The following is a 72089-nucleotide window of genomic DNA, read 5'->3' on the forward strand; positions in this document are numbered from 1 at the left end:
TAACCCTAACCTTAGGTCAGCCCCCAAAGGGCCCATGCCAAGGGGTTTGTCGCCGCAACGCCGGGGATTGGGGACCACCGAGCCCCAGCGCCAGACTCACCCTGTCTCCCTGCCACCACCCGGGCCCCCAGGGGTGCCGCCGGTCATTCAGGGCGGGAAAACGGGCAGGGCCCTCCGCACCCGGCGACATTCAAAGGCCCCCTGCGCAAAAACGCTTGGGCCCACGCTCTCCCTCGTGAGCGCCCTCACCTCGACCTGCCCCTCCACTCACCACACAGCCATCGGATCGGGCCTGCCGACCTCCTGGGGGCTAACTCTATCCCTAGGTCAGCCCCCCAGGGGCCCCTCCCAAGGGGCCTGGCGCCGCAACACCGGGGATTGGGGACCCCCGACCCAAGTGCTGGGCTCACCGTGCTGCCCCTCCGCCATCCGGGCCGCTAGGGGCGCCACCGGTCATCGAGGGTGGGAGAAAGGGCAGGGCCCTCCGAGCACCCTGAGACCTTCGAAGGCCCCCCGCGCCAAAAAGCTTGTGCCCACTCTCCCGGTAGCGAGTGCCCTCACCTCGGCCCGCCCCTCTACTCGCTGCACAGCCGGCGGATAGGGCCTGCCGGGCTCCTGGGGGCTAACCCTATCCCTAGGTCGGCCCCCGAGAGGCCCCTCCCAACGAGCTCGGTGCCGCAGCGCCGGGGTTTGGGGACCCCCTAGCCCCAGCATCTGACTCAACATGCTCCCCCGCCGGCAACTGGGCCGCTAGGGGCGCCGCCGGACATTCAGGGCGGGAGAACGGGCAGGGCTTCCTGAGCCCCGGCGACCTTCGAAGGCCCCCCCGCGCCAAAACTCATGGGCCCACGCTCCCGCTCGCCAGCGCCCTCACCTCGGCCCACCCCTCCGCTCACCGCACAGCCGGCGGATTGCGCCTGTGGCCTCATGGGGGCTAACCATAACCCTAGGTCGTCCGCGGAGGGGCCCCTGCTAAGGGGCCTGGCGCTGCAACGCCGGGGATTGGGAACCCCCCAGCCCCAGCGCCGGACTCACCCTGTCGCCCTGCCACCACCCGGGCCCCCAGGGGCGCCGCTGGTCATTCAGGGCGGGAAAACGGGCAGGGTCCTCTGATCCCCCGGCGACCTTCGAAGGTTCCCCACGCCAAAACCCTTCGGCCAAGCTCCCGCTCGCCCGTGCCCTCACCTCGGCCCTCCCCTCCGCTCGCTGCACAGCTGGCACATCGGGCTTGCCGGCCTCCTGGGGGCTAACCCTAACTTTAGGTAGGTCCCTGAGGGGCCACTCCCAAGGGTCTGCCGCCACAACGCCAGGGATTGGGGACCACCGAGCCCCAGCGCCAGACTCACCCGGCTGCACCACCACCACCCGGCCGCTAGGGGTGCCCCCGGTCGTTCAGGGTGGGAGAACTGGCAGGGCCCTCTGAGCCCCCGGCGAACTTCGAAGGCCCCCGCGCCAAAACGCTTGGGCCCATGCTCCGGCTTCCCAGCGCCCTCACCTAGGCCCACCCCTCTGCTCACCACTCACCTGGTGGATGGGGCTTCCTGACCTCCTTGGTGTGAAACCTAACCCTAGGTCCTTCCCGGAGGGGTCCCTCCCAAGGGGCCTGGCACCGCAACAATGGGGACTGGGGACGCTGCAGCCCAGCGCCGGACACACCCTGCCACCCCACCTCCACCCAGGTAGCGAGGGGCGCCCCCGGTCTTTCAGTAAGGGAGAACGTGAAGGACACTCCGAGCCGCCGGTGAAATTCGAAAGCCCCCCGCGCCAAAACACTTGGGCCCACGCTCCCGCTCCTCGGCCCGTGCCTCCGCTCACCACACAGCCCGATGATCGGGCCTGCCGGCCTCCTGGGGGTAACCCGAACCCTAGGTCTAACACAATGGGTCCCTCCCAAGGGGCTGGCGCCTCAACACTGGGAATTGGGGACCCTTGAGCCCCAGCATCAGACTCACCATGCTCCCCCGCCGGCACCTGGGCCGCTAGGGGCGCCGACGGTCATTCAGGGTGGGAGAAGGGGCAGGGCCCTCCGAGCCCCCAGCGACCTTCAAAGTCCCCCCATGCCAAAACACTTGGGCCCTCGCTCCCGCTCGCCAGTGCCCTCACGTTGGCCCGAGCCTTCACTCGCCGCACAGCCGGATGATCGGGTGTGCCGGCCTCCTGGGGGTAAGCATAACCCTAGGTCGGACGCCAGTGGGCCCCTACCAAGGAGCCTGGTGCCTCAACGCTGGGAATTGGGGACCCCCGAGTCCAGCGTCCAACTCACCATGCTCCGTCGCTGGCAACTGGGCCTCTAGGGGCGCCGCCAGTCATTCAGGGCAGGAGATCAGGCAGAGCCCTCCGAGCCCCCTGGGACCTTCGAAGTCTACCAGCACCAAAGAGCTTGGACCCACGCTCCCGCTCGCCAGCGCTCCCACCTCGGCCCGCCCCTCCACTCAACGCAGAGCCGGGGAATCGGGCTTGCCATGCTTCTGGGGGCTAACCGTAACCCGAGGTCGGCCACCAAGGGGCCCCTCCCAAGGGACCTGGCGCCGCAACGTCGGGGATTAGGGACCCCCGAGCCCCAGCGCTGGCCTCACCCTGCCGCCCCGTCGCCAAACGGGGCGCTAGGGGCGCCGCTGTTCATTCAGGGCGGGAGAACGGGCAGGGACCTCCGAGCCCCCAGCAATCTTTGAAGTCCCCCTGAGACAAAACACTTGGGCCCAGGCTCCTGCTTGCCACTGCCCTCACCTCGGCCCGCCCCTTCGCTTGCTGCACAGCCGGATGCTTAGGGGTGCCGGCCTCCTAGGGGTAACCCTAACCCTAGTTCGGACCCCAATGGCCCCTCCCAAGGAGCCCGGCAATTCAACGCTGGGGCTCGGAGACCCCCGAGCCCCAGCGTCGGACTCAACATGCTCCCCCGCTGCCACCTGGGCCGCTAGGGGCGCTGCAGGTCTTTCCGGACGGGAGAACGTTCAGTGCCCTCCGGGCCCCCGGCAACCTTTGAAGGCCACCCTGTCCAAAACGCTTTGGTCCACGCTCCCGCTCGCCAGCCTCCTCAACTCGGGCCGTTCCTCCGCTCACCCCACACCCAGCGGATCGAGCTAGCCGGCCTCCTGGGGGCTAACCCTAACCCTAGGTCGGCCCCCGAGGGGCCCATCCCAAGGCCCCTGGCGCCGCAACGCTGGGGATTGGGGTCCCCCAAGCCCTAGCACCAGACTCACCCTGCTACCCCGCCTCCACCCAGGCCTCTAGGGGCGCTGCCGGTCTTTCAGGGCAGGAGAAGGTGCAGGGCCCTCCGAGCCCCCGGCGAACTTCGAAGGCCCGCCCGCCAAAACGCTTGTGCCCATGCTAACGCTTCCCAGCGCCCTCACCTTCGCCTGCCCCTCCACTCTCCACATACCCGGTGGATGGGGCCTCCTGACCTCCTTGGGGCGAAACCTACCCCTAGGTCTTTCTTGGAGGGGCCCCTCCCATGGGGCCAGGCGCCGCAAGAATGGGGATTGGGTACCCTGCAACCCCAGCGCCAGACTCACCCTGCCACCCCGCCTCCACCCAGGCCGTTAGGGGCGCCGCAAGTCTTTCAGTATGGGAGAACGTGAAGGACCCTCCAAGCCGCCGGCGACATTTGAGAGCCACCCACGCCAAAACACTTGGGCCCACGCTCCCGCTCGGCAGCGCCCTCACCTCGGCCCGCCCCTCCGCTCACCGCGCAGTCCGATGATCGGGCCTGCCGGCCTCCTAGGGATAACCCGAACCCAAGGTCTAACACAATGGGCCCTTCCCAAGGGGCCTGTCACCTCAATGCTGGGGATTGGGGACCCACGAGCCCCAGCATCGTACTCACCATGCTTCCCCACCGCCACCTGGGCCGTTAGGGGTGCCGACGGTCATTCAGGGTGGGAGAACGGGCAGGGACCTCCGAGCCCCCGGCGACTTTCGAAGGCCACCAGCGCGAAAGCTCTTGGGCCCACGCTCCCGCTTGCCGGGGCCCTCACCCCGGCCCACCCCTCCACTCGCCGCACAGCCGGCAGATCAGGCCTGCAGGCATCCTGGGGTCTAACCCTAACCGTAGGTCGGCCCCCGAGGGGCCCTTTCCAAGGGGCTTGGCGCCAAAACGCTGGGGATTAGGGACGCCCAATCCCCAGCGCCGGACTCACCCATCCCCCCCCCCCCGGCACCACCAGGGCCACTAGGGGCGCCACCGTTCTTTCAGGGCAGGAGAACGGGAAGAGCCATCCGAGCTCCCTGCGACCTTTGAAGTCCACCAGCGCCAAAGAGCTTGGACTCACGCTCCTGCTCGCCAGCGCTCTCACCTCGCCCCGCCCCTCCACTCAACGCAGAGTTGGGGAGTTGGGCCTGCCATGCTTCTGGGGGCAAACGGTAACCCAAGTTCGGCCCCCGAGGGGCCCTTCCCAAGGGGCTGCTGCCGCAATGCCGGGAATTGGGGACCCCCGAGCCCCAGCACCGGACTCAACCTGCCCCCCCACCGCCACCTGGGCCGCTAGGGGCGCCGCCATTCATTCAGGCGGGAGAAGGAGCAGAGTCCTCCGAGCCCCCATTGAAATTCTAAGGCCACCCGCCCCAAAACGCTGCGGTCCACGCTCACGCTCGCCAGCACCATCACCTCCGCCCACCCTGCCGCTCACCGCACAGCCGGTGGATAGAGCCTGCTGGCCTCCTAGGGGCTAACCCTAACCCTAGGTCCGCCCCTGAGGGGCCCCTCCCAAGGCGCTTGGCGCCGCAATGCTGGGGATTGGGGTCCCCCAAGCCCCAGCTCCGGACTTACCCTGCCGCCCTGCCACCACCCGGGGCCGCTAAAGGCTCCGCCGGTCATTCAGGGCGGGAAAAAGGGCAAGGATCTCTGAGTCCACAGCGACCTTCAAGGCCTTTGCGCGAAAAAGCCTCAGCCCACGCTCCCGCTCGCCAGCGCCCTCACCTCAACCCGCCCCTCTGCTTGCCGCAGAGCCGGTGGATTGGGCCTCCTGGCCTCCTTGGGACTAAACCTAACCCAAGTCGGCCACCGAGGGGCACCTCAAAAGGGGCTGCCACCGCAACACCAGGTATTGGGGACCCCTGAGCCCCAGGGCTGGACTCACCCTGCTACCCCACCGCCACCCGGGCTGCTAGGGGCACCGCCGGTCATTTAGGGCAGAAGAACGGGCAGGGCCCTCCGAGTCCCCGGAGACATTCGAAGGCCCTCCGCACCAAAACGTTTGGGCCCACGCTCAAGCTCGCCAGTGCCCTCACCTCGGACTGCTGCTCCACTCGCCGCACAGCCGGCAGATCGGGCCTCCCGGCCTCCTGGGGGCTAACCCTAACCCTACGTCGGCCCCCAAAGGGCCCCTCCCAAGGGGCGTGGCGCAGCCACGCCGGGGATTGGGGACCCCCAAGCCCAAGTGCTGGAGTCACCGTGCCACCTCACGGCCACCCGGTATGGTACTGGCGCCACCGGTCATTCAGGACGAGAGAACAGGCAGGACCCTGCGAGCCCCCGGCAAACTTCGAAGGCCCCACCCGCGCTAAAACGCTTAGGCCCACGCTCCTGCTCTCCAGCGCCCTCACCTCGGCTGGCCCCTCTGATCGCTGCACATCCGGCGGTTCGGGCCTGCCGGCCTCCTGGGGGTAACCCAAACGCTAGGTCGACCCCAAAGGCCCCCTTCCAAGGGGCCTAGCGCCGCAACGCCGGGGATTGGGGACCCCCGAGCCCAAGCGCTGGACTCACCGTGCCCCCCCACTGCCACCTGGGACAGTAGGGGCGCCGCCGGTCATTCAGGGCGGGAGAATGGGCAGGGCCGTCTGAGCCCCCAGCGACCATCGAATGCCCCCTGCGCCAAAAAGCTAGGGCCCATTCTCCCTCTCCTCAGCGCCCTGCCCTCAGCCTGCCCCTCCGCTCACTGCACAGCCGGTGGATCGGGCCTGCCGGCCTCCTGGGTGCTAACCCTAACCCTATGTCAGCCCCCGAGGGGCCCCTCCCAAGGGACATGGCGCGGCAAAGCCAGGGATTGGGGACCCCCGAGCCCCAGCGCCGGACTCACCCTGCCATCCCACCACCACCCGGGCCACTGGGGCGCCTCCGGTCATTCAGGACGGAGAACGGAAAGGGCCCTCCGAGGCCTGGCAACCAATCAAGGCCCCCCGCGCCAAAACGATTGGGCCCATGCTCCTGCTCGCCAGCGCCCTCACCTCAGCCCGCCCCTCCGTTCTTCGCACAGCCTTTGGATTGGGCCTGCCGGCTTCCTGGCGGGAAACACGAACCCTAGGTCGGCCCCCGAGGGGCCTCTCCCAAGGGGCCTGGCGCCGCAACGCCGGGGTTGGGGACATACGAGCCCCAGCACAGGATTCACCCTGGTGCCCGCAGCCACCCAGGCTGCTTGGGGCGCCACCGGACATTCAGTGTGGGAGAACGGGCAAGGCCCTACAAGCCCCCAGCGAATTTCGAAGGCTCCCCGTGCCAAAATGCTTGGGCCCACGCTCCCGCTCACCAGCAGCCCACCTCAGCCCGCCACTCCGCACACCGCACAGCTAGTGGATTGGGCCTGCTGGCAACCTGGGGGCTAACCCTAACCCTAGACGGCCCCCGATTGTCCCCTCCCAAGGGGCCTGGCGCCGCAACGTCGGGGATTGGAGACTCCCGAGTCTCAGCACTGGACTCACCCTACCGCCCCACTGCCACCCAGGCTGCTAGGGGCGCTGCCGGTCATTCAGGGCGGGAGAACAGGTAGGGCCCTCCGAGCCCCCGGCGACCTTCAAAGGCCGCCCGCGCCAAAACGCTTGGGCCCATGCTCCCGCTCGCCAGCGGCCTCACCTCGGCCTGACCCTCCACTCGCCGCACAGCCGGCAAATCGGGCCTGCCAGCCACCTGGGGGCTAACCCTAACCCTAGGTCGGCCCCCGAGTTGCCCCTCTCACGGGGCCTGGCGCCCCAAAGCCAGGGATTGGGGACATCCAAGCCCCAGTGCAAGACTCACCCTGCCACCCTGCCAACACCCAGGCGGCTAGGGACGCCGCCGGTCATTCAGGGCGGTAGAACGGGTAGGGACCTCCGAAGCCCCGGCGACCATCGAAAGCCCCCAGCGCGAAAATGCTTGGGCCCATGCTCCCGCTCGCCAGTGCCCTCACCTTGGCCTGACCTTCCGCTCACTGCACAGCTGGCAGATAGGGCCTGCCAGCCTCCTGTTGGCTAACCCTAACCCTAGTTCGGCCCCCTAGGGCCCCCTTCCAATGGGCCTGGCGCCGCAACGCTGGGGATTGTGGACCCCAGAGCTTCAGTGCCAGACTCACTCTGCCACCCCACCGCAACCCGGGCCGCTATGGGCGCCACCGGTAATTCAGGGCGAAAGAACCGGCAGGGCGCTCTGAGCCACCTGTGACCTTTGAAGGCACCCCTTGCCAAAACACTTGGGCCCACGCTCCTGCTCGCCAGTGCCCTCACTTCTGCCCATCCCTCCACTTGCTGCACAGCTGGCAGATCGGGCCTGCTGGCCTCCTTGGGGCAAACCCTAACCCTAGGTCGGCCCAGAGTGGCCCCTCTCAAAGGCAGTGGCACCGCAACGACAGGGGTTGGGGACCCCCGAGCCCCAGTACCGGACTCACACTGCTGCCCCGCCGCCACCCGGGCTGATAGGGACGCCGCCGGTCATTCAGTGCAGGAGAGCAGGCAGGGACATCCAAGCTCCCAGAGACCTTCGAACGCCCCTGCACCAAAATGCTTGGGCCCACGCTCCCGCTCCCCAGCGCCCTCACCTCGGCCCGCCCCTCCTCTCACTGCACAGCTGGCGCATCGGGCCTGCCGGCCTCCTGGGGGCTAACCCTAACCCTAGGTCGGCCCTCGAGGGCCCCCTCCCAAGGGAACTGGCACCACAACGCCAGGGGTTTGGGACCCCCGAGCCCCAGCGCCAACTCACCCTGCTGCCCCGCAGCCACCCGGGCCGCTAGGGTCGCCGCCGGTCATTCAGGGCTAGAGAACTGGCCCCTTGGGAGGGGTTGCATTTTGGTGAGGGCGCTGTCCAGCGGGAACGTAGGCCGAATAGTTTTGGCGCAAAGGGCCTTCAAAGGTCATCGGGCGCTCGGAGGTCCCTGCCAGTGTTCCCTCCTTGAATGACCGGCTGCCCCCCTAGCGGCCCGGGCAGCAGCGGCGGGGTGGCAGGGTGAGTCCGGCGCTGGGGCTAGTGTGTCCACAATCCCCGGCGTTGCGGCGCTAGGCCCGTTGGAAAGGGCCCCTCAGGGGCCGTCCTACTTTTAGGGTTACCCACCATCAGGCCGGCAGGCCCGATCGGCCGGCTGTGCGGCGAGCAGAGGGGCGGGTCGAGGTGAGGGCCCTGGCGAGAGTGAGCGTGGGCCCAAGCGTTTTGGTGCAAGGGGCCTTCGAAGGTCGCTGGGGGTTCGGAGGGTCCTGCCCGTTCTCCCGCTCTGAACAATCAGCGGCACCCCTCGCGGCCCTGGTGGCGGAGGGGTGGCAGGGTGAGTCCGGCACTGGGGCTCAGGAGTCCCCTATCCCAACTTTGAGAAGCCAGGCCCCTTGGGAGGGGTCCATCGGGGGCCGACCTAAAGTTAGGGTTAGCACCCTGGAAGCCCTCAGGCCCTATCTGCCGGCAGTGCAGTAAGCGGAGGGCCAGACCGAGGTGAGGACGCTGACGAGCGGGAGCGTGGACCCAAGCGTTTTGGCATGGGGGGCCTTCGAAAGTCCCCGGGGGTTCGGAGGGACCAGCACTTTCCCCCACTCTAAATGAACGGCGGTGCCCCTAGCGGCCCAGGTGGCTGCGGGGTGGCAAGGTGAGTCCGGCACTGGGGCTCGGCGGTAAAAAATCCCCAAGGTTGCAGCGCCAGGTCCCTTGGGAGGGGCCCCTCGGGGGCTGACCCAGGGTTAGGGTTAGCCCACAGAATGCCGGCAGTCGCTATCGGCTGGCTGTGCAGCGAACGGAGGGGCGGGCTGAGGTCAGGGTGCTGGCGAGCCGGAGCGTGGGCCCAAGCGTTTTGGTGCGGGGGGCCTTCGAAGTTCTCCGGGGTTTGGAAGGCCCTGCCCGTCTCCTACACTGAACGACCGGCGGCGCCCCTAGCGGCCCGGGTTTCGGTCGGGCTTCAGGTTGAGTCTGGCGCTGGGCCTCGGGGGTCCCCAATCCCCGGTGTTGCCGCGCCAGGCCCCTTGGAAGGGGGCCATTGAGGGCCGACTTAGGGTTAGGGTTATCCCATAGGAGGCCGGAAGGCCATATCTGCCAGCTGTGGGGTGAGCGGAGGGGTAGGCCGAGGTGAGGGCGCTGGCGAGCGGGACCTGGGCCCAATCATTTTGGCATGGTGGGCCTTCGAAGGTCGCTGGGGCTCGGAGGGCCCTGCCCTTTCCACCGCCCTGAATGACCGGGGGTGCCCCTAGCGGCCCAGGTGGCGGCGGGGCGGCAGGGTGATTCCGGCGCTGGGGCTCGGGGGTCCCCAATCCCCGGCGTTGGGGTGCCAGGCCCCTTGGTAGGGGCCCCTCAGTGGCCGACCTAGGGTTAGGGTTATTCCCCAGGTGGCCGGTAGGCCCTATCCGCCGGCTGTGCGGCGAGCGGTGGGGCGGGCCGAGGTGAGGGCACTAGTGAGCGGGAGCGTGGGCCCATCGTTTTGGGGCAGGAGGTGTTCGAAGGTCCATGGATGCTCGGAGGGCCCTGCCCGTTCTCACACCCTGAATGAGCAGTGGCGTCCCTAGCGGCCTGGGTGGCAATGGGCGCCTAGTGAGTCCTGCACTGGGTTTCAGGTGTCCCCAATCCCCAGCGTTGCAGCACCAGGCCCCTTTGGCGGAGCCCCTCGGGATCCGACCTAGGGTAGTGTTAGCCCCCAGCAGGCCGGCAGGCCCAATCTGCCAGCTGTGCGGCGTGCGAAAGTGTGGACCGAGGTGAGGGCGCTGGCGAGCGGGAGTGTGGGCCCAAGTGTTTGGCGCGGGGGGCCTTTGAAGATCGCCGGTGGCTCGGAGGGCCCTGCCAGTACTCCCACCCTGAATGACCGGTTGCGCCCCTAGAGGCCTGGGTGGTGGCGGGGCGGCGGGGTGAGTCCGGCGCTGGGCCTCAGGGGTCCCCAATCCCTGGCGTTGCAGCACCACGCCCCTTGGGAGGGGCCCCTCGGGGGCTGACCTAGGGTTAGGGTTAGCCCCCAGGAGGCCGACAGGCCCGATATGCGGGCTGTGCGACAAGTGGAGGGGCGGTCCGAGGTGAGGGCGCTGGTGAGCGGGATTGTGGGCCCTAGTGTTTTGGCGCCGGGGGCCTTCGAAGGTCACCAGGGGCTCTGAGGGCCTTGCCCATTCTCCCGCCCTGAATGACCGGCGGAGTCCCTAGCGGCCCAGGTGGCAGCAAGGCAGAAGGGTGAGTCTGGCGCTGGGGCTCGGTGGTCCCCAATCCCCGGTGTTGCATCTCCAGGTCCCTTGTGATGGGCCTATTCGGAGCCGACCTAGGGTTAGGGTTAGCCCACAGGAGGCCGGCAGGCCCGATCCGCCGGCTGTGCGGCGAGTGGTGGGCGGGCCGAGGTGAAGGCGCTGGGAACGGGAGCGTGGGCTGAAGCATTTTGGCGTGGGGTGCCTTTGAATGTGGCTGGGGCTCGGAGGGCCCTGCCCGTTCTCCCGCCCTGAATGACGGTGGTGCCCCTAGCGGACCGGAGAGTCCGGCGCTGGGGCTAGGGCGTCCCCAATCCCGGCGTTGCAGCGACAGGCCCCTTGGGAGGGGCCCCTCAGCCCCCGAGGGGTTAGGGTTAGCCTGCAGGAGGCTGGCTGGCCCTATCCGACGGCTGTGTGGTGAGCCGTGGGTGGGCTGAGGTGAAGGCACTGGCGAACGGGAGTGTGGGCCCAAGCCTTTTGGCACGGGGAGCCTTCGATTGTTGCCGGGTGCTCGGAGGGCCCTGCCCGGTCTCCCACCCTGAATGATTGACGCCACCCGTAGCGGCCCGGTGGCAGCGGGTCGGATGGGTGAGTCCGGCGCTGGGGCTCGGTGGTCCCCAATCCCCGGTGTTCCGGCTCCAGGCCCCTTGGAATGGGCCTATCCGGGGCCGACCTAGGGTTAGGGTTAGTCCGCAGGACGCCGGGAGGCCCGATCCACCGGCTGCACGGCCGTTGGGGTGCCAGGCCCCTGGGTTATTCCCCAGGTGGCCAGCAGGCCCTCTCCGCCGGCTGTGCGGCGAGCGGTGGGGCGGGCCGAGGTGAGGGCGCTGGCGAGCGGGAGCGTGGGCCCAAGCGTTTTGGTGCAGGATGCCTTCGAATGTGGCCCTGTCTCAGAGGGCCCTGCCGTTCTCCCGCCCTGAACGACCGATGGTGCCCCTAGCAGCCCGGGTGGCAGTGGGGCGGCAGGGTCAGTCCAGTGCTGGGGCTCGGGGGTCCCCAATCCCCGGTGTTGGGGCGCCAAGGCCCTAGGGAAGGGCCCCTCAGGCGTCAACATAGGGTTAGGTTTAGCCCCCAGGCGGCCGACTGGCTTGATATGCCGGCTGGGGACGAGCTGCGGGGCGGGCCGAGGTGAGCGCTCTGGATAGCGGGAGCGTGGGCCCAAGCGTTTTGGCGTGGGGTGCCTTCGAATGTGGCCGGGTCACGGAGGACCCTGCCCTTTCTCCCACCCTGAATGACTGGCGGTGCCCCTAGCAGCCCGGGTGGCGGTGGGGCGGCAGGGTGTGTCCAGAACTGAGGCTCTGTGTCTCCAATCCCCGGCGTTGTGGTGCCAGGCTCCTTGGTAGGGGACCCTCGGGGGCCGACCTAGGGATAGGATTATTCCCCAGGTGGCCAGCAGGCCCTATCCGCCGGCTGTGCGGGGAGCAGAAAGCCAAACCAAGGTGAGGGCGCTGGCGAGCGCGAGCGTGGTCCAACCATTTTGGCTCGGGGGGGGGGGGCCTTCAAACGTCGCCTAGGGCTCGGAGGGCCCTGCCCATTCTACAGTCCTGAATGACCGGAGGCGCCCCTAGTGGCCCGGAGGGAGACGGGGCGACAGGGTGAGTCCAGCGCTGGGGCTCGGGGGTCCCAAATCCCCGGCGTTGTGGCGCCAGGCCCCTTGGGAGGGGCCCCTCGGTGGCCGACCTAGGGTAAGGGTTAGCCCGCAGGAGGCCGGTAGGCCCGATCCGCCGACTGTGCGGCTAGCGGTGGGCCGGCTGAGGTGAGGGCATTGGTGAGCGGGAACGTTGGCTCCAGCGTTTTGGCGCGGGGTGCCTTCGAATGTGGCCGGGTCTCCGAGGGCCCTGCCCATTCTCCCGCCTTGAACAAGCGCCTGCGCCCCTAGCTGCCCGGTGAGGGATGGCAGGGTGAGTTCAGCGCTGGGACTCTGGGGTCCCCATGCCTGGAGTTGCAGCGCCAGGCCCCTAGGGTGGGGCCCCTTGGGGGCCCACCTGGGTTAGGGTAAGCCCCCAGGGGGCTGGCAGGCCCGATCCGCCGGCTGTGGGGTGAGCGAAAGGGTGGACCGAGGTGAGGGCGCTGGCGAGCAGGAGAGTAGGCCGAAGCATTTTGGCGCGGGGGGCCTTCGAAGGTCGCTGGCGGCTGGGATGGTCCTGCCCTTACTCCCACCCTGAATGACCGGTGGCGCCCCTAGAGGCCCAGGTGGTGGCAGGGCGGTAGGGTGAGTCTGGCGCTGGTCCTCGTGGGTGCCCAATTCCCAGTGTTGTGGCGCCAGGCCCCTTGAGAGGGGCCCCTCGGGGGCCCACGTAGGGTTAGGGTTAGCCCCCAGGAGGCCGGCAGGTCCGATATGCCTTCTGTGAGACAAGCGGAGGGGTGGGCCGAGGTGAGGGCTCTGGCGAGTGGGAGAGTGGGCCCAAGCGTTTTTGCGCAGGGGGCCTTTGAAGGTCTCCGGGGGCTTGGAGGGCCCTGCCCGTTCTCCCGCCCTGAACGACCGGCGGCAGCCCTCGAGACCCGGCTGGCAGCGGGGTGGAAGGGTGAGTTTGGCGCTTGGGCTCGGGGGTCCCCAATCCCCGGCGTTGCAGCGCCAGGCCCCTTGGGAGGGGCCCCTCAGAGGCCAACCTAGAATTAGTGTTAGCCCCCAGAAGGCCGGCAGGCCCGATCGGCTGGCTGTGCGATGAGCGAAGGGGTGGCTGAGGTGAGGGCCCTGGCAAGCGGGAGCGTGGGCCCAAGCCTTTTGGCGCGGGGGGACTTCGATCGTCGCTGGGGGCTCGGAGGGCCCTGCCGGGTCTACCGCCCTGAATGATCGACGCCACCCGTATTGGCCCGGGTGGCGGCGGGGCGGAAGGGTGAGTCCGGCGCTGGGGCTCGGTGGTCCCCAATCCCCGGTGTTGCAGCTCCAACCCCCTTGTGATTGGCCTATCTGGGGCCGACCTAGGGTTAGGGTTAGCCCACAGGAAGCCGGCAGGCCCGATCCGCCAGCTGTGCGGCCAGCGGTGGGTGGGCCGAAGTGAGGGGGCTGGCGAGCAGGAGCGTGGGCCCAAGCGTTTTGGCGCGGGGTGTCTTCGAATGTGTCTGGGTCTGGGAGGGACCTGCCCGTTCTCCCACCCTGAATGACTGCCGGTGCCCCTAGCGGCCCGGGTGGTGGTGGGGCGGCAGGGTGTGTCAGGAGCTGGGGCTCTGTGGTCCCCAATCCCCAGCGTTGGGGTGCCAGGCACCTTTTTAGTGGCCCCTCGGGGGCCGACATAGCATTAGGGTTATTCCCCAGGTGGCCGGCAGGCCCTATCCGCCACCTGTGCAGTGAGCGGTGGGGCGGGCTGAGGTGAGGGCTCTGGTGAGCGTGAGCGTGGGCCCAAGCGTTTTGGGGCAGGAGGCGTTCGAAGGTCCATGGATGCTCAGAGGGCCCTGCCCGTTCTCACACCCTGAATGAGCAGTGGCGTCCCTAGCGGCCCGGGTGGCATGGGGCACCAGGGTGAGTCCTGCGCTGGGTTTAAGGGGTCCCCAATCCCGGGCATTGTGGCGCCAGGCCCCTTGGGCGGGGCCCCTCAGATCCGACCTAGGGTTAGTGTTAGCCCCCAGCACACAGGCAGGCCCAATCTGCCGGCTGTGCGGCGTGCGAAAGGGCTGACCGAGGTGAGGGCGCATGCGGGTTGGGGCAGCCCTCGAGGCCCGGCTGGCAGCGGGGCGGAAGGGTGAGTTCGGCGCTTGGGCTCGGGGGTCCCCAATCCCCGGCGTTGCAGCGGGGGGTCGTGGGCCCAAGCATTTTGGCACTGGGTGCCTTCGAATGTGGCTGGGTCTCGGAGCGCCCTGACCTTTCTCCCGCCCTGAATGATCAGCGGCGCCCCTAGCGGCCCAGGTGGCGGCGGGGTGGCAGGGTGAGTCAGGCGCTGGGGATCAGGGGTCCCCAATCCTCAGAGTTGCGGTGCCATGCCCCTTGGGATGGGCCACTTGGGGGCCGACCTAGGGTTAACGTTAGCCCCCAGGAGGCCGCCAGGCCCGATCCGCCGGCTGTGCGGCGAGCGGAGTGACGAACCGAGGTGAGGGTGCTGGCAAGAGGGAGCGTGGACCCAAGCGTTTTGACCCAGGGGCCCTACGAAGGTCGCTGGGGGCTCGGAGCGCCCTGCCCGGTCTCCCGCCCTGAATGACTGGCTACGCCCCTAGTGGCCCGGGTGGCGGCGGGGCGGCAGGGTGAGTCTGGCGTTGGGGCTTGGGGCCCCAATCCCCGGTGTTGCGGCGCCAGGCCCCTTGGGAGGGGCCCCTTGGGGGCCGACCTAGGGTTAGGGTTAGCCCCCTGGAAGCCTGCAGGCCCAATCCACCGGATGTGCAACGAGCGGAGGGGTGGGCCAAGGTGAGGGCGCTGGTGAGCGGGAGCGTGGGCCCAAGCGTTTTGGCTTGGGGGGCCTTCAAAGGTCGCCTGGGGATCAAAGGGCCCTGCCCGTTCTCCAGTCCTGAATGACCAGCGGCACCCCTACCAGCCCGGAGGGATGCGGGGCGACAGGGTGAGTCTGGCGCTGGGGCTCAGGGGTCCCAATCCCCGGCGTTGCGGCCCCAGGCCCCTTGGGAGGGGCCCCCCGGGGGCCGACCTAGGGTTAGAGTTAGTACCCAGGTGGCTGGCAGGCCCGATCCACCGGCTGTGCAGGGAGTGGAGGTTCGGGCCGAGGTGAGGGCGCTGGCGAGCGGGAGCATGGGCCCAAGCGTTTTGGCGCGGAGGGCCTAAGAAGGTCGCCGGGGGCTTGGAGGGCCCTGCCTGGTCTCCCACCATGAATGACTGGCGCTGCCCCTACCGGCGCAGTTGGTGGCGGGGCGGCAGGGTGAGTCCGGGACTGGGGCTCGGTGGTCACCAATCCCCGGTGTTGCAGTGCCAGACCCCTTGGGATGGGCCTATCCGGGGCCGACCTAGGGTTAGGGTTAGCCCACATGAGGCCGGCAGGCCCGATCCGCCGGCTGTGCGGGGAGCAGGGGGCGGGCCGAGATGAGGGCGCTGGCGAGCGGGAGCATAGGCCCAAGCGTTTTGGTGCGTTGTGCCTTCGAATGTGGCCGGTCTGGGAGGGCCCTGCCCGTTCTCCCGCCCTGAATGACTGGTGGTGCCCCTAGCGGCAGGGGTGGCGGTCGGGCCGCAGGGTGTGTCCGGAGCTGGGGCTCGGGGGTCTCCAATTCCCAACGTTGCGGCGCCAGGTCTTTTGGGAGGGGCTCCTCTGGGGCTGACCTATGGTTAGGGTTAGCCCCAAGGAGGCCAGCAGGCCCCATCGGCTGGCTGTTTGGTGAGCAGTGTAGGGGGTCGTGGTGAGTGCTCGGGGTAGGGAGAGCATGGACCCAAGAGTTGTGGCCCCGGGGGGCCTTCGAAGGTTGCTGTGGGCTCAGGGGACCTGCCTCTTCTCCCGCCCTGAATGCTCTACATTGCCCCGAGGAGCCCGGGTGGTGGCACAGTGGCAGCCTGAGTCAGGCGTTGTGGCTCGGGGGTCCCCAATCGTAGGCACTGTGGCGCTAAGGCCCCTTGGGAGTGGGCCCCTTGGCAGCTGACCTAGGGTTGGGGTTAGCCCCCAGAAGGCTGGCAGGCCCGATATGCCAGCTGAGGGGCGAGTGGGGCAGTGGGCCAAGGTGAGGGCAAGGGGCAGGGGGAGCGTGAGCCCAAGCGTTGTGGCATAGGGGTCTTCAAAAGTGGCAGGGGTCTTGGGGCCTCTTTTGATTCTCTGGCCCTGAATGCTCGGCGTCGCCCCTAGGGACTTGGGTGACCTTCTGGTAGTAGGCTGAGTGCCGCTGGGGCTCGGGATTCCCCAGTCCTATGCGGTGCTGCACCAGGCCCCTAGGAAAGAGCCCCTCAGTCTCCGACCAAAGTTTAGGGTTAGGCCCCAGGATCTCAACAAGCCCGATCTTCCATCTGAGTGGTGAGCAAGGCAGCTTGCCAAGGTGAAAGTGTGGGGGAGGAGGAGCATGGGCCCAAGCATTGTGGCTCGGGGGGCCGTCGAATTTTGCCGGGGGCTCGGGGGTCCCTGCCCATTCTCCTGCCCTGAATGCTGGGCAGCACCCCGAGGGCCCCAGGGGGGCTGCGAAGTGGCAGGCTGAGTCCCACACTTGGGCTCAGGGGTCCCCAATCCCTGGCACTGCACTCCAGGCCCCTGGGGAGGCTCCCCTTGGCGGCCAATCTAGGGTTAGGGTTAGGCCCCAGGAGCCCAGCAGGCCTGATCCGCTGGCTGTGCGGCGATTGGAGCGGTGGGTGGAGGGGATGACGCGGGGTAGTGGTAGCGTGGTCCCAAGTGTTGTGACGCTGGGGGCCGTCGAAGTCGCTGGGGGCTCGTGGGCCCTGACGGTTCTCCTGAATGTTCGTCTGAACGCTGAGTCCTGAATGCTCGGCGGCGCCCCGAGGGGACCGGTTGGCTGCAGGTGGGCAGGCTGAGTCCAGCGCTGGGGTCAGTGGTCCCCTATCCCCGGCGCTGTGGCTCCAGGCCCCTGGGGAGGGACCCCTAGTCGACTGACCTAGGGTTAGGGTTAGGCCTCAGGAGCCTGACAGGCCCGATCCACCAGCTGTGCAGGGAGCAGAGCAGCGGGCTGAGCTGAGTACGTGGGGGAGGGGGAGCGTGGCCCCCAGTGTTGGGGCACAGGGGGCCTTCAAATGTCCCTGGTTTTTTTTCTCCTTCTGTAAAGCTCTGGATTTGGACTGCTCACACTTGCTTTCAGATTTTATCATCTACATTGAGAAGAGTTGCCCTGGAATTCCTTTCCCTATCACGGGTTGCTGGGATGGCATCAAGATCCTCCTGATCCACTGAGAGCAGTGTGGTGTATTCCCTTCGTGTGTTCTCTGTATGAGTATGGACAAAATTGACATTCAGAAACAGTCCACTTTTCTGAATTTAGAAGCTATTTAAGGAAGCCAGTTTCATTGAAAAATCAAAATTAACTAATATGGAAAACCTAGAATTTTCATCTGAAACTGTGGACAAATTGGAGTGTGGAAATGAAAAGAAAAATTTAAAAAAGAAACAAATTTCTCTAAAAGTGAGGCAGCCAACTTGAGAGAAGGAATTCAGAAAATTGACACGAACATACCTGTAGAAAAACAGTTCAAATTTCCCATCCTGGGGAGCTTCACACCTGTTAACCAAACTGCAAGGGCTGGGCTCACAGAGTGACGGTTGAAATGGAAGGGAAGGTGTGCATCACCATCAGGTTGCCGTGGCGATGGCTCATGCTAGAACCTTCAGAGCCCAAGGCAGCTCTGTACAGTGTGCATTGATAGAGGAAAGTGGGTCGGGGTTGGGTAGATGGATGATGGGTATGAAGGAGGACACAGATCAGCACTAAGTGTTGTATGTAAGTGATGAATGACCGAATTCTACTCCAGAAACCAATACTGTACTGTATGTTAACTAACTAACTAAGAAAAAAAAAAAAAAGGATACCCCTGGCAGGGACACATAGGAGACTTAAATTTTCTTTTTACATCTGCTATTCTATAAAACTTTTATTAGTAAAACACTGTTTAAAAAAGTCTTTCCTGGGTTTCCTGGGTGGCTTAGTGGGTTAAGCATCTGCCTTCAGCTCAAGTCAGGCTTCTGGACTCCAGGGATCAAACCCAGCATCAAGCTCCCCACTCAGTGGGGAGTCTGCATCTCCCTCTGCCCCTCACTGCACTCGTGCACTCTGTCTTGTTCTCTTTTGCTCTCTCAAATAAATAAGATCCCCAGGATGTCCCTGTTTTCCTTCCAAGGAGCCCGTTGAAGCCAAGAGTGACACTAATGTCTCAGGGGAGGACTGCCTGAGCCACAAGCTAAGTATGCAAACATATCTTCCTCATTTTCCAATAAATTTCATTACTTTGGATTCCAAGTTTCCTTTCTGCAGGGGATAGAAAAACATTCTTGGAAACACTGGATTTCTCCTGTGTTTCAGATTATAAAGGTCCTTAGTGCATTGACCTCCCTCTCTCCTGCCCTCCATCTTGAATTTCCGTTGTGTAATGTGGATAGTTCTGTGTGGACAGCAGGTCCTCCCCACCACTGGATGGGGCCTCCCGTGGTGTGTGTGCAGGTCATGGGGCCAGGCTACTCTTGCAGTGGGTGTCCTGCATGGACTCATAAGATGAGGCAGGTCCCAGCTGGGCAGGACCCTCTGGCTGCTGAGGTCAGTCTATGCACTCTGAGTGTTTGGACCCCAAACCTCTCTGCTGGTTTCACCCCTTGTCCATCCACTCCCTAGAGCTGTCATGCAGGGGGCCACATAAATTGTAACCATCTGCCGGACCAGCAACATGCTCTGTGTGGTCCCTTGCAAAATGAAAATTCAGAACCCCGTGGGCAGAAAGCTAGAGATAATAAGCAGTTCTAGGCAAGAAAGATAGAAATGATTTTCTTTAAAGTATTTTATGGCTTAGATAACATAATAGGATTAAAGAATCCATGAATAACAGCATAAATTTACACATAAAGAAGCCATCCTTTTGGTTCTAGAGGTAATGCAATCATGCCATTTTATCCAATTGATACCTAAACAGATCATTTTTCTGGCACAGTTTTGTAAAACTTTATGAAATATGTCATTAAATGGATACTTTTAAGAAGTTAATTTTTAGATAATATCATCAAGTAATCGCTGTCACTTTGGCAAATGTGGGATAACAACTATTCTTAGTTTATGCCTGTGAGAGGATTTTTGTTGTTGGTGGTGGTGTGAATGTAAGTATAGGTATTTAGAGTACCTTATAGGCTGTGATGGATCACAATGAATGGATTTCTGAAGTGATGTCAAAGTATAAATTATATTTATAACACCCAGAGCTGATTCTTGTGAACCAAAGTTTCCACAAAGATTTATTTTTTTTTATTTTTATTTCCTTTAGATTTTATTTATTTATTTGACAGAGAGAGAGACAGCCAGTGAGACAGGGAACACAAGCAGGAGAGTGGGAGAGGAAGGAGCAGGCTCCCAGTGGAGGAGCCCCACGTGGGGCTCGATCCCAGGACTCCGGGATCACGCCCTGACCTGAAGGCAGACGCTTAACAACTGAGCCACCCAGGTGCCCCTCCAAAAAGATGTAAATGGAAACAACTCAATTTCAGGAACCTCAATTTAATTTGAAGTGTACTTTGTCATTTTCATGTTTCCTCTGGTATTTGCCATAACCTGATGATTTGTCAATAGCCTCAGGTGGGCTCTGCATTTGCACATCATTCGTGTCCATCAAGAGTAGATGCTGGAAAACACCTGAAACCTCAATTTGGAGAAGTAGGGACGGTCATCTGGGAGACAAGGATTGGCGAGAAATCCGGTGTGCCCCTTATTTTCAGCAGGGAGAGAAGGTCTATGAAGGAAAAACACAGGCACTTGTTTTGAAAGAACTGTGGTGAGGGCTGGCCGCTAACAGTTGTTACATTGTCTCTAGTTCAGTCCAAAGTAGAAGGCTGTGTTGGAGGAGGTGGTCCGGTTGTAGCTGAGCAGTTACAAGTGCCAGGAGTCCACAGTTCGTGGTGTTCGGAAACTGAAACAGGAGATGTGCAGATGCATTACTTCTGTGTCCTCTTTTCCACTCTAGTTGGGGTGGCTCTCTTAGCAAAACTTACTTCATTTTGAATCTTTTTAAAAATTTTTTATTGTGTTATGTTAGTCACCATACAGTACATCCTTAGTTTTGGATATAATGTTCCATGATTCATTGTTTGCGTATAATACCCAGTGCACCATGCAATACGTGCCCTCCCACTCACTCAACATAAATACACTCTCCTTACTCTTGTTCCCTCTTTCATCCCCCCTCCCTCTTAACTCATCCCTGTTTACCTTATACATTTAATGTACACTTGGTATTTCCTGAGTACCTGCTATCCTCCCTAGAATGTAAGGTGCCCCAAGGCAGCGATTTCGTTCTTGCTCGTTGGCTCGTTGTTCTGTCCCAGAGCTTAGAACAATAACATAACACATGCCGTGAAGGGTTGCTTAAGAAATGAGCAAACAGAGCTTAGTTAAGTGTTTGGCTTAATGCTACACCTCATTTTTAAGGCTTAATTTATAGTGGGATTAATACTACCTCACAATGGATATGTGATGCAAAGAGATGGAAAAGCATTCTTTCAACTCTCTATTGTCATAGCCTGTGAAAATAAAGAGAAGCCTTGTCAAAGCGAACTCGGGGGAAGCTGGAAGGGACAATCACAGCACTCAGTGTCAGTTAAGGAAGGATTGTCAATTACAGACCCAACAGAAGAATCCTCAACAGGAAAGAATCATCAATTACAGGCCCCAGCAGGAAAAGATGTACATTGCATGTCCTATAAGAAATGGACTACCCCTGCAACCCAGACAATGAGAAACTGTCATCACCCCCAATTCTTGCTTTTCTACAATGGACTTTCCTTCAAAACAACCTCTCCCAACTTCCTCCTTCTTTGCCATAAAATAAGTCCCTCTCCTTTGTTTGTTGAACTTGGCTATGGTTTTGCCATAGCTTGCAGGTCCTGAATTGTAATCTCTGTTAATCCCAAATGAATGCATTTTTGCTGGTAAAATATCTGATTGTTTTATTTTTAGGTGGAACAATCCAAACTCAGGATGTCCCAAAGGGAACTGTCTTCATTTATTTAAAGAAAAAATAGTAGATGCCTCTCACTCCCCTGCTCTCATATAACTTTCATGCTAGTTGGAAAGACACCTATTCAACAATCACAGAGTTACAGAATTCAAAATTGTTATAGATGACATAAGAAATAACAGCAACAATAATAATAATCAACAACAATAATATCGAGTTTAGGCATCCACAAAGAATATTGCCATTAGGCTGGCAGAGTTCTTTTGTAGATATCTGCCCTGGGAAATGCTGGAATGTAGGGCATGCAACAAACCTCTGCCTGCAAGAAGGAAGGAGAAAGCTTCTCTTTAGCCAAGATCAGGGACCTGACTCATTTTTCATGGTGGGTCAATTAGTGAGTGCATCCAAATATCCATGGGTACCTGCTGTCTTTAAAAGTAGAAAGAAGTCAGGGGGGTTAAGATGGCAGAGGAGTAGGGGACCCCTTTTTCAGCCGGTCCCCTGAGTTGAGCTGGATAGGTACCAGACCAGCCTAATAACCACGGAATCAGCCTGAGACGCAGGATGATGCATCTGGATCTCTACAAATGAACATCTCCAGCGCTGAGTATTGAGGTACGAAGAGGGGAGCTGTAAACCGTGCACAGATATCGGAAGATAAACGGAAGGGGGAGGGAGCCGCCGCGTTTGGGCGCCGGGAAGCGGCAGCCACCTGCACGGGGGAGCGGGCAGACTCACAGAGGGCACCCGCGAGAGAGCGGACTGAGACTGGTGAGCCGTGAACGTGCGCCACCAGGCATCTCCCGGAACACCGGAATCCCAGTGTGCTCACGGGATCCAGACTGAGACCGGGAGCTCCCGGAGCGCGCGCGGGACGGCTGGCGGCTGGCGGGCCACCTGCACGGGGGAGCGGGCGGACTCGCGGTCGGCACCGCGAAACAGCAGACTGAGACCCTGAACCGGGTGCGCGCGCCACCAGGCTTCTCCCGAAACTCCGGAATCGCGGTGTGCTCACCGGGCATAGACTGAGACCGGGGGACCCGGGAGCGTGCGGGGCGGCCGGTGGCTGGTGGCATTAGAAACACAAAGGACAGAGACGCGCCGGCCCTGGAAGTGAGGGCAGGGACACCGGGTTGGTGCGCACATCCCGGGACGCTGCAGGGTTGAGCAGCACCAACAGTAACAGAGTTAAAGTGGCCAGAACATCAGTGGAGAACGGGCTGCAATCCCTCTGTTCTGTGACAATGCAGCCTCTGCTGCTCTGACTCTCAGAAGAGGCATAGCCGGCCGCCAGGGAAAGCCGCCAGAGAACAAAAGCCTGGAAATACCGGCTCAGAGAGTGCCCATCCCCATCCCCCCTTGCAGGGGACATGGAGACTCTAACCAAACAGGGTTGCCTGAGTATCGGTGCGGCAGGCCCCTCCCCCAGAACACAGAAGGCAGGCTGAAAAATCAAGAAGCCCACAACCCGAGGCGCCTGGGTGGCGCAGTCATTGAGCGCCTGTCTCCGGCTTAGGGCGTGATCCCAGCATTCCGGAAAGGAGTCCCTCATCGGGCTCCTCCGCTGGGAGCCTGCTTCTTCCTCTCTCACTCCCCTGCTTCTGTTCCGTTCTTGCTGTCTGTCTCCCTCTCTCAGATAAGTAAATAAATAAAATCTTTAAAGAAGAAGCCCACATCTCTAAGATCCCTATAAAACAAGGGGCACGGCCTGGGACCCAGTCAATAATTTTGGGCTCTGGACAACCCCGCAACCTCCCCTCATCAGAATGACAAGAAGGAGAAGCCCCCCCCAGCAAAGAAAAGACAGTGAGTCAGTGGCCTCTGCCACAGAAGTAACGGATATGGATGTAACCAAATTATCAGAAATGGAATTCAGAGTAACAATGGTCAAGATAATGAGTAGACTTGAAAAAAGCATTAAGGAAAATGTTACTGAGAATATAGAATCCCTAAGGGCAGAAATGAGAGCGAATCTGACAGAAATTAAAAATTCTATGAGCCAAATGCAGGCAAAACTAGAGGCTTTGACAGCCAGGGTCACGGAAGCAGAGGAAAGGGTTAGTGAATTGGAGGATGGGTTAATAGAGGAAAAAATAAAAATAGAAGATGGTCTTAAAAAAATCCACGCCCACGAATGTTGGCTACGGGAGATTACTGACTCAACGAAACGATCCAATGTTAGAATCATCGGCATCCCCGAGGGGGTGGAGAAAAACAGAGGTCTAGAAGAGATATTTGAACAAATTGTAGCTGAAAACTTCCCTAATCTAGTGAGGGAAACAAACATTCGTGTTCAAGAGGCAGAGAGGACCCCTCCCAAGCTCAACCATGACAGACCTACACCATGTCACATCATAGTGCAATTCGCAAATATTAGATCCAAGGATACAGTATTGAAAGTGGCCAGGGCAAAGAAATTTCTCACGTACCAAGGCAAAGGCATCAGAATTACGTCAGACCTGTCTACACAGACCTGGAATGAGAGAAAGGGTTGGGGGAGCATTTTTAAAGCTCTTTCAGAGAAAAACATGGAGCCAAAGATCCTTTATCCAGCAAGGCTGTCATTCAGAATTGATGGAGAAATAAAGACATTTCAGAATCGACAGTCACTAACCAATTTCATAACCATGAAACCAGCCCTACAAGAGGTATTACGGGGGGTTCTATAAAAGTAAAAAGGCCCCAAGAGTGATACAAAACAGAAAGTCACAGCCAATACAAACCAAGACTTTACTGACAACATGGCAGAATTAAAAGCATATCTCTCAGTACTCAGTCTTAACATTAATGGTTTAAATTCTTGCTTTAAACGCCACAGGGTTGCAGATTGGCTAAAAAGAAATGACCCATCCATTTGCTGTCTACAAGAGACTCATTTCGAACCCAAAGATGCATTCAGACTGAGAGTAAGGGGATGGAGCACCATCTTTCATGCAAATGGACCTCAAAAGAAAGCTGGGGTAGCAATTCTCATATCAGATAAACTGGATTTTAAACTACAGACTATAGTTAGAGACGCAGAAGGGCACTATATTATTCTTAAAGGAAGTATTCAACAAGTGGATATGACAATTATAAATATATATGCCCCCAACAGGGGAGCAGCAAGATACACAAGCCAACTCTTAACCAGAATAAAGAGACATATAAATAAAAATACATTAATAGTAGGGGACCTCAACACTCCACTCTCAGAAATAGACAGAACACCCTGGCAAAAACTAAGCAAAGAATCAAAGGCTTTGAATGCCATACTCGACGAGTTGGACCTCTTAGATATATATAGAACACCACACCCCAGAACCAAAGAATACTCATTCTATTCTAATGCCCATGGAACATTCTCAAGAATAGACCATGTTCTGGGACACAAAACAGGTCTCAGCCGATACCAAAAGATTGAAATTATCCCCTGCATATTCTCAGACCACAATGCTCTGAAATTAGAACTCAACCACAAGGAAAAATTTGGAAGAAACTCAACACTTGGAGACTAAGAACCATCCTGCTCAGGAATGACTCGATAAACCAGGAAATCAAAAATCAATTTAAACAATTTATGGAGACCAATGAGAATGAAAATACAACAGTCCAAAACCTATGGGATACTGCAAAGGCGGTCCTAAGGCGGAAATACATAGCCATCCAAGCCTCACTCAAAAGAATAGAAAAATCTAAAATGCAGTTTTTATATTTTCACCTCAAGAAGCTGGAACAGCAACAGAGGGACAGGCCTAATCCACGCACGAGGAAGCAGTTGACCAAAATTAAAGCTGAAATCAATCAAGCAGAAACCAGAAGTACAGTAGAGCAGATCAACAGGACTAGAAGCTGGTTCTTGGAGAGAATCAATAAAATTGACAAACCACTGGCAAGACTTATCCAAAAGAAAAGAGAAAGGACCCAGATTATTAAAATTATGAATGAAAAAGGAGAGGTCACGACAAACACCATTGAAATTGGAAGGATTATTAGAAATTTTTATCAACAGCTATATGCCAATAAACTAAGCAATCTGGAAGAGATGGAATCCTTCCTGGAAACCTATAAACTACCAAGATTGAAACAGGAAGAAATTGATTTCTTAAACAGGCCAATTAATTATGAAGAAATTGAGTCAGTGACAAACAACCTTCCAAATAACAAAACTCCAGGCCCGGATGGTTTTCCTGGGGTATTCTACCAAACATTCAAAGAAGAAATAATACCTATTCTCCTAAAGCTATTTCAAAAAATAGAAACAGAAAGAAAGCTACCAAACTCATTCTATGAGGCCAATATTACCTTCATCCCCAAACCAGGCAAAGACCCCCTCAAAAAGGAGAATTACAGACCGATTTCCTTAATAAATATGACTGCCAAAATCCTCAACAAGATACTTGCTAATAGAATCCAACAGTTCATTAAAAGGATTATCTACCACAATCAAGTGGGATTCATACCTGGGATGCAAGCGTGGTTCAATATTTGCAAATCAATCAGAGTGATACATCATATCAACAAGAAAAGACTCAGGAACCATATGATCCTCCCAATCGATGCCGAAAAAGCATTTGACAAAATACAGCATCCTTTCCTGATTAAAACCCTTCAGAGTGTAGGAATAGAAGGTACATTTCTCAATCTCATAAAAGCCATTTATGAAAAGCCTACTGCAAATATTATTCTCAATGGGGAAAAGCTGGAAGCCTTTCCCTTAAGATCAGGAACACGACAAGAATGCCCACTCTCGCCACTATTATTCAACATAGTACTAGAAGTCCTTGCAACAGCAATCAGACGACAAAAAGGGATCAAAGGTATTCAAATCGGCAAAGAAGAAGTCAAAATGTCTCTCTTCGCAGATGACATGACACTCTATATGGAAACCCAAAAGAAGCCACTCCCAAACTATTAGAAGTTATAGAGCAATTCAGTAACGTGGCGGGATACAAAATCAATGCTCAGAAATCAGTTGCATTTCTGTACATGAATAACAAGACCGAAGAAAGAGAAATTAGGGAATCCATCCCATTTACAATAGCACCAAAAACCATACGTTACCTTGGAATTAACTTAACCAGAGATGTAAAGGACCTTTATTCTAGAAACTATAAATCACTCTTAAAAGACATTGAGGAAGACATAAAAAGATGGAAAGATATTCCATGCTCATGGATCGGAAGAATTAACATAGTTAAAACGTCCATGCTACCCAGAGCAATATACACTTTCAATGATATCCCAATCAAAATACCGAGAACGTTTTTCAAAGAACTGGAACAAATAGTCCTTAAATTTGTATGGAACCAGAAAAGGTCCCAAATCGCCAAGGAACTGTTGAAAAGGAAAAACAAAGCTGGGGGCATCACAATGCCGGATTTCGAGCTGTACTACAAAGCTGTGATCACAAAGACAGCATGGTACTGGCACAAAAACAGACACATAGACCAATGGAACAGAATAGAGAACCCAGAAATGGACCCTCAGCTCTTTGGGCAACTAATATTTGATAAAGCAGGAAAAAACATCCGGTGGGAAAAAGACAGTCTCTTCAATAAATGGTGCTGAGAAAATTGGACAGCTACATGCAAAAGAATGAAACTTGACCACTCTCTCACACCATACACAAAAATAAACTCCAAATGGATGAAAGACCTCGATGTGAGACAGGAATCCATCAAAATCCTAGAGGAGAACATAGGCAGCAACCTCTATGACATCGGCCAAAGCAACCTTTTTCATGATACATCCCCAAAGGCAAGAGAAACAAAAGATAAAATGAATTTATGGGACTTCATCAAGATTAAAAGTTTCTGCACAGCCAAGGAAACAGTCAGAAAAACTAAGAGGCAGCCCACGGAATGGGAGAAGATATTTGCAAATGATGCTACAGATAAAGGACTGGTATCCAAGATCTACAAAGAACTTCTCAAACTCAATACACGAGAAACAAATAAACAAATCAAAAAATGGGCAGAAGATATGAACAGACACTTTTCCAATGAAGACATACAAATGGCTAACAGACACATGAAAAAATGTTGAAAATCATTAGCCATCAAGGAAATTCAAATCAAAACCACACTGAGATACCACCTTACACCAGTTAGAATGGCAAAAATAGACAAGGCAAGAAACAACAAATGTTGGAGAGGATGTGGAGAAAGGGGATCCCTCCTACCTTGTTGGTGGGAATGCAAGTTGGTACAGCCACTCTGGAAAACAGTGTGGAGGTCCCTTAAAAAGTTAAAAATTCAGCTACCCTATGAATCAGCCATTGCACTACTGGGTGTTTACCCCAAAGATACAGACGTAGTGAAGAGAAGGGCCATATGCACACCAATGTTCATAGCAGCAATGTCCACAATAACTAAATCGTGGAAGGAGCCGAGATGCCCTTCAACAGATGACTGGATTAAGAAGTTGTGGTCCACATATACAATGGCATATTCCTCAGCAATCAGAAAGAACGAGTTCTCAACATTTGCTACAACATGGATGGCACTGGAGGAGATAATGCTAAGTGAAATAAGTCAAGCAGAGAAAGACAACTATCATATGATTTCTCTCATCTATGGAACATAAGAACTAGAATGATCAGTAGGGGAAGAAAGGGATAAAGAAAGGGGGGGTAATCAGAAGGGGGAATGAAACATGAGAGACTATGGACTATGAGAAACAAACTGAGGGCTACAGAGGGGAGGGGGGTGGGGGAATGGGATAGGCCGGTGATGGGTAGTAAGGAGGGCACACATTGCATGGTGCACTGGGTGTTATACACAACTAATGAATCATCGAGCCTTACATCGAAAACTGGGGATGTACTGTATGGTGACTAACATAATATAATAAAAAATCATTATAAAAAAAACACAAAAGAACCACGTTTGGTGTCGCCAATGCTAAATGTCCTCTCGAATCAGCTAACGGTTGGCAGAGACAACCACTCAACGCTCTCCCCACCAGGGAAATTACATATGTAGAATCTCAAAAGTATATATAGCTTTTTACATAAAATCTGTATATAAAAATATTTTCATTTCCATATACAAGCAGTTGACATTAAGAAAATGATTTTTGTTTTAGTATTATGTTCAACTCGCCAACACAGAGTATACTGTCTGAATTTCATCTGAATTTGATTGGAAAGAAACCAAGAAAGCAACATCTGTTCCTCGGACAAAGAACTTCTAGCTCACCATGGCGAGAGGTGTGCCTCCGGCGCTGTCTCCTTTGATGGGATCCATGTCTTCCTCCAAGGCATCTAGGACACAGAGTACCCGTCAGCACATTCCTCTTGTTGCTCAAGAATATTCATGGAATGTTGCTGGATATGGACACGAGGCTGGGGTGTATGGAACCAGCTGGTTTCTAAGCATGGACTGAAGAGCCCCTGCTGGGCCACCCACCGCAGTAAGGCTCTAAAGTGCGCAGTGTGATAACATGGCTTTGGAGAAGGGTGACATCATGCAGTATCTGTCTGACATATCTCCTGGAGAAACACCTTTCTCTCTCTCTCTCCCCCTCTCTGTCTCTCTCTCTTTCTCGGTCATCTCTCTCTTTCTCTGTCTTTGTCTCTCTGTCTATGTCTCTCTGTCTTTCTATCTGTCTTTGTCCCTCTCTCTCTCTCTCTCACACACACACACTCACAATCATACCACATAGAGCCACAAAAGACACCCCAACACCAAGCCTCACGCACACACACCCACACCACACACAGGGAATACAATGGGCTTCCTAGGACTGTAGACACATGGACACACTTTTTCACCTGGGAAATCTCCTGTCCACCATACCCCCACAACCCAATCAGGGCGGCTCGCCAGACGGAGGATTGCAAGGATGCCCCACCTGCATTAACATCTAGAGTTTTGTCTCAGGAAGAGGCTGATTCCAGAGTACGTACCGCATTCACCGGATGCTCCTGTCCCCTGAAGGTACAGAAAAGAGGACACCGTGAGGCTCAGGTCATGCTACACACTGTCTGTCTGTGTGAGCTTTATTTCCCTCAATGACTTTAGGAACCCAGATGGAACACAGTGGTTGAGTCCAACGACCCCAAAGTAAGTGAACTGGATGCCTTAGGAAGTTGTTTTTCCTGGGGGACATGTCTGTCCAGTCCATTCAGGATGGTGACTACAAAATGCTTCATCCAAGCAGGAGAAAGTGTTACTGAGGGACAGGATCCTACCACAGCATTTAGAACCATGTTTGGTGTCGCCAATGCTAAATGTCCTCTCGAATCAGCTAACGGTTGGCAGAGACAACCACTCAACGCTCTCCCCACCAGGGAAATTACATATGTAGAATCTCAAAAGTATATATAGCTTTTTACATAAAATCGGTATATAAAAATAATTTCATTTCCATATACAAGCAGTTGACATTAGGAAAATGATTTTTGTTTTAGTATTATGTTCAATTCGCCAACACAGAGTATACTGTCTGAATTTCATCTGAATTTGATTGGAAAGAAACCCAGAAAGCAACATCTGTTCCTCAGGGATAGACAGGCGAGCTCACCTTGGCAAGAGGCAGGCCCTCCTCCTCTGTGATCCTCTGTAAAAGCCATGACCAGACAGCGCCATCATCAGTCACATCTAGAAGGACACAGAGTATCTGTCAGCGTATTGGTGGTGCTGCTCAAGAAAGATGCGGGGAGGGGCGCCTGAGTGGCTCAGTCGGTGAACCATCTGCCTTCAGCTCAAGTCACGACCGCAGGGTCCTGGGATCGAGTCCCGGATGGGGCTTCCTGCTCAGCAAGGGTCTGCTTTTCTCTCTCCCTCGGCCCCTCTCACCTGTTTGTGCTCTCACTCACTCTCTCTCAAATAAATAAAATCTTAATAAAAAAAAAAAAGAATGCCTCGAGGTGTATTGCTCTCTATGAATGGGGTTAGAGCATATGGAGGCATTTGGTTCCCAGGCATGAGCTGAATGCCCCGCTGGGCCTCCCGCGGTAATAGGGCTATAATGTGTGCGCTGTGATGAGATTTCTTTACCTCGTCTTGTCTTTTCTTCTCTTCTCTTTTCTTTTCTTTTCTTTTCTTTTCTTTCTTTTTTTCTTTCTTTCTTTCTTTTTTTTTTTTTGAGAATGTGGACAATGGGAATTGTGCAGTGGCAGTGGGATACACCTCCTGGAGACATATGCAATCTCTCTCTCACTCTTTCCATCTCTCCCTCTCCCTCTGTGCATCTCTCTGTCTGTGTCTGTGTCTCCCTGTCTCCCACACAATCACACACTCACAATCACACCACATAGAGCCACAAAAGACACCCCAACCCCAAGCCTCATGCACACACACCCACACCACACACAGGGAATACAATGGCTTCCTAGGACTGTAGACACATGGACACACTTTTTCACCTGGGAAATCTCCTGTCCACCACACCCCCACAACCCAATCAGGGTGGCTCGCCAGACGGAGGATTGCAAAGATGCCCCACCTGCATTAACATCTAGAGTTTTATCTCAGGAAGAGGCTGATTCCAGAATACGTACCGCTCTCGCTCGTGGTTGAAGGTGTCACCTGCAGGGACAGAAAAGAGGACATCATGAGGCTCAGGTCATGCTACACACTGTCTGTCTGCATGAGCTTTATTTCCCTCAATGACTTTAGGAACCCAGATGGAACACAGTGGTTGAGTCCAACGACCCCAAAGTATGTGAACTGGATGCCTTAGGAAGTTGTTTTTCCTGGGGGACATGTCTGTCCAGTCCATTCAGGACGGTGACTACAAAATGATTCATCCAAGCAGGAGAAAGTGTTACTGAGGGACAGGATCCTACCACAGCATTTAGAACCATGTTTGGTGTCGCCAATGGTAAATGTCCTCTTGAATCAGCTAACGGTTGGCAGAGACAACCACTCCATGCTCTCCCAAAAAGGAAAATTGTATGAGATCTATATATATAATCTCAAATATACATTGTCTGATTTTCATCTGAATTTGAATGGAAAGAAACCAAGAAAGCAACATCTGTTCCTCGGACAAAGAACTTCTAGCTCACCATGGCGAGAGGTGTGCCTCCGGCGCTGTCTCCTTTGATGGGATCCATGTCTTCCTCCAAGGCATCTAGGACACAGAGTACCCGTCAGCACATTCCTCTTGTTGCTCAAGAATATTCATGGAATGTTGCTGGATATGGACACGAGGCTGGGGTGTATGGAGCCAGCTGGTTTCCAAGCATGGACTGAAGAGCCCCTGCTGGGCCACCCACCGCAGTAAGGCTCTAAAGTGCGCAGTGTGATAACATGGCTTTGGAGAAGGGTGACATCATGCAGTATCTGTCTGACATATCTCCTGGAGAAACACCTTTCTCTCTCTCTCTCTCTCTCTCTCTCTCTCTCTCTATGTTTCTGTCTTCTCTCTCTCTGTCTCTGTCTTTGTCTCTCTTTCTCTTGCTCTCTCTCTCTCTCTCACACACACACACTCACAATCACACTACACAAGACACCTAACCCGCAAGCCTCATGCACACATACCCACACCACCCAGGGGTAATGCATTGGTTTCCTAGGACTGGAGACACATGCACATAGTTTCTCACCTGGAGTCTGCTTTTCCCCACACTCCCAAGCCTCAGTCCTACCAGGAACCTGGAATCAGATGGCTCTCCAGACTGAGGACAGTGAGGACATCCCCCCAACCTGCCTTACCATCTAGAGTTTTTCCTCTGCAAGGGACTGATTCCAGAATACGTACCACCTCCACATGGTTCTGGGGCCACCTGCATTTACAGAAAAGAACACACCCTGAGAGTCAGGTCATATGCATACTGTGTCATCACCGGTTCTCTTGGTGACTATTGAAAACCAAATGAGAAACAGCAGGAAAACAAAGGCCCGGAAAGGAAGCACAGTGTGCACCCATGGAAAGGGCATGAGCTTTTCCTGGGGGATGGATCTTTTAAATTCCCTGAAGCACAATTACAAAACTCTTAATTCAGGGAGGAAAAACTGCTTCTGAGTAAAAGGTCCCCTACCACACAGTTTACAACCTCCCCTCCCAACACCCCAAGAAAATGGTACCTCATGTCTAAAAACTACACTGTCATGTTGTCATAGCTGAACTCACTTCAAAAAGATGAAACTCAAGTAAGAAACATTTCTTTCTCAGGCAAAGACAGCCAAGCTTACCCTCGATGTGTTGGGCCATGGTGCTTTCTTGCCAAGGTCCTCCTTGGCAGACTCTGAAAGGACACAGAGTAAGTGTCAGTCCATTGTTGGTCCTACTTGGGAATTACTCTGTGATCACTGTTGATATGGACACGGGACAAGACTGTATGGGAGTGACTGGTTAAGAAGCATGGGCTGAGCTGCTGCTGGGCCATTCTCCTTGGTGGGTGAGGAAAAGCAAACAAGAGGATGAGAAAACGAAGGAGAAACAGACCTTTGACTTTCTAGCTTAAGGCAACCTGGTCGATGTGAGTCAGTTAGTCTACAAAGAGGTCACCTGGTTGCACACTGTGGTGTCATGAGGGAGCCCCACCCCTCCCTCTGCCCGTAGCGAAGTCTCTCTATTTGTTCTGCCAGGACGAAGCTCCTCCAACTGGCCATCCGAATGGGAGACAGACTAGAGGACACAGAGTACCTTCCCGCCACGGTGCTCTATCTCATGAATGACTCAGAGAGCTCTGCTTGACTTGAAGGACAGAACAGTGGAGATGGATGTGGTTGGTTAAACAGCATGCAGTTGCCAATGGCAAGATTTGATTCCTTCTGATGGTTGAGTAATTTACAGTGTATCTATATTACAAACTGAGGGCTGCTGAAGGGGGGGTTGGTGAGGGATGTGGTTGGTTTAACAGCATGCACTTGCCAATGACAAGATTTGAGTCCTTCAACAGTTGAGTAATATTCCCATATATCTAGAGAACACACTGAGGCTGCTGAAGTGGGGGGATGGGGTAATTGGGTGATGGGCCTTAAGGAGGGCACTTGATGGAATGACAATTGGCTGTTACCGCAACAGATGAACCACTAGGTTCTACCCCTGAAACTACTAATACAGTATATGTTACCTAATTTGAATTTACATTAAAAAAGGAAAGCCTGCAGTTGGCTATTGGTGAGCCCCCTTCTTCATGGAAGGAGATGCAGAGAACAGAAGCAGCAAAGAAGGGAGAAACAGAGTCCTGGCTTTGCCATTGAAGGCAAAGGTACACCTGAAACGAACGGAATATGGTATGTCAACTCAACTACTTCCATTCAAAAATAATGATGAAAAATAAAGACACCCTAAAGACAAAAGATAGTCCAAAAATTTAAAAATATGAAATAAATAAAAATAACATCATTAATCTTATGGTATTTTTCTGTCCAGTGTGTGTCTCATGTATGTGTTCACTCAGTCGGGTGGCTCTCCGTGCTAGCAGTAGTCATCCACTAATGGGATGGTCCTTTACAGTGGGAAGCCTGGGTTCCTCCTGACGTCCTCTACCCCATCTCTGTAAGAGAGGTGCAGGAAAAAGAGTGGACCCTGGGTTAGTAACCAAATGTTACTTGGAGTTCTTATTTGTCCTTGTTGCTTGGGTGTGTCATTGCCAGCACTGGAGGCTTTCTGAGGCTCAGGGGGATCATGCAATCAAAGAGCACTAAACTATCTCTTGATTCCCGTTTGGGGCCAGCCGCTGAGAAGTGACCCAACACTGAGAGAGATTTACCAGGTTTTTCAATGTTGTGCCTCCCAGTCTCAAAATCTGTGAGCTGGACAGACAGTTTGGACCTTCTGTGTGCTTTTCACACTAAGGGCTATGCCTAAGTCTGCCCTCCATGTGACCACTGAGGCCACCTCATAATGGTAAACAGTACTTGGGATCTCTGTAGACTCATGCAGTTCAGATATATACACAGGCCTTGGAAAGATCCTGCATGGTTTCTGTTGAACCCATGGCTCAGAGCTATGCTTGTCAGTGTGGGAAGTGCAGTTCAGTATCTCAGAGTAGCAGCATGGGCCTAGCCATCTGGGTGCACATTTTGGCATTTCCACTTAAGAGCTTGTGTGCTTGGGCGCATTCAGCTCTGTGCCTCAGTTTCTCCATCTGAAGAGTGCCCTTAGCAAGCAAAGTACTGCATTGGTGGTGAGGGTTGAATGGTTAGTGTAAGTAAAGCATGCCATGGAAATGCTCAGGAAGGTTCCTTGGAGGTGAAATGTCTCGTCTGAGATGCCATAACTCCACAAAACTCAGAGCTGCAGTCAAACTCTGCTGTCCAAGCTCCCAGGCCAGTGCTTTCCCCACGACACACACCTGCTTTGCCTAAAAAGGACTCCTTTATGTTAAGCCAGACCCGGTGCTTAAGGAGTCACATAAAGGTCTCAGAAATGCTTTTGCTGACTGCCTGAGGACACACTAAGTGGCCATTTCCCAAAATAATGTGCATGATGCTTCCAGAATGAATTAGTTGCCTGACCTGACAGCTATCTAGTCCAACATGACGAACACCAGTTTACTGGTGGGAGAGAGAGCTTATGTACCTAACATACTCGTGTTCTACAACGTGTGAAACTTTATCATCTTGTGTGATTTCCTCCTCCTACATGTGAGCACCTCGAGCTAAGACCTGTTGCCCAGTCATGCGAAAGACCAGAGCTTCACCTTTGCACAGCGTGCTGGATGCAGACTCAGGGGACCTGACCTGTGCATTACCTCACAACCACATGAATAGAGGCTCGTGCTTTTCTAAAGCTGGAGCTCCATGTGCACAAGGATGCAATTGTCCACATACAGAAATTCATATGTCTCTTCATCTCAAAACGTTACCTTTCCTTTTTTCTATGTTACTAACTCCCTATGTACATGCGTATCTATCCATCTCTGTCAATGGGTTTCTTGGTCTGTCATTGTGTGTGAAAGGCTGAATACTCAATGGATATATGTAAAAACACATATATTCTCTATTTTCACTAGTCCATACCTCTGCGAGGGTAACACGTTGAGTGAAAGCATATGGCTGATATTTCTGTAAACCTCTAACTTAGGATAACAGCCAATGTAAAAGGTGGAACGTCAAAGAAAACGTGTGTTTTGCTACGTAAGCTGACATCTAGACACAGGCTTCTTGGCTGTTTTTGGAGACCTGGTTATATGAATGGAAGCAACGTGTGCCCAAATATCTTGAAGTCAAGACACATTTCAGGAGAAGGGAGATTGAAGGCACATGAAGACAAAAGTAGAGGGCTCCACATGCAAGGATCATGGCAATCACTGTCCACCCTATGAACAAGAAAAAGCCTGAGACACTGAAAAAAATCAACCACTCTCGGATCCATGGAGAGGGGAGGACACAGGACAAACCATGGCCCTGAGGAGACAGGAAAGGGAACACAGGGAATCCAGGTTTCCTGGAGCACAGACTCTCTAGCAGAATATACTGTTTCTCCAGCTCACCTGGAACATTCAGCAAGAGACCACATGCTGGGCCATACAACACACCCCAACACATCTCAAAGAGTAGAAGCAATACAACAGCTGCTCTCAGACCTCTATGAAATTAAACCAGAGCTCAACCACAGCAAGAAATCTTGGGAAATCCCCAAATAGCTGGAGATTTAAAAAAATGGTCAAAGAGGAAGTTTTAAGAGAAGCTTGAAAAGATTTTGAACTAAACGAAATGAAAATATACATTGACAAAAATGTATGCAAAGGCAGTGCTTGGGAGAATTTATACTACTGAATGTCATCGTGTTGGAAAGTAAGAAAGATTCAAAGTGAATAGGCTTCCTCCTTAGAAAACAAGGCAAAAAAAGAGTCATGTCATATAAAGCAAGTAAGAGAAAAAAATAATATAATTGCAGATACCAATGAAATGGAACACAAAAAACTCTCAGACAAAATCAACCAAACCAAGACAAAAGCTGGTTCTTTGTAAATATCAGTAAAATGGACAAAGCTCTAGCCTGACTAACCATGAAGAAAGAGGGAAGACACACATTAACATCAGATGAAAGAGGAGACGTCACGTTGAAAGGATTCTAAAGGAATACATGGGAAAATTCTAGGATTCCTGAAAGGAAAGAGGCCAATTCCTTCAAAGTCACAAAACTACCAAAACCCACTGAAAGGAAATAGATGATCTGAACAGGCATGTATCAAAGACATTTAACTGATAGTTAATACATTTCCCAGAAAGGAAGAGCCGGCCCCAGATGGTTTGACTGGTGAATCCTATCAAATCTTACAAAGCAAAACACAGTCTTGCTGTGTCATCCAGCCATCTCACTCCTAGGTATTTGCCCGGTTGAGTTGAAAAATGTGTCCACATGAAAACTGGCCCAGGAGTGCTTCTATCTGCTTGATTTATAAACACCAAATCTAGAGGCAACTAAGCTGTCCTACACTAGGTGAACGGAGAAACAACCGGCAATACACCCTTACAATGCAATATGATTTGGTAATAAACATAGCTGAGCTACCGGAGCACATAGCTGGCTCACTTAGTTAAGCATCCAACTCTTGATTTTGGCTCAGGTCATGATCTCAGGGGCATGATATCCAGCCCCATGTCAGATGGGTTCCCTTCTGAGCGTGGAGGCTGCTGAAGATTCTCTCTCCCTCTTCCTCTGCCCCTCCCCACACACTTTCACTCTCTCTCTCAAACAATAATAAAAAGGAGATTAAAAAAAATAATTGAGCTATCAAGTCACAAAAAGACATCGACGAATGTGAACTGTATAGATAAAAGTGAAAGAAGTCAGTCTGGAAAAGCAACATGCTTTACAGTTCCAACTAGATGACATTCTGGAGAAAGGAAAGCTATAGAGATGACAAAAGGTCAACGGTTGTTAAGATTTCTAGAGAAAGGGCAAAGGCATGAATAGGTTAAACACAGGATTTTCAAGGCAGTGAAGTTACTCTGTACATGGTGGATACACGACTTTACGCATTTGTCAAAACCCATACTCCTGCACAACACAGAGCAGACCTTCCTAGTGATGCTGGCCTTCAATGAGTATTAATATCGCTACACTGGTTTGTGATTCGTGACATGTGTTCCACACTGATGAAGCTTTTAAGGATTGTGGAAATTGTGCGCCAAGGGATAAGGGTGATAGGGAAACTTTTTATATTATCTGCTCAATTATTATCTTAATCTAAACCTATTCAAAGTAATAACGTCTATTCATTAAAAATAATACAAGATCTATTTTTCCTAATATTTAACAACAGACTAATGTCCATTCGTTAGCTTCACTATACCTACCGTGAAATGTGAACAGACTTGAGTTGCAAATGCCATTTGACTCCTGTGGTTATAAACTAATGAGTGACCAGCTAAATTAAAATTTTCACACGTGAAACAAAAATAATATGGCTTGGCATTTTTGTCTTAAGTATGGGACACTGAAAACTAGTGTAATGATTCTTCTTCTTCTTTTTTCTTTTAGAGACAGAGAGTGTGAGCAGGGGAGGGGCATAGGGAAAGGGAGAGAGAATCTGAAGCAGGCTCCATACCCAGCATGGAGCCCAACACGGGGCTCAGCCGCATGACCCTGACATCATGACCTGGGCCAAAATCAAGAGTTGGACACCACCCAGGTGCCCCTAGAATAATTATTCTTGAATCAACTTAATGAATGAATTTCCACGGTACCTTCAACAAGGTCAGAAGTGGGGTGAACCTTCGGCTTTATTCTCCTGGCCAGCTTCCGGAGACCTAGAGAAAATATGGATTTGTTTTTCACTTTTGTTTTTTGTTTTCTCAGAGACTGTGGGAAATGCATGACAACAGAAAGAGCTGTTGACATCTTGCTACCAGAAGACCATAGAAAAAGGGGTAATAAGTTAATCAGAGTTCAAACTTTTGATCCCATGGTTCATCGTTTGCCTAACAAAGCCACCTGAGTCAGAGAGGGCTTTAGGAAGGTCTTAGGGTTCATATAGCCTTCAAATACCCCACAGAGAATGTAAACTGATGCAGTGACTATGAAAACACAATATGGGACTTCATCAAAAAAATTCACAAAAGAACCACCATTACACCCAGCAATTCCACTCTTGGATAAGAAATCCATTTGAATTCAAGTCTAGATTTCAGAGAAATATCTGCCCATGTTCGGCAGCACTATTTACCAAAGCCAAGCTATAGAGACTACTTAATGTTGGGCGGGGGAGCCGGGACAGGAATGGAGTTGGTTCCTTGGGGAGAGAGGTACCAGAACACCTGACACCTGCCCAGACACCTGAGATCAAGCCCTGCAGCCCTGAACCAGGGCTCCCTCATCTCTTTCTCATATCCTCCAGCCCCAAGTTGTCTGTGGGAGACAGTGGATGCCCTGGGGGAGGTGCCTGCGCCAACAGCAAAGTCCAAATCCTAGCTCACCTTCGCACATGTAGGTTTCAACCCCTGACCCAGAACACAGTGCAGATGCCCCTTGACAAGCCCCTCTGAAGGGCCAGGGGAAGCCCAACTGTGGCCATCCTCCCACAGCATTCACCCTACTAGCTGTCTGACGTGGAGCCTTCCCCGGGACCAGTTGAGCACCCTCAGGGACCAGTGGTCTGCGGGGCTCCCAAGCTGATTCAGAACCCAGGACTTTCCAAACTAATTGTCACATGACAGCTCTACCAAGAATTAGCTTCCCTTCAACTGACCAACCCTGGCTGAGCAGTTCCTGTGAATTAACTGGGAAAATGGCCACCTGGGCTAGTGCTTTGCTGGTTTAATAAATTAAGCCTATGACCTCTAGTATCTCACTGGTATTGATCTAAGTAAGTCTCCAAACTGCCTGGGCTAAGGCCTGGCTAAGAGTGAACCGGGACTGCACTGGCTCTGAATGGGCACCTTCCCTGTTCCTTCCTTCCTCCCCCAGATCCAGTCTTTATAGACTCCCCATCCTTCTCTAGACCCTGCAGTGGCAGGGGACCAAGCCCCACCTCCTTTGAGAGGGACCCCTCAGGGGCGCCTGTGTGGTTCAGTAGGTCACGTGTCTGACCTGGCTCAGGTCATGATCTCAGGGTCCTGGGATCGAGCCAGGCCTCTGTTTCTGCACTCAGCTTGGTGCCTGCTTGTCCCTCTTCTCCCTCCCCCTCCACATCCCCCTTACTCACCGCTTCTGCTCTCTCATTCTCTCTCAAATAAAATCTTTTTTTAAAAAATCAGGGAATATACAAAGGACACATAGAGAGGGACCCTTCCCTACCCACACCCTGGAGAAGCTCCCCTGTCACGACTCTCCGTAAGGATCACCCAGACCTGCTTTTGCATTTAAATCTATCATCTACTGTATACTATTTTGCACGTGATAATAAGCAACCTTTTATTGAGAGACTTAGATTCAGATCTAAGCACGACTTTCTGTTGCATTTCATCTCACATCCTTTGTGAGGAAGCTCATCAATTGTTGACAATTTGTCAATAATGAAGTTCTATCATTGAAAACCAAGCACCGTTATTCATTTGATGCTGTTTGACTTCTAGTCTTGCTTTGCAAGGCTATGTGTATATAGTCATGAAGCATGGCCTCTCTCCATGCTTGCACTTACTAGCCAACAATGGGAGAGCTCCGGAAGGAGCAAAGGCCCCCACTGGAGCATGGACACTCCCTGGCCCAGCTGGACAAGCGCATCCAAACAAGGATGATGGACAGCAGGCTGTTATGAGTGTTTGAGTTCTTGTTGGTCACTGTCCCTAAAGTGTGTAGTTCATGGCATTCAAGCATTTTTTTAGGGCTCATGGGGAAAACGTTATCAAATCTACAACACTATGTCCCCAATTCTTTTCTCTCTGTTTTTAAAATAGGCTCCATGCCCACCATGGGGATTGAACTCACCACCCTGAGATCAAGAGTCAAATGCTCCACTGGCGGAGCCAGCCAGGCACCGCCCAGCATGCTCCCTATTCTTATTCTATTTGTGCCATGCCCTGAAGAGTGACCATGCCATGACACTGATTGGCCAGGCACTGACCAGCTCTGGACAGAAGGTTAATCATGAACTGGTTCTTTAAATCTTATTTTTCCTTGTCCCAGGAGTGTCCCTAAGCTCATAGGATTTCGGCATGACTAGGGCTTACTCATACTGACAATGCCATCAAATACCATGAAAGGGTCTCCTCCATTCTGACCAGATTGAGGTCAGGTGCTGAGGAGTAGCCCAGCGTTCAAACAGAGTTTGACTGGCTTGTCCTAAACGGTGCCTCCAAACCCTCAGAATCTTTGAACTGAACACAATCATGGCTTCAAACGGACCAGGCTTTCTACGTCCTTTTCAGATGAATGACTATGGCAAGATCTGGACTTCTATGGCTCAAGAGCTTCCCTGGGCTATATGACCACCGAGCTGACCTCATAATGACAAACAGTGTTTGGATTCCCCTTGGCTCAGGGAATTCCTGACATCCACGCAGATGCTAAAGCTTCTTTGCACAGTAACTACTGATCCCATGGCTGAGTCATAAGTGCAGTTCGGTTCAGTAGTTAGAGCACGAGCACTGGACTGCAGGCCTGGGTTCACCTCCTGGCTCCTTTACTTAGAGGAGTTCATGAACCTGGTCACATTCATCTCTGCCTCCGTTCCTCCACCTGAGGAATAGGGAGAGGAAACAAATCATCACATAAGTGTGTGATGAGCATTGAATGAATGAACACCTGTCACGTGGTCAGAAAGGTGAATTAGAGGGTCTAGATCTTGTTTGAGATCTCACAATTTCACAAGTTCCAGAGCTGGATTCAAATCTGGGAGTCTGAGTTCCCAGACCATTGCTCTGTGACACACACCTGCTTTGCCTAAATACAAGCATTTTACCCCAACATGATTTCTTTTGGACAGAATCAGAGGCAAACAACAACAACAACAACAAAAAGCAAACGAGCAAACCTATTGCTGTCTCCCTGAATCCACTCTCTGGGGCCCTTGTCCACAAACATCCATGACTGTTCTCTAGAATGTTCCAGTTGCCTGTCTTAAGGTCAGCAGATCAAATGAGATGAATCCCAGTGTAAAGGAAGGGAGGGTCACTGTTACAAAGTCTTGTGTTTTCAAACATGTGAAACAATGCCATCTTGCATTATTTATTCCTCACACAAATAGAAGTGCCTCCAAACAAACTAGGAGTTCCTGAGGCCCTTGTCAACTCATAGAAAAAAAAAAACATAGCTTAGCTTTTGGGAAGAGATCTGGATAAAAGCTCAGGAGAACTAAGAAACACATTACATCAAAACCACTTTAATGTAGACACGTTCTGTTTTCAAGCTACAATCCTATGTGCAAATATATGTAATGATCTATATATACATATATACTTATATATATAATGTGTGTGTCTCTGTTCTTGTGTCTACATCACCTATTTTTCTTTGTGCATCACTAATAATCTGTGTACTTGGTTATCGATCACTCATTAACTCGATCCATTAACCAGTTACCCATCTTTCACCGTACATTAAAGGCTGGCTATTCATTGCGTCACCAAGAAAAAAAGGTCATGGTATTGTCACCATACTTACGTCTGGGGAGCTGAATGGGATGGGTGGTAGCATACCATTGAAATCTCTAGAAAATGTCATTTTGGATAACACCCAAAGTTCTTAGAAATGGAAATGTGTGTTTGGGGGTCATAAATTGAAACGTAGACTCTCATATTCTGAGGATCTCTTCGGGGCAACTATTGCTAGGAACGAACCCACATGTCCCCAAAATCCTGAAATCCATACCCCTTTGGGGATGAATGGTACAGGGCAAACATTGTAAGACACTGAGAAAACAATGATAAATGTCCTCCATATCAACCTTTCTGGGTTCACTCTAAATTTCAGAAATGCATAATGTGAATATAGAATTTAGGATGCTTAAAAAAACTTAAACAAGGGGCGCCTGGGTGGCACAGCAGTTAAGCGTCTGCCTTCGGCTCAGGGCATGATCCCGGCGTTATGGGATCGAGCCCCACATCAGGCTCCTCCGCTATGAGCCTGCTTCTTCCTCTCCCACTCCCCCTGCTTGTGTTCCCTCTCTCACTGGCTGTCTCTATCTCTGTCGAATAAAGAAATAAAATCTAAAAAAAAAACAAAACAAACTTAAACGAACATAGACACTGCCGTATTTTCCCCCCTTGAGAACCTAGGGGTGACAAGTGAGGGGTGCAGGATATCATAGGAAGTAGTCCATTGTTCTCCATGGAGGACAAAAACCAAGGCTGCTAGCTCAGTAGAACCACCAACAGTAGAAATCAAGGGATAGAACAAAACTATAAAATATATGTAGATGAAATTGGGAGAGAGGAAATTTTCAACGATGAGAAAAATGGTTTGAGAAAGAGTGAACTGAGTCATAGCAAACAGCATTCAGAAGATCATTATGAACATACCATCACAGCAGGAACCACAGCAGGAACCACAGTAGGAACCAGAGCAATTTCCCATTCTGAGTTGGAGCAGCAGAGCAAACACCAATCCGCAGGAATGGGACAGCTCAAAGAGTCCCAGCTGGAAAGGACAGCAGAGGTGTGGCTCAAGTCACCATGGCGACGGTGTCATCATAGACCTTTCAGAGTCAATGCAGCTGCACAGCGGCCAACTTCTGGTGTCAACAGGGACCTGTCTTCACAGACAAGGGGGACATGGGAGAGTAAACACTTTGTTTCGAAAGTTGAACCCCAGTCTCACACATTCTCACTCTTCTTTTTTAAATAAACGACATGAGGGGGGATGACCTGCCAACCCCCAAATAGAGTCACTAGCCAAACTTCAGGGTGAAGAGGGGAAGAAAAAAAAAACAGATTGAGAATAAATAGAGGTCCCACTCTTGATTTAAAACACCATCCCCACCCATTCTATCCTCCGGAGTCACCAGACATTTCTAGAACAAAGTTTAAAATGGGTCCCAGATGAAATGAAGATCAGTGGTCACAGAAATTCCATTCTTCAAGTCATATTTCTCTAAGCATATACTAATGAAATTATGTCATTCTCTCACCGTCTATGCATACTACCTGATTTTTCTCTGTGTATAGCTGAGAGGACGTACTTAGTTACCTCTCAACCTTTGTGAATTTCTTGGTCAGTATGTGTATGTAAAGCAGACTCTTCCCTGAATAATGAGGGGGGAAATATGACTGTATTTTCACCACTGCATTTCTGTAATAGTGAACAGGTTGAGGGCAATACATACAACTAGTACTTTTCTAAATGAAGTACTTTAAATACTCCCCAAAATGCAGGGTTCAGTGTGTGTTCTGGCTCATGGATGGGCACTCAATAGACACAGGATTTTGATCTGTTCATGAAAAGTAGCAAAGGAAAGGGAAGGAACCAGCTCCAAATAGACATAAAGAAGGAAACCTTTTAGAACAAAACCAAGTGCCATGGACTTAACCAAGCAACTACAATACATGGTTTAAAAAAAAGTGTATGTAGTCGGGGAACCTGGTGAATCCTTGGACTCTGAATTTTGGCTCAGGTCATGATCTCAGATTCGTGAGATCAAGCCCCAGAAAATAATGGCATAAAACAACCCCTTTACTTTGGTAAAGTACTACTTTGGTAAACCTGGTCACAAGGTTAGGAAGTCATCCAGGACACAATGCTGACGTTAGAAAATGAAAGGTTTCAAATATCCACATCCAGGATGATCCCCACTAGGTAGAACTTGGGGTCCATGAAAAAGAGCAGCCCTAGGCCCAGTGCCAATAAATAAACGAGGGCTTTCTATTTCTCAAATCCACAATCCAGAATCCAAGTTTTTCAGGCAGTTGGAACTTCCTGTGTTAGTGAACAGATTCCTTGCAAATGCCCACATCTATTCTTTGCATGTTCCCTGGATCTACTTCCCGGTAGGGTGGCCAGAGGGCAATCAAGGGGAGTCCATGATGCCAGTCGTGTAGCTGAACCTCTCAGCACCTCTTTCAGATTCTATCTGAACCGAATGCCCACTTTGGACACTCCTCAGGGTAGCAGAAATCATGAGGTTGTCATTGGGTGTATCTACATCTGAGGTCATACCCATTGGAGAGAAAAAACAAATTCAGCCACTGGTCAGAATGCAGAGTCTGGACATAGAAGAGGCCCACATATTCCTTTTGCATTTCAGTGGCTTATCTCTGCTCTTTCCACAGTCAATAACCTTCCCACAGAAATCTGTCCTGAACATCGAACTCAGGACTCAATTAATGATGCCTATAAGAGAGATTTTGTCTCACGATCATTAAGCAGTGAATCAGTAAAAATGTTGTAAGGAGGGAAATAAGCAAGACCAGACATAGGGAGCAGTATGATTTTTGAAGCCTTTGCTTTTTTTTGCACTCTAGGGTAGCCACATCCTTTTCCGTATCAAAAGGTTAAGACACACATTAGTAGTATCATTTTTCCCCCACAAAGCCAAGAAAAAGGATGAGACTGTGTTACATGTCTTGCGAGGGAAATCAAGAGTCGAGGCAGGTGCTTTCCATAGGGAGTAGATTCCACCTGAGGTTTGGCATGGCAGGGAGACCTTCCACAAGGGCACCAATCAAGACCCCAAAGGAGGTGGGGAAGCAACGGGAAAGGAAGAGTGTATGAGGCGATCCCTCCTCCAAAGAATAGATGTCTCACAAGACACCTATCTGTCCTGATAATGGACTCTGTCGGGCGGCTCACTTGTGTCCAGAGCAGGACTCAACCGTCGGTCTTTATCAGAGACCTACCAGGTCACTCTACTCTGCACTTGGGACTGAGGGACACAGGCCCATAAAATGCCCAAAGTCAGATAATTCCCACCTTTCGTGGGGAACCAACTGTGATATCACAATCTCTGAGTCCTTAGTGAGGAAGGGGGCAGCGGGATCATTTTGCATCCATGGCTTCACCTAGGGAATAGCTCTCAGCTAGGCTCCAGATCTTTGATCCTGGAAACCAACTTCCCCTACTGCCAGTCGAACCTGACTCCATTCTTCCAAGAGACCACAGAGCACAGAGGACCCCCATGGGGGCGCTTTATGCAGTCAATTGGTGCAGTGGAGGGAGGAGATGTGTTCATGTTTCAAGTACACCGTGTGCTCTATTTCCTGACACCAACCACAACCAACTCGCCAAGTTCTCCAACAATTCAATTCATACTCCCCGGATTTCAGGGCTCAGTCCCACAAGTCTGTCCCCACTGCAGAGGCCAGTCACAAATGGGGTGTTCAAGCTACCCACACTTATGCCCAACCACAAGGTCAGGTATTCCCTCAGACCCCCTCCTTAGGGTTGATAATTTCACTAGAATGACTCACATCCACAAGTGGATGGATAAAGAAGATGGGCTCCATGTGTACAAAGGAATATGACTCAGCCATTCGAAAGGATGAATTCTTACCACTTACATCGACCTGGACGGAACTGGAGTGTATTATACTGAGTGAAACACAGCAGTCAGAGAAAGACAAGTATACGGTTTCACTCATAGGTAGACTCTAAGAAACAGTGCAGAGGATCATAGGGGAAGGGAGGGAAAACTGAACTGGAGGTCATCAGAGAGGGAGAAAAATGAGAGACATTTAAGTATATGAAACAAACTGAGGGTTGCTGGAGGTGAGGTGGGTGGGGGGATGAGGTAATTGGATGATGGACATTAAGGGGGGCGCGTGATGCGATGAGCACTGGGGGGTATACGCAAATGATATATTATTGAACACTACATCTGAAACTAATGATGTACTATATGCTGCCTAATTGAATTTAAATTTAAAAAAAGGAAAAAACAATTATAAACACACTGTAATAAAAGTTATGTGAATGAAGGGGGAAAAAAGATCGACTCAGAAGTCAGGAAAGCACTTTACTTACATCGACCAGTTTATTATAAAGAATACAACTCAGGAAACGTCCAATGGAAGAGATGCGTATAGCAAGGAAGGTCTAAAGGGGGTGGGGAGTGGTGGAGAGCTTCCACGCCCTCTCTGGGGGAAAATCACTTTTCCAGAATATTAATGTGTTCACCAACTTCTTGTTCAAGACTTTTTATAACCCAGTCTTCAGCCCCCTCCCCTCACAGATGGCCAGTGGCTGGGGCTGAAATTTCCAATCCTTGACTCCCAGTTTGATCCTTCTGGTGACCAGCCCCACTGTGATGCCATTTCTAGGCCCCGCCCTATGTCAGCTCTTTAGCCTAAACTCTGGAGAGATCTGTTGGAGATTTTATGACTAACAAAAGGCTCTCCTATCCCTCAGGAAACTGCAAGGATTTTAGGAGTCCTGTGCCAGGAACCAGAAATTTATTTATTTATCTATTTATTTATTTACTTTTAAATTTTCCACAAAGCACTTCTCCAGAAAGGCTAGGCAGACAGGACATTGGCTTGCCTCTTCAAACTACTTCATGGTGGCTTCCCAGAGGGAGATCACCTGGACAGCTGAATGGCAGGATCATCTGTGATTTAAATGCTATTGTTTCCTGAAATCCTTTCATCCTTAAAGTGGAAATACCTAATGGGTCCTAACTAAATGTCCTTTCTAGTGCTAAGGAATGAACACACAAAACCAAGGGCACATGGTCCAAACCGAGAGAGATCTGAAATGACAATTGGAAACCAAGTCTAGAATCCGACCTGGGCTTTGAGCTGAGACAGAAGAAGGATCCGAACTTAGGCGGATCCCCGGCTCTGCCTACAGGTCCTGCCTGGCCCAGACACTAACCCAGAGCAGGGTTGAGTTTAAGGTGTTGTGACAGGGCAGAATTTTCCACCTTCTAGATCAGGGCTCTCAGATAAAAATCTAATGCAAGACACAGACATGGTTTCATGTTTTCTAATAAGCACACTGGAAACAAGAGCAATGAAAATGGTGAAGTAAATGTAAATGATGTTTTGGGTTTGGTTTTGTTTTTTAAGGAGGCTCCTGCCCAGTGTGGAGCCCAAGGCAGAGTTTGAACACACAACCATCAAGACCTGAGCTGAGATCAAAAGATGGTCTTTTAACCAACTGAGCCACCCAGGCACGCTAAACAATGTATTTTTAATTCACTATCCCCCAAATGTTCACATTTCCACATGTGACACAAGAAAGGTGGCCACATTTCAAGGGCTCAAGAGCCACTCCGAGCTGGTGCTACCATATTGGACAGGGCAGACAGAGATCGTTTACATCACGGAATCCTATTGGCCAGTGCTGTTCAGGCTATCTCAGGCTATACTGCACTTTGATTTATGAACATCCTGAAATAATCCACTTCTTCAGACTGAGTACTGAGACTCACATTTGTTCCTGGGATTCTCAAACCCAGAGTCAATGTGGGACAAAATTACGTACATGTTGCCAGGCATGGGTGGTAGTGGCTCAGTAACGGTTTAATCAACCTCGTCTAAACTCTTCATCTTGCTCTCTCCTTAGCCACCCTCTGTAGAATGTGAGAAACCCATGAATGGAATGAATGATTATCAATCATTTTAATGAATGAAAATAAATTAATGTAGGGCTCCTCTCTACTCGCCTTGAATCCTGGCCTCCAGGCATTTACACAGTGATAAGGCTTCCACTGGCGTTCTCGCTCTCCCTGTATTCACATCCCGTCAATGCCTCTTCGGTCTGAGATTATTTTTACTCCATTAAGGGGTACATAATAGAATATTATACCCAGAGGGTATATCTTCCCAGTTCTCTGGACACATTATATTGGCTTCCAGTGGTCTCCAAGCAGGGAGTGCTTTGGCCCCCAGGGAACACTAGGCAATGTCTGGGTACATTGAAGGTTCCCAACTGTGGGGTGGGTGCTACTGGCATTTGGTGGGTAGAGGCTGGGGATGCTGCTCCACATGCTACCAGGCTCCCTGCAGCTCCCACAAGAGTTCCCTTGCCCCAAATGTCAACAGAGCCAAGGTTGAGAAGCCCTGTCTTAAGCCATGTCTGCTAACTCCCTTTAAGAAAAATGGGGGTTCCTAGGGGAGCCCCACATTGGGCTCTGCATTCAACATGGAGTCTGCTTGAGATTCTCCCTCTCCCTCTGCTCCTCCAACTCACGCTGTCTCTCTCTCTCTAAAATATACAAATAAATCATTTAAAAAAAAAGAATGAAAAATGGGGATTCCTCCTGATCTCTTTTAACCTAATATTAAACGGCCAATATCTATCTCTATGGAATTAGTCACAGACCCCACTGATGTAAAAAAGAATACACCTATTCTTATATTTCAATTTTTTCAAAGTAGCGAAAGTGTTTTGGGAAGTGTTCTCTCAAAGCTCACTCTCTGGACCCAGTCATTTCTCCCCAACTGTTTTTCTCCATGATTGCAAATATGTATTTTCAAGCATTGTTAGACAAACTGGAACGGGCCCCAGACCACCCAAAATTGGACAACAGCCTTTCCTTTTTGAAAATTTTGCAAGAGAGCATAATAGAAATGAGACATCTAAAGTTGCAGTAAATCATATCATCTCTTTTATCCAAACTAAAATTCATATTCACAGAACAATTATTACTGATCAGCCATTTCACACAATTTTTCACCCCTTGTTAAGGCTAATAAAGTGTATGAGTTTTGAATCTGCGGGTGGCTGACCAAAGTGTGACCCCACAGCATGTATAGCCTGTTAGAAGGCTGTGTGCCTCACAGTCAAATCCAACCACCATTTCTAAATATTGCAACTCATGAGTTTCATATTTGCTTTCTTTTGCTCACCAAAAGTTTGGATACATTTGAAAATGTCCAAGAATAATGAGAATTGTAGACTTTACTTCTGAAATGGGAAATTACAAATAATTTTCATAACATCTTCATATTTCCCTTCTTGACATCATACCACAACTTAGGTAAATGGCCTTTGGTTTATTCTTTGCATAATGTCCAATCAAGTTTTCTCCCTTCAATTATGTTATATTGTTTTACATTACTCCTAGATAAGCAGGAAAGTGTAGGGAGCATGAAAATCAAGAGATAATATAAGGGAAATCAAGTTGATTTCAAGTTATAAAATTAAATTCTACATCAATCCAGTAATAACTATTTGTTGTCTACTTTTTGCTGGATACTCCTTGTAGTTGATATCCAAAATCAAGACCACAGACCCAGCTATTAAATTTGTCTCATTCAAAAAGAATTAAGACCACACCCATTCAAAAAGAAAAGAATAGTAACCGATTCTATTACAAATGTTTTTAAGTTGGGACGGAACCAGCCTGAGACGCAGGAAGATGCATCTGAATCTCTACAAATGAACATCTCCAGCGCTGAGTATTGAGGTACGAAGCGGGGAGCCATGAAACCGTGCACAGATATCGGAAGATAAACGGAAGGGGGAGGGAGCCGCCGCATTTGGGCACCGGGAAGCGGTAGCCACTTGCACGGGAGAGCGGGCAGGGCTCGCTGACGGCAACCGCAAAACAGCAGACTGAGACCGTGAGCTGGGTGCACGTGCCACCAGGTATCTCGCGGAACACCGGAACACCGGAATCCCGGTGCGCTCACTGGATCCAGACTGAGACCGGGAGCTTCCGGAGCACGGGCGGGGCGGCTGGCGGCGTTAGAAACACAAAGGACAGACACGTGCCGGCCCTGGAAGTGAGGGCAGGGACACCGGGTGTGGGGCGCACATCCCGGGACGCTGCAGGGTTGAGCAGCACCAACAGTAACAGAGTTAAAGTGGCCAGAACATTAGTAAAGAACGGGCCGCAATCCCTCTGTTCTGTGACAGAGGCTGAAATTTGGCCGCTGCTGCTCTGACTCTCAGAAGAGTCACAGCAAACTGCCAGGGAAAGCCGCCAGAGAACAAAAGCCTGGAAATACCGGCTCAGAGAGTGCCCATCCCCATCCCCCCTCGCAGGGGACACGGAGACTCTACCCAAACAGGGTTGGCTGAGCATCGGCGCGGCAGGCCCCTCCCCCAGAACACAGAAGGCAGGCTGAAAAATCAAGAAGCCCACAACCCGGGCGCCTGGGTGGCGCAGTTATGGAGCGCCTGTCTTCAGCTTAGGGCGTGATCCTGGCGTTCCGGAAAGGAGTCCCTCATCGGGCTCCTCCGCTGGGAGCCTGCTTCTTCCTCTCCCACTCCCCTGCTTCTGTTCCCTCTCTCGCTGGTTGGCTGCCACATAAATAAATAAATAAATAAATAAATAAATAAATTTTTTAAAGAAGAAGCCCACATCCCTAAGATCCCTATAAAACAAGGGGCACGGCCTGGGACCCAGTCAATAATTTGGGCTCTGGACAACCCCGCAACCTCTCCTCATCAGAATGACAAGAAGGAGAAGCCCCCCCCCCCCAGCAAAGAAAAGACAGTGAGTCTGTGGCCTTTGCCACAGAAATAATGGATATGGATGTAACCAAAGTATCAGAAATGGAATTCAGAGTAACAATGGTCAAAATGATGAGTAGAATTGAAAAAAGTATTAACGAAAAGGTTACTGAGAATATAGAATCCCTAAGGACAGAAATGAGAGCGAATCTGACAGAAATTAAAAATTCTATGAGCCAAATGCAGGCAAAACTAGAGGCTCTGACGGCCAGGGTCACAGAAGCAGAGGAGCGTGTTAGTGAATTGGAGGATGGCTAATAGAGGAGAAAACCAAAATAGAAGCTGCTCTTAAAAAAATCCAAGCCCACGAATGTAGGTTACAGGAGATTACTGACTCAATGAAACGACCCAATGTCAGAATCATCGGCATCACCGAGGGGGTGGAGAAAAACAGAGGTCTAGAAGAGATATTTGAACAAATTGTAGCTGAAAACTTCCCTAATCTAGCGAGGGAAACAAACATTCGTGTCCAAGAGGCAGAGAGGACCCCTCCCAAGCTCAACCACAACAAACCTACGCCACGTCACGTCATACTGCAATTTGCAAATATTAGATCCAAGGATACAGTATTGAAAGCGGCCAGGGCAAAGAAATTTCTCACGTACCAAGGCAAAGGCATCAGAATTACGTCAGACCTGTCTACACAGACCTGGAAGGAGAGAAAGGGTTGGGGGAGCATATTTAAAGCTCTTTCAAAGAAAAACATGAAGCCAAGGATCCTTTATCCAGCAAGGCTGTCATTCACAATTGATGGAGAAATAAAGACATTTCAGAATCGCCAGTCACTAACCAATTTTGTAACCATGAAACCAGCCCTACAGGAGATATTACGGGGCGTTCTATAAAGGTATAAAGGCCCCAAGAGTGATACAGAACAGAAAATCACAGCCAATACAAACAAAGACTTTACTGGCAACATGGCATCATTAAAATAATGTCTCTCAGTACTCAGTCTTAATGTGAATGGCTTTATTGCTCTCATAAAACGACACAGGGTTGCAGATTGGATAAAAAGACATGACCCATCCATTTGCTGTCTACAAGAGACTCATTTTGAACCCAAAGATGCATTCAGACTGAGAGTAAGGGGATGGAGTACCATCTTTCACGCAAATGGACCTCAAAAGAAAGCTGGGGTAGCAATTCTCATATCAGATAAATTGGATTTTAAACTACAGACTATAGTTAGAGACGCAGAAGGGCACTATATTATTCTTAAGGGAAGTATTCAACAAGTGGATATGACAATTATAAATATATATGCCCCCAACAGGGGAGCAGCAAGATACACAAGCAAACTCTTAACCACAATAAAGAGACATATAGATAAAAATATATTAATAGTAGGGGACCTCAACACTCCACTATCAGCAAAGGACAGAACACCCTGGCAAAAACTAAGCAAAGAATCAAAACTTTGAATGCCATACTCGACGAGTTGGACCTCATAGATATATATAGAACACTACACCCCAGAACCAAAGAATACTCATTCTATTCTAATGCCCATGGAACATTCTCAAGAATAGACCATGTTCTGGGACACAAAACAGGTCTCAGCCGATACCAAAAGACTGAAATTATCCCCTGCATATTCTCAGACCACAACACTGTGAAATTGGAACTCAACCACAAGGAAAAATTTGGAAGAAACTCAAACACTTGGAGACTAAGAACCATCCTGCTCAGGAATGATTCGATAAACCAGGAAATCAAAAATCAATTTAAACAACTTATGGAGACCAATGAGAATGAAAATACAACAGTCCAAAACCTATGGGATACTGCAAAGGCAGTCCTAAGGGGGAAATACATAGCCATCCAAGCCTCACTCAAAAGAATAGAAAAATCTAAAATGCAGTTTTTATATTCTCACCTCAAGAAGCTGGAACAGCAACACAGGGACAGGCCTAATCCACGCACGAGGAAGCAGTTGACCAAAATTAAAGCTGAAATCAATCAAGCAGAAACCAGAAGTACAGTAGAGCAGATCAACAGGACTAGAAGCTGGTTCTTTGAGAGAATCAATAAAATTGACAGACCACTGGCAACACTTATCCAAAAGAAAAGAGAAAGGACCCAGATTATTAAAATTATGAATGAAAAAGGAGAGGTCACGACAAACACCATTGAAATTGGAAGGATTATTAGAAATTTTTATCAACAGCTATATGCCAATAAACTAAGCAATCTGGAAGAGATGGAATCCTTCCTGGAAACCTATAAACTACCAAGATTGAAACAGGAAGAAATTGATTTCTTAAACAGGCCAATTAATTATGAGGAAATTGAGTCAGTGACAAACAACCTTCCAAATAACAAAACTCCAGGCCTGGATGGTTTTCCTGGGAAATTCTACCAAACATTCAAAGAAGAAATAATACCTATTCTCCTAAAGCTATTTCAAAAAATAGAAACAGAAGGAAAGCTACCAAACTCATTCTATGAGGCCAATATTACCTTCATCCCCAAACCAGGCAAAGACCCCCTCAAAAAGGAGAATTACAGACCGATTTCCCTAATGAATATGGACACCAAAATCCTCAACAAGATACTTGCTAATAGAATCCAACAGTTCATTAAAAGGATTATCCATCACGATATAGTGGGATTCATACCTGGGATGCAAGCGTGGTTCAATATTTGCAAATCAATCAGCGTGATACATCATATCAACAAGAAAAGACTCAGGAACCATATGATCCTTTCAATCGATGCCGAAAAAGCATTTGAGAAAATACAGCATCCTTTCCTGATTAAAACCCTTCAGAGTGTAGGAATAGAAGGTACATTTCTCAATCTCATAAAAGCCATTTATGAAAAGCATACTGCAAATATTATTCTCAATGGGGAAAAGCTGGAAGCCTTTCCCTTAAGATCAGGAACTCGACAAGGATGCCCACTCTCGCCACTATTATTCAACATAGTACTAGAAGTCCTTGCAACAGCAATCAGACGACAAAAAGGGATCACAGGTATTCAAATCGGCAAAGAAGAAGTCAAAATGTCTCTCTTCACAGATGACATGATACTTTATATGGAAAACCCAAAAGAAGCCACTCCCAAACTATTAGAAGTTATAGAGCAATTCAGTAACGTGGCGGGATACAAAATCAATGCTCAGAAATCAGTTGCATTTCTATACATGAATAACGAGACCGAAGAAAGAGAAATTAGGGAATCCATCCCATTTACAATAGCACCAAAAACCATACGTTACCTTGGAATTAACTTAACCAGAGACATAAAGAACCTATATTCTAGAAACTACAAATCACTCTTAAAAGACATTGAGGAAGACATAAAAAGATGGAAAGATATTCCATGCTCATGAATCGGAAGAATTAACATAGTTAAAATGTCCATGCTACCCAGAGCAATCTACGCTTTCAATGCTATCCCGATCAAAATACCGAGGACATTTTTCAAAGAACTGGAACAAATAGTCCTTAAATTTGTATGGAACCAGAAAAGACCCCGAATCGCCAAGGAACTGTTGAAAAGGAAAAACAAAGCTGGGGGCATCACAATGCCAGATTTCGAGCTGTACTACAAAGCTGTGATCACAAAGACAGCATGGTACTGGCACAAAAACAGACACATAGACCAATGGAACAGAATAGAGAACCCAGAAATGGACCCTCGGCTCTTTGGGCAACTAATATTTGATAAAGCAGGAAAAAACATCCGGTGGGAAAAAGACAGTCTCTTCAATAAATGGTGCTGGGAAAATTGGACAGCTACATGCTAAAGAGTGAAACTTGACCACTATCTCACACCATACACAAAAATAAACTCCAAATGGATGAAAAACCTCAATGTGAGACAGGAATCCATCAAAATTCTAGAGGAGAACATAGGCAGCAACCTCTACGACATCAGCCAAAGCAACCTTTTTCATGACACATCCCGAAAGGCAAGAGAAACAAAAGATAAAATGAATTTATGGGACTTCATCAAGATTAAAAGTTTCTGCACAGCCAAGGAAACAGTCAGAAAAACTAAGAGGCAGCCCACGGAATGGGAGAATATATTTGCCAATGACACTACAGATAAAGGACTGATATCCAAGATCTACAAAGAAATTCTCAAACTCAATACATGAGAAACAAATAAATCAAAAAATGGGCAGAAGATATGAACAGACACTTTTCCAATGAGGACATACAAATGGCTAACAGACACATGAAAAAATGTTCAAAATCATTAGCCATCAAGGAAATTCAAATCAAAAACCACACTGAGATACCACCTTAGGCCAGTTAGAATGGCAAAAATAGACAAGGCAAGAAACAACAAGTGTTGGAGAGGATGTGGAGAAAGGGGATCCCTCCTACATTGTTGTTGGGAATGCAAGTTGGTACAGCCACTCTGGAAGACAGTGTGGAGGTCCCTTAAAAAGTTAAAAATTGAGCTACCCTATGATCCAGCCATTGCACTACTGGGTGTTTACCCCAAAGATACAGACGTCATGAAGAGAAGGGCCATATGCACCCCAATGTTCATTATCCAAAATATTCTTATACACTACTACTAGAGAAATAAAAATTCCTTTTCGGCAGGACAGAAATTAAGAGACTGACTTACCGAACTTGTACTTAACAGGTTTTCCTGAAGCTCTTCAATTCTGCCCGCTTGCTTTTTGACTCTAACTTTTAACTCGGCATTTTCAACTTCAAGCCTAAAATGTGTATTTTAAAATTATTCTCACACACAAATTTTAAAAGTACCATATAATTTCTAAACAGACATCTGAAGATCTTACATAAATTCTTAAAAATTTAAAAAGTAGAAGATTTGGCAATTGTGCCGTTTTCTGGTTTTGTAGTTAATGTGCAAAATTTAAAGGTAATATGCAAAAATCATACATTTCAATATAGCACAAAGCTGAAATTTTTATCTAGCTTAACAATGATGTATTTATTGTCATCACTGATATATTTCTCATACTGCACTGCTTATCTGCTTTATAAATACTCAAGCTATTTTCTGTGCTGCTTTAAATTGTACTTTTGAATGTGATCTTTTCACTTCTCAATACATCTTACAGCCTCTGCGTGTCGATCTTGTGTTTCTTGCAACTAAAAGAGAAAAGAAAGAAATACTTTTAACTATTGGCAATCTACTATAAAACCACCATCAGCTATTTTTGTAAATAAAATGTTATTGGACAAAACCACACTCTCTTCTACATACTGATTCATGACTACAGCAGAGTTGAGCTGCTGCAACAGAGACCTATGGCCTACAAAGCCTCAAATATTTACAGGGAGTCTGCTTCTCTCTCTCTGCCCTTCCCCACTGCTCGTTCTCTCTCTCTCTCTCTCTCAAATAAATAAATAAAATCTTAAAATAAAATATTTACAAACTCCTTAAAAAAAAAAAAGAAATGTTTATAAGTTGGGTACCTGGGTGCTTCAGTCGGATGGGCATTGGATTCTTGGTTTCAGCTCAGGTCATGATCTCAGGGTCCTGGGATCCAGCCTTGTGTCAGTTCCACACTCAGGAAGGAGTATGTTCTCCCCCCCCACCCGCTCCTCTCCCTGCTTGTGAGTGCTCTCACTCTAAAATAAATAAATAAAATCTTTTTAAAAAGAGAGAAGGGAGAAAGAAGAAGCAGCAGCATTTATAAGTTGTCCTGGGAGAGCAACATAAAGAAATGATTTGTCTTGGGACAAAGGAAAGGTTCCTACAGGTAGGAATAAGAGGGGAGACTGGATTTAGTCGAGTTTTGCCATGTCATTAAGGTTTAATGGGGCGCCTGGGTAGCTTAGTCACTTCAATGTCTGACTCTCGATTTTGACTCTGGTCATGATCTCAGGGTGGTGCAGTCATTAAGTGTCTGCCTTTGGCTCAGGGTGTGATCCCAGAGGTCTGGGATCGAGCCCCCCATCAGGCTTCTCCACTGGGAGACTGCTTCTTCCTCTCCCACTCCCCCTGCTTGTGTTCCCTCTCTCTCTGGCTGTCTCTTTCTGGGTCAAATAAATAAATAAAATCTTTAAAATAAAACAAAATAAAAAAAGATTCTCTCTCTCCCTCTTCGTCTGCCGCTCTCCTCCCTATAAAAAGGATAAAGGTTTCCAGAAAGAAGGCAGGCTGAACATTTACCTATGAGTTTAAACTGCTCTAATTTTTAGTAGTCTTGTGAGGAGCGGGTGGTGAAGATACCCCTCATTATCAAGAGACAGAAATGTTTACTAAACTGAGCAGTTGTGGATTCAGATGGGTCCTTGCCCTCTGCTGGGCATTTCAGATAGTAGAATGGAGGAGGGGTAAGCCTCGGTGGGGACAGGGAAGAGGGAAGAGCTGGCATAGTTTCAGATGCAGCACCACCTAGCGGCCGGCTGTGTTTGCGACCACTGGACTCACCAAAAGTTCAGGTGTCACTCAAGCCTGAAAATCCACCAGGGCTTTCTCTATTTGAAGAGAAAAACACAAAATAAGTGAGGCACAACAACAAAAACCCCTCAAATTTCTCTGAGGGTTCGCCAAAAAGGATATTTAAAATATGTATAATTTATGAACTGTTGTTATGACCTTCCCATATTTTGAATCTCACATATATTTGGCTTCAGGGTTTTGATACACCTGTATTTTTATATTTCACTGTGCAATAAAACATGGTAGCAATAAGAGATTTCTTTTTTTAGTCACGGAGTGGCAATAAAATCAACGTGAAGAATCCATCTCGGAGGATGGGAACGAAGCAGAGCCAAATGCCATCCCCCTTGCTTGGTTCCCCATGATTCCTTGGCAAATAGGTTGTGTGTCCATCAGTCTGGACCTGCATGTTCTAAATAGCTGAGCTAAAGTGAAAGAGAATTTGTACTGATATTAGCGACAGGTGACTATTAATTAGTAAAGCTGAAGGCTTTAATCTTAAGAAAATATAAGTCGAGTTGAAATTGGAATTTTACCTTCCATGGTGTGGATTAATGATGAAGCATGAATTTTTACAAGTATATATATGGAGTAATGTATATGGAGTAATGTTGATTAAATTAAATACATGACTGATTTTGTCCAGAAGACAAGAAAAAAATTATACTTATTGGCCACAGGCAATTCTTGAGATTTGGAAATACTCAAATTCAAATTTTCTGAACGTGTAGCTCCCTTTGAAATTTTGGTCAATGCTGAATAAAACCATTTGTGGCACAAGCTTTCTGTCATCAGCAAATCACTTTTCTCCTCGAATTAAATTAAAATGAATCAGATTCAAGAGGTGAATGCTGGTATGGTAGGTGGGAAGAGAACACTTTCACAGAAAGTGCCCCTTGTGGATCATTCTTGTTCCAGAACCGAGTCACCTTTGGAGGGAGTGGGAGACCCGAGAAGAATCTCACAGAGGACACACCCAATCTTGTGCAATTTTGTTTTTAACTTCTCAGGGTTCTACAAAAGGCAAATATGAGAGAGCAAAGTCTGGGGAATGAAGTATTTTACTAATACAGAAAGAGTTTCTGAGCCCAACTGAATTCCAAGCACAGCGTGTGCACCTAGAGACACTGGGAGCACTCGGGCTCTCTGCTCCCGGAGCTGTGGGCAGGACTAGATTTTCAATACCCACGCTGGAGAGATGACCAAGTCTTCCTTTTCCTTAACCAGATCATAGCTTGGACTGTCCCACGAGATGCTGAACTGAGCTCCCCATTGACTGCTTCCACCCCTCAGCTGCTGCTCCGGGTCTGAGGGGCGGCCAGGTGGGACCAGCTCCCCAAGCTGGAGGCTCTCTGAGCCGAGTCTGGTAGCGTCTGGCAGACGTCTAATGTGACCCACCTGCGTCAATCATAACTTTTCTAGTAGCCACATTACACACAGTAAAAGGAGAAAAGTCAAAAGAATTGTAATTGGAAAAATGGTATCATTCCAACATGCATTTAGGTCAATGAGACAGTGTTTTAAAAATCTCAATAAAATAATTTAAGTTCTCTTTCTTATTCTGGTTCCAGCATCCAGGGTGCATTTACACTCAGAGCACATCTCAATTCAGGTGAGCTGAATTCCAGGTGCTCGAAGGCCACGGGTAGTTGGTGGCTACGATATCGGACACCCCAGATCTGGTTCATTTCACCAGCTCAGGTCAAAGCTGAATGACCAATTGCACCATTTATTCTAAATAGCATCTCAGATATCAGAAGTTCTGGGCCAAGAGTCATTTATTTATATTTATATTCATATTTGTATTATGCTGTAGGCCATATCCTTGTAGAGGGATGAGAAATACTAGGTACATGACAGGTCTATGTAAGCAAAGAGGATAAAACCTCAAGCCCTCATGGTCATTTGGGTCATTAGGAAACTCCAGTATACTTCTTATTCCCGAGAGTGGGTCTGGCTGAAAGAACGAAGCAAATGTCTCATCTGCCTAGGTTATCTAGAAAAAGCTATGTACCTGAACTGTGCTTATATCCGCGGCCACTAGTGCATCAATTCATGGCCAAAGGAGCCGCATGGGAAAGGTTTGTCGTGTCCCTTCTGGTCTGTGTTCACTCAGAAGAATGAGATCAAGACACAGGGTCAGTTGGGGGAGCTGGTGTCCAAGATCAGGGATCTGGAGTCCTGGGTTCTGGGACACACGTCCAGGAACAAGAGGAAGGAATTGGGCCCTGCTAAGTGAGCTGCTGAAACAGAGTCCAACCCAACCTTCCAGTCCAGAAACTATCCTGTGGGCAAGGAAGCTTCACCACGGTCCCAGGAGAAGGCAGGGAAGCTCCTCTCTATGCAAAGCTCCCACTGGGGAAGTTAATGTACGTAACTCCAGGTGAGAAAGGCCAAGTCCCTCCCTCTGGGCCTGTGAGGAGAGGGAGTCTGATGACAGAGGCTGAGAGTGGGGACCCTGCCCCCACCCCACCTGCAGTACGACCCATCCTGACACCGGCACCTGCACAACGGACAGAGACGTGAAACTGCCCTCTTTTCCTTGCTCACATTCCTTCTTCTTCTTCATTCGTCATCAAACCCTGCCTGTGACTTTCAAGAAAAACTAATCAGTACACTTCATGTTAGCATCATTACTCTTATGCCTTTATGTATTCCCGCAAGAAGAGGGGACAGAAGACACTGCTTTTTCAACTATAATACAAGTTGTATTTGTTTTATTTTTTTACAAAAGTGGAAAGTGAAATGTATGCAATTTTAATCCTAACTGCTTAACATATTCTGAAGTCGCACTGCATGTAATTTCCTTCCCATCTGAGTGCTTCGTTTGGTTCTCATGTACACGAGTCATCTCCAGAGCCTGAGAAACGCTGCTGCAAGGTGGCCCAGGCCCTCCACACATCTCCACAGAGGCAAGAAAGGAAACTAACTTGTCCAAATTCCTCTCCTCTGTCAGGGGGGTGACAGGGGCTCTACAGCAGGTGCGGCCCCACCAACACCCGTGCCTGCCAGCGTTTGCCCCCAGAGCCAAGCCCTGGAAGGACTGGGGAGGCCCCGGGCAGGCCTGAGGGGAGGACCCAGGGTGGGCCATGACCACAATGTGGGGAGCGGGCCCATCAATGTGTGGCTGGAGCAGCGGGTTTGACAGGAGCAGGGACTCTGGCTCTGGTGCTCAGAGCCTCTGTCCTGGGCCTGGCTGGTCCCAGGAGCCCAGTGGGACATGAGAGCCATTGTGTGCAGCCAAGCCAGCAGCCTTCACACAGGCCTCTAGAATTCCCACCAGCCAGGGAGGGTCTCCGGGCCGCTGCACCCGGGCCTCTCTCCCATGGAGCCAAGTGCAGGTTTTATTCTGATCCCAGGACCGGGGATGTGGGCGAGGAGAGGAGGAGAGAGATGTGCTCCAGGGCGTGCCTCCCACCTCACTTCTGCAGCAGGACCCGGGAGCAGTGCAGGAGCCCCACAGGGAACATTCTCTGTGCCACCCTCCCTGGCAGTGCCCTTTCCCCCAGGGCAGACCTGAGGGCGGCCCCTGCAGGTGCCGGTCCAAGACCCAAAGGTGCAGAGGGAGAGGGTCCCCGGTGCCCCCTGCACCTGGCTCGCAGGGAAGCACTCTGTCTCCAGCTCAAGTGTGCGGGACAGACTGTGTCCCACCAGACCGCCTCTGGCAGGGGTAATACCACACCCGACCTGGTAACTCCCCTGCTCAGTTCCGAACACACGAGATTCACACATGAGCCAGGTTTGCTGCTTGGCAGATGCAGAGCAGAACAGAGCAGGTCTTGGGGAAAGATCATCTTAAATAGCAGAGCACACCTGAAACCCATCCACATAATGTCTCCTACTATTTTGTCATTGATATATGAAGAAAACAAGACAAACATCACACATATTTACTTCTCTCTGATTTCACAACCCCGATCTCCCACCTCAGTCTGCAAAGCAGCCAGTGAGCCAGACTGCTCCCGGAACCCTCCTCCCTGGATTCCTACCTGAATGTAGCTCTCTCCGGGAGGAGGGGGCAGCAAGCAGAGAGAGGAGTTGAAATGGGAGAGCACGACAGGGGAGAGGGAGGGAAGAAGGAGAGATGAAGGGAAGGAAGGTCAATCACCAGTTTTGATTTTGTGGTTCCTAGTGTGGATGACACAGAGGCGGTCTGTCAGCCCTTCTCACTTTCCAGAAAGTGAATGGAGACTGGATTGTTTGCCAGAGCTCACTGACATTACAGTGACCACATTAACTCCAGTAGGTGTAATCTGAGCACTGAGCACGGGCCAGGCTCTTTTCACAAATCAGCTCCTTAACCCCCCACAGGCCCTGTGATCTAAGCTCCCATCCTACCCACAAGGAAACTGGGTCTCAGAGAGATGAAGTGACCTGCCCAGAGCTGCACAGCACATAACTGGACAGGCTGTAATTCAAACCCAAATTTCCAGATTCCAAATGCCAGAGACTTGACTGCCACACTGTCCCACTCTCCAAGGAAATTGCTATTTATTGAGCTCCTACTATGCACTGGGTGCTGTGTGAAGCATGAGGGATACAGGGATGAATAAGACAGAGCCATTCTATGGGCGGCTTGTCATGTGTCGTCTGCACTGGGAACCTCGAGGATAGAGCCAAATTATTCCCAGCATCTAATATGGAGCGTGGCCCACAGTGGGGTCTCAGCTGATGTTGGCTGAAGAAATGCACCCACATGTGCCCTTGGTTGCTTTCACTGATGGAGTCCCATGACTGTTGCCCATTTTAAAGCCAGCAAAATGGCACGACCAGACTGAAAACCGGAACTCTGGTGCGCTCACTGGAACCAGACTGAGACCGGGAGCTCTGGGAGCATCTGGGGGCGGCTGACAACTGGCAGTGTTAGAAACACAAGGGACAGAGATGCACCGGCCCTGGAAGTGAGGGCTGCGACGCTGGGTGTGGGGCGCACATCACGGGACGCTGCAGGGTTGAGCAGCACCAACAGAATCAGAGTTAAAGTGGCCAGAACATCAGTGGAGAATGGTCCATGATCCCTCTGTTCTGAGACAGAGGCTGAGATTCAGCCACTGCTGCTCTGACTCTCAGAAGAGGCACAGCAAACCACCAGGGAAAGCCGCCAGAGAACAAAAGCCTGGAAATACAGGCTTACACTGTGCCCACCCCCATCCCCCCTGGCAGGGGACACGGAGACTCTACCCGAACAGGGTTGCCTGAGTATCAGCGCAGCAGGCCCCTCCCCCAGAAGACAGGCTCAAAAATCAAGACGCCCACATCCCTAAGATCCCTATAAAACAAGGGCACACGGCCTGGGTCCCGGTCAATAATTTGGGCTCTGGACAACCCAGCAACCTCTCCTCATTAGAATGAGGAGAAGGAGAAATCCCCCCCAGCAAAGAAAAGACAATGAGTCTGTGGCCTCTGCCACAAAACTAATGGATATGGATATAACCAAATTATCAGAAATGGAGTTCAGAGTAACAATGGTCAAGATGATGTGTAACCTTGGAAAAAGTATTAACGAAAATGTTAATGAGAATATAGAATCTCTAAGGGCAGAAATGAGAGCGAATCTGGCAGAAATTAAAAATTCTATGAGCCAAATGCAGGCAAAACTAGAGGCTCTGACGGCCAGGGTCACCGAGGCAGAAGAACGTATCAGCAAATTGGAGGATGGGTTAGTAGAAGAGAAAGCTAGAATAGAATCTGGACTCAAAAAAATCCACGCTCAGGAATGTAGGTTGTGGGAGATTACTGACTCAATGAAACGTTCCAATGTCAGAATCATCAGCATCCCAGAGGGGGTGGAGAAAAACAGAGGTTTAAAAGAGATATTTGAACAAATTGTAGCTGAAAAGTTCCCTAATCTAGCAAGGGAAATAAACATTCATGTCCAAGAGGCAGAGAGGACCCCTCCCAAGCTCAACCACGACAAACCTACGCCACGTCACGTCATAGTGCAATTCGCAAATATTAGATCCAAGGATACAGTATTGAAAGCGGCCAGGGCAAAGAAATTTCTCACGTACCAAGGCAAAGGCATCAGAATTACGTCAGACCTGTCTACACAGACCTGGAAGGAGAGAAAGGGTTGGGGGGGGGCATTTTTAAAGCTCTTTCAGAGAAAAACATGCAGCCAAGGATCCTTTATCCAGCAAGGCTGTCATTCACAATTGATGGAGAGATAAAGACCTTCCAGAATTGCCAGTCATTGACCATTTTCGTAACCACGAAACCAGCCCTACAGGAGATATTAAGGGGGGGTTCTATAAAAGTAAAAAGGCCCCAAGAGTGATACAGAACAGAAAGTCACAGCCAATACAAACAAAGACTTTACTGGCAACATGGCATCATTAAAACCATAATTCTCAATAATCGGTCTCAATGTAAATGGCCTAAATGCTCCCACAAAATGCCACAGGGTTGCAGATTGGATAAAAAGGCATGACCATCCATTTGCTGTCTACAAGAGACTCATTTTGAACCTAAAGATACATTCAGACTGAAAGTAAAGGGATCGAATACCATCTTTAACGCCAATGGCCTCAAAAGAAAGCTGGGGTAGCAATTCTCATAGCAGACAGATTGGATTTTAAACTAAAGACTATAGTTAGAGACACAGAAGGGCACTATATAATTTTTAAAGGATGCATCCAACAAATGGATATGACAATTATGAATATATATGCTCCCAACAGGGGAGCAGCAAGATACACAAGCCAACTCTTAACCACAATAAAGAGACATAGAGATAAAAATACGCTAATAGTAGGGGACCTCAACACTCCAATATCAGCAATAGACAGATCACCTAAGCAAGAAACCAGCAAAGAAACAAGAGCTTTGAATGCCATACTTGATGAGTTGGACCTCATAGATATATATAGAACACTACACCCCAGAACCAAAGAATACTCATTCTATTCTAATGCCCATGGAACATTCTCAAGAATAGACTATGTTCTGGGTCACAAAACAGGTCTCAACCGATACCAAAAGACTGAAATTATTCCCTGCATATTCTCAGACCACAACGCTCTGAAATTGGAACTCAACCACAAGGAAAAATTTGGAAGAAACTCAAGCACTTGGAGACTAAGAACCATCCTGCTCAGGAATGATTCGATAAACCAGGAAATCAAAAATCAGTTTAAACAATTTATGGAGACCAATGAGAATGAAAACACAACGGTCCAAAACCTATGGGATACTGCAAAGGCAGTCCTAAGGGGGAAATACATAGCCATTCAAGCCTCACTCAAAAGAATAGAAAAATCTAAAATGCAGTTTTTATATTCTCACCTCAAGAAGCTGGAACAGCAACACAGGGACAGGCCTAATCCACGCATGAGGAAGCAGCTGACCAAGATTAGAGCAGAAATCAATGAATTAGAAACCAGGAGCAAAGTAGAGCAGATCAAAGAACTAGAAGCTGGTTCTTTGAGAGAATCAATAAAATTGACAGACCACTGGCAAGACTTCTCCAAAAGAATAGAGAAAGGACCCAAATTAATAAAAATATGAATGAAAAAGGAGAGGTCACAACCAACAGTAATGAAATTGGAAGGATTATTAGAAACTTTTATCAACAGCTTTATGTCAATAAATTAAGCAATCTGGACGAGGTGGATGCCCACCTGGAAACCTATAAACTACCAAGACTGAAACAGGAAGAAATTGATTTCTTAAACAGGCCAATTAATTATGAAGAGATTGAGTCAGTGATAAACAACATTCCAAAACACAAAACTCCAGGCCCGGACAGTTTCCTGGGGAATTCTACCAAACATTCAAAGAAGAAATCATACCTATTCTCCTAAACCTATTTCAAAAAATAGAAACAGAAGGAAAGCTACCAAATTCATTCTATGAGGCTAATATTACCTTGATCCCAAAACCAGGCAAAGACCCCATCAAAAAGGAGAATTACAGACCGATTTCCTTAATAAATATGGCTGCCAAAATCCTCAACAAGATCCTGGCTAATAGAATCCAACGGTACATTAAAAGGATTATCCATCAGGACCAAGCGGGATTCATCCCTGGGATGCAAGCGTGGTTCAACATTCGCAAATCGATCAGCGTGATACATCATATCAACAAGACTCAGGAACCATATGATCCTCTCAATTGATGCAGAAAAAGCATTTGAGAAAATACAGCATCCTTTCCTGATTTAAACCCTTCAGAGTGTAGGGATAGAGGGTACATTCCTCAATCTCATAAAAACCATCTATGAAAAGCCTACAACAAATATCATTCTCAATGGGGAAAAGCTGGAAGCCTTTCCCTTAAGATCAGGAACACAAGGATACCCACTCTCGCCACTATTGTTCAACATAGTAATAGAAGTCCTTGCAACAGCAATCACACAACAAAAAGGGATAAAAGGCATCCAAATCGGCAAAGAAGAAGTCAAAATATCTCCCTTCGCAGATGACATGATACTCTATATGGAAAACCCAAAAGAAGCCACTCCCAAACGATTAGAAGTTATAGAGCAATTCAGTAATGTGGCGGGATACAAAATCAATGCTCAGAAATCAGTTGCATTTCTATACACGAATAATGAGACTGAAGAAAGGGAAATTAGGGAATCCATCTCATTTACAATAGCACCAAAAATCATACGTTACCTTGGAATTAACTTAACCAGAGACGTAAAGGACCTATATTCTAGAAACTATAAATCACTCTTGAAAGACATCAAAGAAGACACAAAAAGATGGAAATATATTCCATGCTCATGGAACGGAAGAATTAACATAGTTAAAATGTCCATGCTACCCAAAACAATCTACAATTTCAATGCTATTCCGATCAAAATACCGATAACATCTTTCAAAGAACTGGAACAAATAGTCCTTAAATTTGTATGGAACCAGAAAAGGCCCCGAATCGCCAAGGAACTGTTGAAAAGGAAAAACAAAGCTGGGGGCATCACAATGCCGGATTTCAAGCTGTACTATAAAGCTGTGATCACAAAGACAGCATGGTACTGGCACAAAAACAAACATATAGACCAATGGAACAGAATAGAAAACCCAGAAATGGACCCTTGGCTCTCTGGGCAACTAATCTTTGATAAAGCAGGAAAAAACATCCGGTGGGAAAAAGACAGTCTCTTCAATAAATGGTGCTGGGAAAATTGGACAGCTACATGCAAAAGAATGAAACCTGACCACTCTCTCACACCATACACAAAGATAAACTCCAAATGGATGAAAGACATCGATGTGAGACAGGAATCCATCAAAATCCTAGAGGAGAACATAGGCAGTAACCTCTATGACATCGGCCAAAGCAACCTTTTTCATGACACATTTTCAAAGGCAAGAGAAATAAAAGATAAAATGAACTTGTGGGACTTCATCAATATAAAAACTTCTGCACAGCCAAGGAAAGAGTCAAAAAAACTAAGAGGCAGCCCACGGAATGGGAGAATATATTTGCAAATGATGCTACAGATAAAAGACTGGTATCCAAGATGTACAAAGAACTTCTCAAACTCAATACGTGAGAAACAAATAAACAAATCAAAAAATGGGCAGAAGATATGAACAAACACTTTTCCAGTGAAGACATACAAATGGCTAAGAGACACATGAAAAAATGTTCAAAATCGTTAGCCATCAGGGAAATTCAAATCAAAACCACACTAAGATACCACCTACGTCAGTTAGAATGGCAAAAATAGACAAGGCAAGAAACAACAATTGCTGGAGAGGATGTGGAGAAAGGGGATCCCTCCTACATTGTTGGTGGGAATGCAAGTTGGTACAGACACTCTGGAAAACAGTGTGGAGGTCCCTTAAAAAGTTAAAAATTGAGGGGCGCCTGGGTGGCATGGCGGTTAAGTGTCTGCCTTCGGCTCAGGGCGTGATCCCGGCGCTATGGGATCGAGCCCCACATCAGGCTCCTCCGGTAGGAGCCTGCTTCTTCCTCTCTCACTCCCCCGCTTGTGTTCCCTCTCTTGCTGGCTGTCTCTATCTCTGTAGAATAAATAAATAAATAATTTAAAAAAAAAGTTAAAAATTGAGCTACCCTATGACCCAGCCATTGCACTACTGGGTATTTACCCCAAAGATACAGACGTAGTGAAGAGAAGAGCCATATGCACCCCTATGTTCATAGCAGCAATGTCCACAATAGCTTAATCGTGGAAGGAACGGAGATGCCCTTCAACAGGTGACTGGATTAAGCAGTTGTGGTCCATATATACAATGGAATGTTACTCAGCTATCAGAAAGAACGAGTTCTCAACATTTGCTGCAACATGGACGGCACTGGAGGAGATAATGCTAAGTGAAATAAGTCAAGCAGAGAAAGACAATTATCATATGATTTCTCTCATCTATGGAACATAAGAACTAGGAAGATCGGTAGGAGAAGAAAGGGATAAAGAAAGGGAGGGTAATCAGAAGGGGGAATGAAACATGAGAGACTATGGACTCAGAAACAAACTGAGGGCTTCAGAGGGGAGGGGGGTTGGGGAATGGGATAGACTACTGATGGGTAGTAAGGAGGGCACATATTGCATGGTGCACTGGGTGTTATAAGCAACTAATGAATCATTGAACTTTGCATCAGAAACGAGGGATGTACTGTATGGTGACTAGCATAATATAATAAAAAAACATTAAAATAAAAAAAATGACAAAGGAAAAAAAAAGTCACCGGGGGCTCGCGGGACCCTGCTGGTCCTCCTGCCCTGAATGCTCCGGAGGTGCCCAAGGTGCCCGGGTGGCTGCGAGGTGACAGGCTGACTCTGGCACTGGAGCTCAGGGTTCCCCAATCCCGGGAGCTGCGGCACCAGGCCTCTGGTGAGGGACCCCTCCGTGGCCAACACAGGGTTAGGGTTAGCCCCCCAGGAGGCCGGCAAACCCGATCTGCCGGCCCTGCAGCGAGGGGGGGGGGCGGGCTGAGGTGAGGGCGCTGGGGAGGGGGAGCGTGGGCCTTAGGGTTGGGGCGTGGGGGGCAGTTGAAGGTCGCTGGGGGGAGCCCTGCTGGTTTTCCCATCTTGAATGCTCGGTGGCGCCCCAAGGGGCCCAGGTGACATCGCGGTGGCAGGCTGACTCTGGCGCTGGAGCTCAGGGGTCCCCAATCCTGGGAGCTGTGGAGCCAGGCCCCCGGGGAGATGCCCCTTGGCGGCAGACCTAGGGTTAGGGTTAGGCCCCAGGAGCCAGGCAGGCCGGATCCTCTGGCTGTGCGGAGAGTGGAGTGGCGGGCTGAGGTGGGGGCTTGGGGAGCGTGGGCCCAAGGGTTGTGGCGCAGGAGCCATCGAAGGTCGCTGGGGGCTGGGGGGGGAGGGTACTGCCGGTTCTCCTGGCCTGAATGCTTGGTGGCCTGTTCCCAATTCGCCTGGAAGACTTCAGTTGGGGGGGGGGGGGGATCAGGGAGCCGCTGAAGGGAGGGTCAGGATGATCCATTCTAATGGGCCTCATTCAATTGTATCATTCAAATGCAGAAAGCTTTCTGTTAAGGTCAGAGCCTGGGGCTTCTCTCCACTGAATGGCTTTCCCCAATTTCCCCCAACCCTTAGGCTGCAGCTTGCAAACTTCTGGGAAGAAAGGGAGGGAGGGAGGGAGGAGGGTAAGGGGAAAGAGAAAGGAAAAGAGGATGTCCGAAGAGTTCACCTCATCTGGGTGTCAGTCCTTCATTCCATTTCTATGAAACATGGACAGAGGCCTGCCTTCTGTCACTGCCTCAAGCTGAAGTAGGGTGCAGTAGAGGCTTTGGAATGGAAGGGTCTGATACAGTGCAGGTCGCAACTTTTGGTCCCTTGTGTTAATGGAGGGGGTCTCAGAGATAGTTCCTTATCTGAGAACTTGGGTATTTTTCTACATAGTTTGGTACTACATGACTTCATTGATTTTATCCCCAAGTATACTCTATGGAATAGTAACAGCATAGTATAACCCAACTGTCTCATTCTGTCTCAAAGTGATCTGATCCGGTGGGCCTCAGAGAGTACAGATCAGTAAATTAGTCTGAGCCCCTCCCCCCATGGCAAGGGTGGGGGTGGGCAAAGGTCGTGGTGGTTAAGGGCTTCTTGTAGCCAAGTAGCTTAGTGTTTGGTTTTACCTACATGGGTTCTTTTTTTTTTTCCCTTTACATATCTTTATTAAGTAATCTCTACACCCAACGTGGGGCTCGAAGTCACAACCCCGAGATCAAGAGTCGCATGTTCTACTGACTGAGCCAGCCAGGTGCTCCTATTTATATGGGTTCTTATTTCCAAAGAGGAGTTAATAGAGGTGCTGCAAGTGGAATTAACTATCACAGACTCTGCCTCATTCAGCTAGCAATACGGTAGTTCATAAGAGGCATTTCTATGGAAACAAAAGGAAAACACTGGTTTAATGGTTGGAACAAGGGATAAACCCAGTGTCTAAGTCCAGAGTACTGCAGGGGAGAAGGTCTCTAGAATATCAGGCTTGAAGCATCTTCAGATAGAGTGAGGGTAGGCAGGGGCAATCTGACGAATTTGTCTGGTGTGTAGTTCAAATGTCTCATTTTGAGTGGCCCATAAAGCAACAGGCACAAAGATTGTCTATGTACGAACTATCGTTGCCATTTCCCTGAAATTTATTTCAAGTTGTCCAGCTTTCACTTGCCAGACTTCAGGAAAAAGGGCAGTTTCAGTTCTTAATGATTGTAAGGTAAGAGAATGGGAGAATGTTGGAAACCTTAGTTGGAAGAGTCATAGTCAGAGACTCAAGGAAACCCTAAGGATTCAGGATCCAGTCCAGGTTTATAGGCAAACAACATATGTTCAAAGATAATTCATCAGAACTAGCACCTAACACCTACAAAGTGTGTTATTGAAATACAATCTTTCTCCCTAAAGTCACCTTCATTCCTGTCAAAGATAGCCAAATGAAGATTAATTTGTTTGTAAAACAAGTCCGGTTTTTTAACAATCGTGGCCTAATAATCTACATAAGCACAGCAAAAATAGCAATTGACCATATCATATATAAGGTCTTTTCTTTCTTTCTTTCTTTCTTTCTTTCTTTCTTTCTTTCTTTCTTTCTTTCTTTCTTTCTTTCTTTCTTTCTTTTTTTTCTTTCTTTCTTTCTTCCTTTTCTTTTCTTTTCTTTTTCTTTCTTTCTTTTTCTTTCTTTCTCTCTCCTTCCTTCCTTCCTTCCTTCCTTCCTTCCTTCCTTCCTTCCTTCTTCTTTTAAATCTGTTTTGATGTAGCTTTTTATAAGAAATTTTACATTGAACCTTTAACTGCCTTTTTAAAGCCAAGAGCCAAGCCAAGTATTTCCCATCGGATTTGTCTGCAAGACCTGTAGATTGGGGTCAATTGCTCTCATCTTGAAGTCCTCCAAATTTCCTGAAGTTCCTGCATCTGTCAGGAGGTGGCATTCTTTACTCACCTGGTAAGACTGAGGAGACCACTGTAAGTAAGGTATCAGACCAACATTTCCAAGGGGCTTTATTGGCTCCATAAAGTCGATCTGACTTTCTTAAAGCTGTCTTATCATATCTGAGTCTATGCTTGTGTCTCTGAAAGATGACTTTCCAGGGGCACCTGGTTGGCTCAGTCGGTAAAGAGCACGACTCTCTCTCTTTTTTTTTCCCTTCATTTTTTTTAAGGTTTTATTTATTTGACAGAGAGAGAGAGAGAGAGACAGCAGAGAGGGGGAACACAAGCGGGGGGAGTAGGAAAGGGAGATGCAGGCTTCCCGCTGAGCAGGGAGCCCCGATGCGGGACTCCATGCCAGGACCCTGGGATCATGACCAGAGCTGAAGGCAGACGCTTAACAACTGAGCCACCTAGGCGCCCGAGAGCATGACTCTTGATCTCGGGGTGATGAGTTCGAGCCCCACGTTGGGGATATGTAGAGATTACTCAAAAAATAAAATCTGAAAAAAAAAAAAGCCATTCCAGTCAAAACTTTGGTAATAGAACCAAACTTTCCAATGGTATCTTGTTAAAAGGAACACAGATTCCCACTGAACTTAGGCAAATAATTTACAATTGCCATAAAAGAAATAAAAATATTTTATAATTGCCCTAAAAGAATCCTGGAGGGTTACAGGTATGGAGAAAAGATAAGTATTTGAATTTGTTTATAAAAGAACATTTTTATCAAATTTCTGTAAGTTGTAGGTATCTTTTTTTAAAAGATTTTATTTATTTATTTATTTATTTATTTATTTATTTATTTATTTATTTGAGAGACCGACAGACAGATAGTGAGAGAGAGAGCATGAGCAGGGAGGACAGGGAGAAGCATGTTCCCCACTGAGCAGAGAGCCCAACAATGACTTGGGGTGTCATGAAAATGGAAGCATGTGCAAAAGTGTGCAAGAAAACAGAAGCATAAAGCACGTTGCTTCACTCTATAGAAGCACACTGTATAGACACCATGTCTCAACTCACAACTTATGTCATGAAGACGGAAGCCTTGGCAAGAGTGTGTGTGAGTGCGTAAAGAAAGTTAGGTCTACTTAATTCTGAGAACCAAGGCTGTGTAGATAGAATACAATATAGAACCCACCTCCTGATGAATGAATCAACCAGGGTTTTCTTCCCTGTGTGTTGAACCTTAAGGAAAGTGCCATAAACATAATAGTATGTGACAACACTGGGTAGAAAGCATCTTACAACCCACAACTTCTCTCATGAAGACAGAAACGTTTGCAACATTGTGCTGAAAGCATAAGGAAAGTGGCAGAGACTTCGCTTCAAGAAAGGACCATACCGAATCCATCCTTCAAGGCACATCTTCTTTCATGAAGTTGGAAGCATTCTCAGAAGTGTGTTTCTCAGCATAAGGAAATTATCATACACTTAACTTTATGAAAGAACTCCATAGAAAACCATCTGAAACTCACATCTTCTCTCATGAAGCTGGAAGCATTGACTCAAGGGTGAGGGACGTGTCAAGAAATACCGTTTACTCAACTCTGAGCATCAAGCCTCTGTAGAGAGAATGCAACTTCAAACACCCTGATGCATGAGGAGAGAAGCTTTTTCAAATATCTGTGTTGAACAGTAAGAGAAGAGCCATACGCTTAACACTAAGAAAGAGCACCATCTAGAGACAACTTTCCAAATCACATCTACCTTTATGAAGATGGATGTATTTTCCAAAAGTGTGTATGAAAACCTAAGGAACGTGTTGTATGCTCAAGTAAGAACACCCTTTGGAAAAGATCTTCCAACTCACATGTTCTGTAATGCAGATGGAAGTACTTGCAGAAGTGTGAGTGAAAGCATAAGGAGAGGTTCTATCTAAGTAGTTGTGAGAACAAAGTCTGTGTTGATAGAAGGCAACATTGAACTCACATCGTGACCCACGAATATACACGCGTTTTCCAATACATGTGTTGAACCTTAAGGAAAGGGCAATATACACAAATCTCAGTCAGAACACCGAATAGACACCATCTTCCAAGTCACATCTTCTGTTAGGAAGATGGCAAGTTTCTCAAAAGTGTCTACAAATGCATAAGGAAAGTGTCACCTACTTTACGCTAGGAGAGAACACTCTATATAAAAGCATCCTGCACCTCACATCTGGTGTCATGAAGTGGGAGCATTGTGCAAAACGGTGTCTGCAAGCATCAAGATAATGCCCTTCCTTTAACTACATAAGAACACTATGCAGAAAGCATCTCTCAACTCACATCTGTCATGAGGAGGAAAGCCGTTCGAAAAGGTTGTGTGAAAACTAAAAGAAAGTGCCATGCATCAATTCAGCGAACCAAGTTTATTCAG

General features: G+C 49.8%; 1 long non-coding RNA gene across 2 annotated transcripts; it reads right to left on the reverse strand.

Moving 5' to 3' along the window:
* Positions 1-28001: 28001 nt before the first annotated feature.
* On the reverse strand, positions 28002-31019 carry LOC130544857 (uncharacterized). Of its 2 annotated transcripts, none has more exons than XR_008961516.1 (3): positions 30822-31019; positions 28716-28740; positions 28002-28070 (listed from the first exon to the last, which is right to left on the reverse strand). It is a non-coding gene; the product is annotated as an uncharacterized LOC130544857 (long non-coding RNA). The 2 variants fall into 2 exon arrangements; XR_008961517.1 differs by lacking the exon at positions 30822-31019 and adding an exon at positions 29333-29385.
* Positions 31020-72089: the final 41070 nt, after the last annotated feature.

This window comes from Ursus arctos, unplaced genomic scaffold (assembly GCF_023065955.2).
Source record: "Ursus arctos isolate Adak ecotype North America unplaced genomic scaffold, UrsArc2.0 scaffold_26, whole genome shotgun sequence".
Classification (NCBI taxonomy): Eukaryota; Metazoa; Chordata; class Mammalia; order Carnivora; family Ursidae; genus Ursus; species Ursus arctos.